Here is a 72,089-nt window from a genome sequence, read left to right as displayed (position 1 = left end):
TCAAAGATTGGGAGCCCTTTTTGGCAAGGATTAAGGGGCAACACACACAACCCAATGGTAAAGATTATCAAGAAAGGCTAGCAACATGGTATATCAATTATTCTAAACAATCATCCTTATACTTTATTGAAATATGGCCATCTTATAATCATGATTATCCATTCACCCAATCAATGATTAAGCTCTTGGCCTACAACCTATTTAGATAGCGATCTAAGCTTCATTCTGGAGATCTATCAGTCTCGGGGAAGTTACTATGTGTATACTCTCTACATCACATGCGTTCAAGGCCTATTTATAAATATCTTTATCAATGATTTTTTCCTGAATAAAACATAACCCTTTTCTATTCAATTTGTAAATAACCCCTTTACATTTCACCCTTCTGTATGTAAAAAAATGTATAAAAATAGTATTTTTAAAAAACCTTATTTTGAACCCACGTGATGCACACATATATTCATGAGTATCTTACTTGAGGTATCGATGGACATAGTTATCATTATATTTTTTATATTCGAGCTTTTGGTGACAAAACAAACCCATTGGTCATTTTTCCATTATTTGAAAATTTCTTTGAAAGTACAATTGAATTTTCTAAAATTCTAGAACTCTTGGGCATCCCTTCTCTCTAAGCTATTCTCCTCCATTCTACTACTCTCATAGCTCTGTCGTATAACTTTTCTCTATCTATCCAGCCTACCTTCACACATTGAACTACTTACTCCCTTTGATCTCTCTTACTCTATCAATCAATAATATCTAGTCTATGCAACCTATTTGTGTCTATACACTGTCTTCTCACACTCAACCATTTCATTTCCATTAATATCTCTATGTATCTATTTTTGCATCTCCAATCTACCTCTATATATTCAACTACCCTATTTCCATTAACATCTCAGTGTGTTTATTTATGTCTCTTCTATCTACCTCCATAGACTAAACTATTCTATTTACAATAATATATATATGTTTCTATCCCTTTATGTCTACCTATACCTCTCTATTCTACCTCCATAGACTCTCCAACCCTCTTTTTATTAACATATATGTATGTTATGTGTGCCTCTCCCATCTACCTCTATAGACTCCACTCCCCTATTTCTATTAACATCTCTATGTATCTTTCTAGAGTATATTGACATACTCAACATACATTCAACTAAAATATGTAATCAATACATATATCTTCAATTTGACATCATTGTTAACAAGCAAAGTGACTTCAGGTAAGGAGTGGCACATTGAGGTAAAGCCTAAATATGCTCCTTTATTCAAGAGAACACAGTGTACTAGTATCTTTTAAAGTTCTAAGGCATATGGGATAGAAGTATGTGAACTTGTAGATTGATGGAGGAATCTATCCAATTGATCCCCAAACCAATAAACCTCCTACTTTCATAGGAATCATAAACTTTGTGATTTGTGAAATATGTATGTGAGAGTGACAATGGATGCTTGCTTATGCAAAGCAGCTCAGTGTAAACATTAAAGGTATTTACAACTTGTCAACAAATGGTAAAAACTTATCATAGCATCATTGCCACATAAACTTAAAATCAAGTACTAATAGAAAAAGTAAAAGATTTGAGTGAAGTAACAACTCAAAACATAATTTGATTATCACAATGTAGGACACTACTGATGATATCAATATCATGTATGAAGAGACATAGATGTATTTGGATGACCTATAGAATATCAATGGTAAGTTGACATAGGAGCACAAACAAAAGAGAAAGTCAATTAATGAGTTAATTGTGAACGGCAACCAATGGAAGTGACGTATCAAGACCTATGAAGTTGCTCAAAATAAAAACCTAGGAGAGGGTGAGCTTAGACTATCCATTCGCAGCTTATTGAAGGTAAGAACATTGGAAGATGCTTTGGGCAACCCAAAGTTTAAGGCTGTGAAGGACAAGGTGATCAAATCCACATTAAAAGATGCCTCCAATGAGTTTTCTATTGTGGATATATAATCTATTTGTGATTGAGCTTGCATTAGCACAAGGACTTATTGGAAAATATTTAAGGATATTAACATTTTTGGTTACGTGCTATGAATAGAAGCAAAAATATACCTCTTCCTAGACCATCAAAGCTAATAGAGCCTCAAAAACTACTCGACTACAAAGGATTTGAAATACAAAGGTTCTGGATAGAAGCAAAAGTATACCTCTTTCTAGACCATCGAAGTTAATAGATGCTTGAAAACTACTCAAATACAAAGGTTTTGAAATTGATAGGAGATATCGTGCATATTATATCTATATAAACATTTAAGGCAGGGATTAAAAATGCCTACGATGTTAGGTTCATAGAGCTCAATAATTACAACTTGGATCTAGGCAAGGTGCAGTCAGCACTGGTAATGTATTACAATACAATTGTAGAAGAATGTGGTGGTAGATTATATTTTGTTTTATAAAATTGGATGAAAGTGGAGTCATGAAAATATTGAAAGAGTTAGTGTCACATTGATGAACGCAACCTTATAATTCAATAAAGCCAATCCACCAAGCTTTAGTGTTCAATCAAAGGGCCATGTATAGTGGCTTGCTACATTTGAAGTTCCTAAGAAAATATTTGAGGTACTACATCTCTTCTTCATGTGCACAAGTATTCTAAACATCATTACCAAGAACATGGTGAGATGCTTTTAGTCAAAAGGGTATGGTGAATGCATGGTTAAATGGCACCTTGCAGGAGATTTAAAGACTTTGAAATGCCATTCTAGAATCTCCAATGGTACAAATACAAGATCTCCATGCCTATACTACTTAATTGAGAGGATGAAAGGAAAGGATAGGAAGAAGAACTAGCAAAGAGTGATAAGGGCTATATCAATACATGATAAAGAAGATCCCACATGGAAGCCTATCTTCAATATTCCATTGGATTACACAATTAGTATGGCCCCCAAGGACTTTCAACTGTTGTAAGGAATCTTCAAGTAGTGAAGTATACATTCATTCCAATGGAATGAATACTGCTTACTATATCTTTCTTGAATAAGTGTCCTTCATGTACATAGAACACATGACTTTGTATGATTTGAAATAACGGAGTTCTTTCTTTCAAACTTCACTCTCCACATTAGTAAGAGTCTTGTTGCTATATTTTTTGCTACTTAATTAAAGTATTTGTTAGCTTTTTCAATTTTGATATAAAGGATATGTGAAAAGTTTCCATATCTTATTACACACTTTACTATTGATACCTTTGTACAGTCTACATGGTGTGAAATTTCTAAGGATCAATAACTGCAACATTATAGGCATCTATCAAAAGGCCAAGAGTACACCAATTTTTTTTTGTGTTTAAATAAAAAGTTAGGAAGGACTTGGGCCAAAGTCTCACATATGGGGCTACTTTCTTGGCCCTAAACGCCGACTTCAAATTTGTGGCTTCCTCATATTTTTAGGTTTCTTTTGGACAAAAAGTTTAGTGTTCTCTTGGCCACCTAATGAGTGCACATGTTAAGTTTCATTACATTTCGATAAAAGATAATGGATTTACGATCACATGATGAACTATGCACATGGAGCTACATTTATTTGGTTTAGGGTTGTAATGGATTAAAAGTTCAATCTTCTTCTCATTTTCACATCTTCCTTTCATTCTTTCCTTCATTCTCACATCCCTAGCTTATGTCTCTCCTCAATCCCACCCTCCTCAATCTTGCAAGCCACTTGTCGAGATTTCCCATTGAAGATTGGGCACACGATCCTACCTGGAGCACAAGGTGAAGCCTCGTCTAGGACAGTAGGTGCTCCCCCAAGAGCACAAAGAGCACCGCAAAAGAAGAGAATATGGAGACCGAGTGTCATTTCCATATGTGAGATTAGGCAAATCTAGCATGGCTACAAGCTCTTCATACCAAAAGCATCTTTTGAAAAGGTGGTTCAAAAAATTGGACATGTGGTTGGTCTTGAAAGATATTGGGCACAAATAGCTAGTGGCCCATTCCATGCAAGTCCACTGTTGCAAGCATGGAGGCCTTTTAAAAGGCTGCAAAGGGATTCCTCATCGACTTGTTTGATGATAAAAAATCAGCAACTATCCAAACAAAGTGAATCATTATTACTGACAAATGCATGAACTTCATTTTTGGCTTTGTCAAGGTAGGGGACCTTCCTCATAGGATTATCATACATATGTTCTAGCAAATTAAAAAGCCAAAAACTTTTGTTTATTCTCTAACATTGAAATATCTATGTTTGTCTCATGCAGTGTTTCCAAAATTCCAATCATTTTGAGTGAATTTGTTTGTTCTGTTTAAGAAATTTGGACTATTTTAAGATACCCTTACATTGCAAGTAGTAATCAACACATATGCCACACATGATGTACTACACATGCATTTTATGGATACAAGTTACACAATTGCATATATATGATCATATGTGCATGTAGCACGTGTTTACATAAAGATTACACCATCATATGCAAATACACCATACATTACCACATGATAATACGCCGCATGTTACAAAATATTCTCGTATCACACATTGTCATCACATTCATGCAAAGCGCACATTTACTTGAAAATTTTAGATTTATTGGGAAGAGCTAAAATTTATTGTATTCATCAAGAGAAATACATGTAAAAGCTAATAATAGTGACTAATAAAAAGAGGAAATACAATAACATGTAAGTAAAACTCTCATTTCTTTCCTTAGTCTTTTTAACGATGGAGAGTTGGAACCTTCAAATGTAAAAAGAAGTTTCTTCTTTGCTTCAAGAATGGTACACTTTCCCTTTAACTCTTCCTCTAAAAGAAGTAGTTCTACACTTTGGCAAGCTCACCAAATGTAGTGAGCACATACATTGCTCCATCACACACTTGGTCAAATAAGTAAAGAAGCTTTGACTGCTTGACAAGCCACTAACCTAGAGTTATTAGAATGTGATGCAATTTGACCATAGCATGCATTCGGTCCCCATGAGACCACCAATGGAATGTTGGGTCAAAATGAGGTTGCAAGTCCTAGGTGCAAAGTTTGGCATCTGGGGCCACTTTCCCAGTTCCAAATCTAGCGTTTAGGGCCCAGACACTAGGGTTGTAGGCCTCATTTTGACCCAAAGGTCATCTTATACCTTTATATCCTTGTGTATCAACAAGGCACCCTTCTAGATAGAGAGATCCATAAATTCTCTTATAGTAACATGGGCCTTGGGTCAAAAAGATCATGTTGTAATGCTTCAAACTAATCCTTGGGTATAATGTAATCCACCTCGGCCATGGCAATCTGCTCCTAGGCTACTATGATAGCACTGGCACTATCTAAGCTTATGCCATCATGCCTTCTGGCCTCCGCCATCACCAAATGCACATCCATATAATCATAATCAATAAGTTCATCCACTGAATCCTATAATGAGGATCAAGAATAACTCTTCTTCCTTCATTTTCAAGTATTGCAACACATTGAATAGAATGGTATCGTATGTCATCTATTTCAATGGGTGTTAAAGAGGCAAGATTGGGTTTGTTGAGGCATGGCTCTTCTAAAGAGTTTGGCACCATGAGAGCCAATCTTTGCTCTATCACCACTCAATGTTTCTCTTCAACATGTATTGGCTCTTCAATTGGCTCTTATCCCTTGTACATTATAGTAGAAACCATTGGAGTTGTATCTTTATCGCTCTCCTCCTTCATGGATATATCCAATGCAATTAGGTAGATAGCTAATGCATAGTCACATCTACGAGCTCCAAAGGTGATATACCTTGCGCACTCTCCATGGGAATACTACATCCTTTATGCAAAGGACCTACCCTATTTCAAATTTCTTTTAAGATGTATACCCACATTTCTTTATCACAGTAAGACTCATACACCCAAACATCCACTCGGGGTGGGGGGAAGGCACCTCCCCTCCAACATTAGTTGATAGATGATGCACATATTCTTACACTTTACAATGAATTTTTAAAACATGTATATGCATCCTTTTTTTGAGATATGACACATATACATGCACTTTTCTATGCCCCGGAGAGAGAGAGAGAGAGAGAGAGAGAGAGAGAGAGAGAGAGAGAGAGAGAGAGAGAGAGAGATCTCCCTCTAAATGTTAGGCTAATGCAAAGGGCAAGTGCCATAGTGATTTATTTACATATGCATGTCAAATTGACAAAGAAGTTAGTCAAAAACATAAGTAAATATTGTGCCAATAGTCCTTCAATGGTTTAAAAGTTAGAGGTTTTAATATAGAACAAGATTGATTTCTATTTCATTATTTCTTCACATACTCTTTGTTCATCTTTTCATATCCACCGCATTCCTCGTACTATTGCAATGGATGCTCACATACACTTTGACAAGTGGATCCAGCCCACGGGAGATATTTCTATCCCCTCAATGTGCATTTGGATGCATGTGACCTATCTCAAAATTTAAAATGCACATATACAAATAGTTCCAAATATAATTGCATCAATATATGACACGTTCAAAAATAATAATAAAATTAAAATATTATAAGGGTAACCTATTGCAAACAATTATATTCAATTAGCCAAAAAAATCCAAGAATTACGTGTTGAATATTCTAGCTTGTGAAGTTGGAATATTTAAGGGGACTACACAATTTCTAAAATATGTGCAACCACACATGTCCCAATGTGGTAATGGTACTCTCAACTTAGCTTTGAGTATTTTTGCCATCTAATTTGAAATAAATGTTAGTATGTAGATTTTCCATTAACATTGTGATTTCCTAATGCATTATACTCAAGTGTTAATCACCCTCCCCCTACAACACTTGGGACTTGTAACAGTCACAAATGACAATAACATCTACATCTATGCAATCATGTACACTAGGTATAAAGTTGATTGTGTAATAAAATACCTATAATTGGAATTTAGAAAAGTTAGCAAAACAACCTCAAAATGAGAATGTAATTAGTTAAAAGATACTCATCAAAAAACCAAAATACTTACTTGTTTTGAAGATTAAAACCCCAAATATCCTACCTATCTCAAACACCGGTTCAGGGAAGAAACCCTACTTCAACATTCAATTTGAGACACACAAGTGCTCAAGCTTGAATCTGTTGGTCCCAGCAAAAAAAAACCACTTGTGAGCTCAACCGCTAAGACCCATGGACCACTTATTACTTCAAGCATTTCAAGCAAGCATAAATGGCTATCTCTGACCTAGCCGACGCACCTTCGATCCTATGGGGGTATAGTGAGCTTACCTTGATGCATGAATGAGTAGCCTCCTCCCTCAAGCAAGCCGGTAGCTCCAAGATTCAAGATGCAAGCTCAAGTAACCTCAAGCCTCCTCCTTTGAGCTCCATCATCCATAACCGCGCGTAAGAAAAGACAAGAGAAGAGAGGAGAAGAAGAAAAGAGGAGATGATGGAGAGCTTCTCCTCCATGATCCCTCACCCTCACACACTCACTCCCTCTCTCAAGCACACACAAGAAAGCAAGAAGGAGAGAAGAAGAGACTACTTTTGCCACACACCTAAGAATGAGCTCCTCATTCACTTTTTAGGTTTATATACAAGCCCTAAATCCCTTGGGCACCTGTTCCCTTTTTTACATGATGGGGCATTTTAACTTCTAGTTCATTATCCCTTCACATATGTCTGTTTAGACTTTACAACTTGCACAAGAGGGAGCCTTGCAAGAGCCCTCGGAGGTTCTCCTTCATCCTTGAGAGATCCTCCTTGATCCTTGAGAGGACCTCCTTCATCCTTGAGAGGACCAACTTCATCTTTGAGAGGACCTCCTACATCTTTGAGAGAGCCTAGCTAGAATATTCAGTGCTCTCCCACATTTTCTTTTGAGGTTGCCTTCTCCTCCACTTTTCCTGCCTCCTGGGCAGAATGAGCTTCTTCATTCACTTTTTGACTTGGGCTTCCTTGGTCTTCCTTTGCTTCTTTTTGGTTACATGGTCCATGTCCATAATATGTCTTGTAACATCAATAATCTTAGCATAGCTTGCTTTTCCTTCTCCAACTTTAATCATGCAAGAAGTTCCACACTCATGGTTTGATGACTTGTATCCATCAAACCCACAACAAGTGTATCATCTTTAGCATTCCACCCACGATCAAAACAAAAAATTTCATAAAATCTAAAAGTTGATCAATAATAATTTTTTTCATCTAAAGAAATAAATAGTATAATATATTCTATATATAGTGCAACATATTTACCTTATTCGCTTCTTCATGGTAGTTTCATTTTCCACCAAAGTAAAGGGAATCTTTTTTATGATACCATGTTTTTCTTTCTCCTTCTAATATATGTCAACAATGGCATAAAAAATATATCCATGTATACCAAGTATGAAGTGGGTGGCTTGTATATGGCCTCTCTTTATTGCTAAGAGCGAAGGGCCATTGAGGTTAGTAGTAAGGAATTCATACAACCTTGGTCCACCCCACATCTTTGCAACCTCAAACAAAGCTTTGGTATTTGTGCTATATCATTGACCTTCCTTTGATTGTAACATATTTGTATCTATATCTTGCAACAAGTTCCATAGAGTAGGTTTTCCACCAAATTTTCCCAATCTATGGGCTTCTATTACATTGTTACAAAATCTCTTTATATATTTTCTATTAAGAGACTCCATATTGGCTTCATATAAGCTTCTTATTTTCACTAAAAGAGTTGCAAGATGAAGTTACACTTGCATGACTTGAAAGTAAGTTCTCTTACATGCTTTTTGGCAACAATTGTTGCTTGTCTGAGCTCTGGTCTAGTAAGATAGTCTAATCTTCTATAAGATCCACTTTCCCTAATCCCTCTCTTATCCTATACTAGCTTCACTCTATATACTCTCATTTGAAAATCCAAAAGCTTAGATATACCTTTGCACTGAGCATAAGACAAGTTTGTGAATGGTCAGCCATTATTTGAAATAGGTGGAAAATCAATGTGGCGAAAGCAGCCTTTGAGATGCTCTTTTATAGCTTCATATCCTCTTGATCATTATGAGGCCTCTATGGATTATATCATGGTGATAGACTCTATTGAGCCACTTATCTATGAGGAGGCTTTGCACAAGATGATTCTCATTCTTAGGAGAGGGCTATATAGTTTGAGTTTGATATATTGTAGAAGAATCGTATATATGACTTAGAATCCTTTCTCGATGGAAAACATGCATTGCCATATGAGTGGGTATACAAGTTGAAGTGTACCCTTGATCACCCTAAGCTAGCATGTAAAGCTAGATTGGCTTCAAAGGCTTTTAAGTAGAAGCATGGTGTTGACTTCAACGAAGTATTTTCTCCTATAGTCAAGATGACAACCCTATGCTTGGTCTTGGCCTTGGTTGCTCAGTTGGATTTGGATGTTTATCAAATGGATGCAAAGACTATTATCTTACATGGGGACTTGCATGATGAGATTTATATACAACAATCTAAGGGCTTTGCGAAGAAAGGCAGGGAGGAATACCTAATTTACAAATTGAAGAAGAGCCTTTATGGGCTTAAGCAAGCACCTAGACAGTGGTACCATAAGTTTGATGCTTTCATGCATTCATAGGGGTATATTTGCAATGATGTGGATCCATGTTTATACATGAAGAAGACCCATATTATAGGAGGATTCGTGACTCAAGTTTGGACCTTGTAAGAAGTTCCACCTTAGCATAGAGAGAGGTAATTAAAAAATAATTAAAAATGACAAAAAATAAAGTTTTAATATTTTTTTCACTTTTTGAAATATAAAATTAGCTCGTAAACTTTAAGTTATCAATTAGCCTTAATTAAGAGTCCAGAGGAGGTCAACATTCATAATTAATTGTTCCATGACCAGAATTTGATGGCTTGTATCTAGATCGATTGGGATTAATGGCATAGGTTCCTTTTATCAAAATATAAGCCAAAATATTATGTGAAGCCTTCAGTTGTGACCATCAAATTACGTTTTGAGACATTCCATGTATACTCTCTTATTTTTTAGAAGCAGCTTTCACAAGCAACATAAACAAGGATGGATGGGACTAAAATAACATTGCAAATGAAGATGGCTCGTGTGTAATCAATAGGGATGGTTGTGCTCAAATAAACATCATAAATGGAGATGGCTAGGGTGGAATCAACATCACAAATAGACAAGGCGATGCCCCACTCATCATCATTAAAAAGATACAAGAGAGAGGTATATCACCTTCATGTTGTGACTATGAGCCACTATCTAAGAAAAATAGACCATGTCTACTGTCTTCTGCATCCAACGATCACAAAGAAATAGGAATATAAATCTATGGAATGAAGGAAAATTATATCCAAAATATCCTTTGATTAATTCTACCCCTTTGTTCACGAATATTGCATTTTTAGTAAGCTTTGTTGGAGATGGCTATAATGGCCTCTAAGGATAAACACAACATTTTGATGCCCTAACCAATGTACATAAGTTGGAAAGAGATTTGTGAGAGAAGAAAAATGCTTCCTTGAGGCTAACATTAGAGCAATGTAAGCACAAACTATAGAAAAGCAAAGAGACTATTTTAAAGCTAGAGACATAAAGAGATCATTTGAGGCGTAAAGAAATGATATTGGGAGTTTGCACACAATGGTGTAGATAACTTAAAATCCAAGATATGAAGTTACAAATTGAAGACATTAAGAAAGGATACACACAGTGAAGTAAGTTGCTATTGAATGCTAAATTGACTAGATTTTTTGGTTGATTTTTGTTGTTTTTGAGGCATGAATGGTTGATTTTTTATGGATTTTGGGTGATGTTTAGTTGTTTAGGAGTTTTTGAAAGTGTTTTGGATGAAATTGATTATTTTTTGTAAGCTCATGATGATTTTTAATAGAAATATGAGGCTCTATGATGTTTTGTTGAGGTTCTGATACCTTCTATTTAGCTTCTGTTTTGTTCTCATCTTCTTATGTATGAAGCATGGATTGATGATTGATGAAAGTTGAGGATATTTGAAAGCTCATTAAATGATTTTTGATAGTTTTGAATGGTTTTAGTATGATTTATGAGGTTCTGATGCCTTATGTTGACCTTCTGTAACCCTTTGTTGAGCTTCTGTAGAGCCTATGTCCCTTCTCTGTTCCTGTTCTATTTTATTATGTATGCTTCTGTAAGTGTTCTATGGAATGTATGTGTGACTTTGGGAAAGTTTTCTAGACTTGGAAAGAGGTTAATGTAAGTTCAAAAGGTTTCAAGGAAGTGGAAGAAGCAGCTATTGAAGACTCAAGAGAAGACTGGAGTGAAGTGACAATGATGAGCTGTGAAGAGCCACTGTAGTGGCTCTGATGACCTTTCATATCAAACACACCTTTTGGAAGGAGTATCCACGACCAAAGAAGGATTATTATGAGTGATTATTGAGTATTGTAGTGAGGAGATGATGGACTATTGATTGGGAGAGAAAGAGAGAGTTAGAGATAGCCAATTCTATGCTAAACAATGTATCTTTCTATGAAGGACTGTAAGAGAAAACTATGAAGACAATGAAGATGAATACTATGTGATATTTTTCCATTCAAAGTGGTGTTTCTTTTGTGTTATTTTTGTTGGTTGATGAATTCTATGAAGAATATGAAGAGAATGATGATTTTTTTTAAAGTTAAAGTCATGGAATAATTGTTTTTCTGATGCTACGTGAAGATTTCTTGCTAGTGGTGTTCTTTTCTTTGTTGTGATCACATAAAAGATAAAAGAGATGGTTGTTGATGTTACAAGTCAGATTTTCTTGGTGTCTCTCTTGGGGCTCCATGTTTTTGGTGCATAATGGGGGAACACTGCCATCAACAAGCATCAAAAGAGGCTGAAAATGAAGGGAATGGAATTGCCAAGAAAAGAAGAATTCAATGGATGTTTGCAAAGTTCCTTCTACTATTGAAGATTTGGAGATTCTCATTGCCAAAGCCACTTTCCACAAGAAGTTCATCCCACAATGGCAGAAACATATTACCATCATGATGCAGGCTCTATGTGGTGGACAATTTCCTCTTTTGGTTGAAGCAACAGAGACATGCATCTTGGTGGCAAATTGTTTGGGAACAAATTGAAGTGCAGAAATAGAGAGAATGACTATCTATGGAAGATTTGGCATTGTGGGGAGCTTTCACTCAACCGCTAAGACCCACAGACCGCTTATTGTTTCAAGCGTTCCAAGCCGAGCACTAATGGCTACCTCTCACATAACCGACGCGCCATCCATATCTACAGGTGTAGTGAGCTTACCTCCGTGCCGTTCAAGTTACCTCCTCTCCTGCGCACTCCGGTAGCTCCATGATCCAAATGCAAGCTTCAAGCAAGCTTGATCCTCCCACTCCAAGCTCCAAGCTCCATTGCCGCAAGCAAGACAAGAGAAAAGAAGAGAAGAGAAGAAGAGAGGAGAAGATGGAGAGCTTCTCCACCCCACGGTCTCTCACCCTCACACACTCACTCCCTCACACTCTCACACTCCCTCTCTCAAGCACAAGCTCAAGCAAGCAAGAACAAGAAGAAGAAGAAGAAGAGGAGAGCTACTTTGGCCACACACAAGAATGAGCTTCTCATTCACTTTTCAACTTTATATACAAAACCCTAAATCCCTTTTGGGCGATCATCCCCTTTTCCTCTTTTTTACATGGCCGACCGTATAGGCCATTTTTCCCATTGTCCTTCTATCTTCCTAGATTCCTTTCCACCGCCCGTCTACATTTACAAATTGCACGGGTGAGAGCGCGGCGCTCTTTTACAAGATTTCAGGGTGCGCCTTTTTATTTTAAAATGCGCCTTTCCCCTTTTGCATTTGCCTTGGACTTTTAAGGTTGCCCTTGTGCTTTTGCCTTTTCTCCTATTCTTTCTTCAGTCGGGCTACCTTTTTTCCGCCTTTACCCTGCGTCTTTTTTATTTCCTTTTGCTTTCTTCATGTTGGGGTTAACATTACCCCCCTCCTAGACGAGTGCCAGTCCCATGGCACTCACCGTCGTAGGTAGCAAGCGTTTAGCATGCACCGAAGACGTGGGTAGCAAGGACGTCTGTGGTTGCCATGGCGGAGTGTTGTAGTGGTGGGGAGGAAGGTCATTGGGGGCACATTGGTGGGGTGAGTGGTAGGTGGTAGAGCAATGGGAGTTGGTGGTAGGGCTATTCTTTGGGGGGGTTGCATTGATGGAGTACAAGTGCCGGTTTGTTGGGGATTCTGTACATGCTGATTCTTGGCAGGCTTACAGGGTGATAAGGATAGGAATTCAAAGTTGAGTATTGATGAAGAGCAAACGACACCTTCGTTGGAGTCTTCAATACCTGCAATTGAAAACCTCTCATGTGATCTCTCCCTAAGGGGTAGTGCTAGTCTTCTTATCGTGCATAAGACATATTTTGATTAGTTTGGGAGACAGGTCAAACTCTAAGCAAGCTGAGAGTATTGTCCTGCACACTTGAGAACCCAAACTGTGTATATACTTTGGTGCAGATATTATGTGAGTGCTCATGCATACTTAGATATTACTTAGTTAGAAGACTGTCGGCCTGGTTCCTTGTATAGCAATGGGTTAGTGAAGTAAGGGGCTAAGTTGATGGAAAAATTTGTCGATGAAGACGGAGGGTACACTAGAAGATTGCTTGAGACATCACTATGGTCGTGTCAAGGCAATGTAGCATAGTTGAGCTCCTTGATGTCTTAGCTTTTGGTAGCTAGTAGCTACTTGTAGTGCTTGAAAAGTATGGTGTACTTTTTCATTGTCTTTCATGCCTTGCTTACCACTATTGATTGTAATGGCATTGAGATGGAGTGCAAAAGAATTGTGCAAGTGGTTCAGGGTGACAGGTCTAACCATAGGCGAGACGAGCTCCCTAGGTATGTCCTGCCCTTAATGTGCCCTGAAAAATTGTGGGGGATGTACAAAGGGCTAGGGGATTAGGGACGGAGCCAGCCGACCAAGGTCACTGGACATACCTAATTTGAGGACCCCCAGGTGTGGTGCTATGATCGTGTGTGCTTTTTTTTTTGGTGGAAAAAATGAATACAATCAATGCCATACATTGAGGCTGTTAGTCTTTCATTTGGATTGAGAAATGTTGGGATCCAAAGGCTATGAAGAATGGATATTACAGAGATGATTGTATCACCAGCCTTGATGCCAGAGGAACTATTGTCGAGATGAAGAGATACACTAGAGATTTGCAATCCTCTTTGTAACATGTGAGACTTTGAACAATTGAGGTAGCACTTGGAGTGAGCTGTGCATGGACAAGGGTAGAGCATCTTGCGAATTGAATCCTGGATGATGAAGAGACGTTTGCCCTTGTTGAGAGCGTGGCTCCTGCCCGAACATAGAGTTTGGCCAAGAAGGAGGAGGTAATCGATGATTATGCTTCGGCCATGCTCAATTGCAATATGTGCTTTCTACAGAGGTGTCCTTGGGTTCTCATCCAGTGGCATTTCCGTCATGGCTTTTTTTTTTGGGGTATTCCTATCACTTCCTCCATAATGGTTCTTTATGGGGTTGGTGGTCTTGTGGTGACTTGGATCTTAAATGCTTCTAGACATTGACATGTGTCATTCTGCATTCACTTGGAAAGGCGTGAGAGTACATGCAAGTCACATGCTTCAACCATAATGAAAATGTCCAGCTAAACAAGACATCGCCAACCTGAATCCCTTAGTTTTGACTTCATGCGTATCGCTTGCACTTGGTCATCATTGCTCATGGGGTGTGTTGGCCTTTGCTTCTTTTGGTATTATTTACACAGTCACAAAACACGTTGTTTATTTATGTACATGTTCATGAAACCATGTCACTCCGTGAGGATAAACACCAATTGTAGAACTCAGGATTGTATTGGAGCGTGGCACACACATCCAGTACTCGTGGCAGCTTACTCAATACCGATAGATATTTTGCAACATCGAGTAGCATCGAACCTTGTCCAAGTCTACTGGCAACATGTAACTCCTCCGCTCAGTGATGAGAACCTTATCAAACAGAGAGTTCTATTGGCTAGGTTCAGCTAAGCCCGTGCTCGTCAAGATGTTCTTGCTCTTCCCAAGATAAGGGGAATGGCAAGTATTCTTCGAGCTACTCCTTAGGGAATGCGCCCATGTCTGCAAGGACGTAGACACGTGCGAACACTTTGAGCTTAGCATCCAACTCAGTTAAGCATTCTGCGACACTTCTATGTTCAACGAGGGCTTGCTCGGTTGCTATTTCATGCAAGCTTCTAGGAGTTTGCCTAGGCTCTAGCATAGCTGGGGGTTCAGGCCTATATGAGCAAGATTGGTTAACGCTAGGATTGCTCATGCTCTTGAAGTTTCCATGTTTCTCTTGAGGCTTCGTTATTGCGTCATGGTTCTCCTTGGGTGTGACTGGTGCGAATTCGTCACCCCGTCGTGACAGTGTTGTATCCACTCTTGATTTGTCAATGCGAGTTCTATTGTCAGTGAATAGAGTGTTGCAAGAAGCCATTGATGGTAACGACTGCTTTGATTTGTCGGAGCACACGGATGTGTCTGAGGTTTCACTACTATTAGGAGAGGCATCAGTGGGCTCATTGGTGGATGGACTCGATGCTTTATTCATTAGCTCTCCAGCACTCTTCATCCCAATGTCCTTGGGGTCCGCAACCACCTGCAACTGTTGTTGTTTTCGTTGTTTCCTCCTCTTTTTCTTGGTCAGTGCAGGTGCATCTAACGTCTCAGGACCCTGGGCTATATCGACCGTTGACATGCTTGGTCGGGCCTCAGCATTTCCCTTCTCTAGAGGGTCCTCATGGGACCTAGTCATGGCCTGCGGAGTAGCCTTGCCAGGTTGCATGGATACAACTCTCTCCCTTTTGGGGGAGTCTAGCTCTTCAGTCGTTTCCCATGTGTTTAACTCTTCCAGTCCAGGCTTTAGGCTCTTTGGAAGTGTCGGAGTTATTAATGAAGTTGGTTGCGACACCTCCTTCACAGGTAAACTACTAAGGACATGTTCCGCAAGGGGCATTGTCACGGACAAGGGTTGTGACTGCTGTGTTCCCTGATTGGAAGTAGTAGCAGCTAATTTAGTGGGCTGGCTACCCTTGGTGGATTGCGGTGTCAAGTCCCTAGGGCGATCAGAAGTGGTCGCATCTCTTGTTGCCCTTTGAGCATTCATCTGTATAGATCGAGCATGAGTTGATCTGGTCACATTGGGTTGCACAGGCATATCCTTGGGCCGAGGGCTGTGGCCAGTGTCATGTTTTCCCTCTTGGATATTTGGAAGCCTCGATGGAGATAGAGATTGGGAGTGAGCAGCCGCCATTGACGACCGTTGTTGTGCTTCCTGTGTCCGTTTGGAAGAAGAGGATGTAGGAGATCTAGGACTCTTAGGTGGACTTGGCACTGGCTGAATGATTTGCTCGAGGCTATTAGACGATTGTGCCATTTGCTTTGTTGAGTGATCAACGTTGCCTTGAGCAATGTTGTGCCTATGATGCTTGTTCTCCCCTTGGGAAATCAAAGGCTCTTTGGGCACTAATGATTTTTGTGCATGCTCAATGGCCACATATGACATCTGTCTATATAGCATGCTAGGCTGAGGCTCTTTCTTTCGAACAATCATGTCTAGTTTCTTGCCTCGAGACCTAGAGTTTCTCTTAGATTTCCTCATGTGCTTCATTGCTTTTGATGCACTCTAGCCTTCAGCTGATAGGGGCGGTTTAGCAGGGGATTTTGGTACCCAAATCCATCGGTTACTTGCGTAATACCCTTGAGCACATAGCAACGCTTTGGATATCCATTGCGGCATTGTGCTGACCCTCCATCGATGCCTGCGTCTATAAGGCTTGGGCTTCTTTTGGGGTCTTCTACGATATTTGTAAGTCCAAAGCCCGTCCTTGGCATTGTCTCTTGACCTTCTTGTTTCAAGCCTGGCCTCACTCACTGGTTCTCGTTGTTCAACCTATGCTTGTATCAATTTTTCCAACAAGTCCTTGCTCTCGTTAGTAGGCTTGACTATTACGTCAATACCTTCCTTGCCTTTCCCTTGAGGTTTGATGAGGTCACCCTTGCTAAAGGTTGTGGCTATCCTCACACCCGATAGTGTCACGTGTATCCTCTGTGCTACATAGTCGGCCTCACACTTGGTCGCCCTTTTGAAGGGTCTTCCTAGGAGGGTTTCTTTCCCGCAGCTAGCACTATTTGGAGGAACATGAAATAGAATAGGCAAGCTTTCTGTTTTAATTGTCGCAAGGATTTTGCACTTTCCTATGAGTGCTTGTGGGTGTCCCCCATAAGGGCTAAGAGTTGCACTAGTCGGTGTGAGCTCTGGTTGCCCTAGTAGGGTCCATGATTCATAGGTCAAGATGTTAAAATCTGCTCCTTCATCAATCAGAGCATCGATAGTATGCTCTCTTTTCGCGGTGAGTTTGACCCTAAGATAAGCAGGTGGTACTATGTCTTCATCTTCTGGGTCCTGGCTTATAAATTTAAACCTTCTGACAGATGCCCTTGAGTCCCCACTTGCATGACCAGACGTGGATTCTCCACCAATGTCTTGGGTTGTCTGTGCAGTGTTGCTCAAGGTACATCTATCGTCATGACTGTTATATCTAGTTATTCTCGCTATTGTAGCTTGATGTTGTTGCTTTCCGCTTTGACTAGATGCAGTCCGAATGCAACACATATGTGTTTCTGCAGTGTGGCCTTTTTGTCCTTGTTGGCTAGATGGGCCCATTAAGGTTTTAGGGTCTTTGTTTGTCTCTATTCAGGTATGGGCTTTTGGTTGCTCTTTTGCAAGTGAGACTCCATGCTCGTGTAGAGCCACTGCTACACTAGGGTCAAAATTTTGCAAGTGAGACTCCATGCTCGTGTAGAGCCACTGCTACTCCATGCTCGTGTCCGATTCTCAAATGTCCGATTTTCAGGAGTCCGATTATCAGAATCGGACGTCCAATTTTTGGGTTGGTCCGATCGGCCCAGTGGTCCGATTTTGGTCACGTCCGATTCTGGGAGTCGGATCGAAAAAGTGGTCCGATTCTGGGAATCGAATCGGACAGGGTGGTCCGATTCTAGATTGGTCCGAGTGGTCCGATTCTAGACTAGTCCGAGTGGTCCGATCAGAGGGGTTGGTCCGAGTGGTCCGAGTCCGAGTGGTCCGAGTCCCAAAATCTGACGGGTTGGTCCGATCGGACAGTTGTCCGAACGTCCGATTCTCAAAATCGGACGTCCGATTCTGAGACTCGGACACTGAATCGAGTGTCTGATTCCACTGACCCAAACGCACTTTCGAGCATGAAATCGTCCAAAATCTTAAGGTATTGCTTATTGTAAGCTACAAGATTCCATAGGAATGATGCTGGAGTGATGGGGAAGAGATCTATATACCTGGGATAGCTAATAAACTCCAAAATGCAAATCAGCAAACGAATCAAACCCTCATGCCCTGTTATGACAGCAGAAACCCTAATGCTTGTTTTTCTTCTTTTTCTTTGTTTTTTCCTACCCTAATGCACCCAAATCACAAAGTAAATACCTACACTACTTCATTCCACAACGTAAATCTCAAGAAAGCAAAAAACCTACTTGCCAAGGAGATCGAATACCCTCTTCAACCCCCTCCATTCCTACCTATCTCAAGCACCGGTTCGGGGAAAGCCCTTACTTCGATGCTCGATTCGAAGTGCGCAAGTACTCAAGGCTTGAATCCGTTGGTCCCGGCAACGGAACCAAAATGTGGGGAGCTTTCACTCAACCGCCAAGACCCATGGACCGCTTATTGTTTCAAGCGTTCCAAGCCGAGCACTAATGGCTACCTCTCACATAACCGACGCGCCATCCATATCTACGGGTGTAGTGAGCTTACCTCCGTGTCGTTCGAGTTATCTCCTCTCCCGCGCACTCCGGTAGCTCCACGATCCAAGTGCAAGCTTCAAGCAAGCTCGATCCTCCCATTCCAAGCTCCAAGCTCCATTGCCACGAGCAAGACAAGAGAAGAGAAGAGAAGAGAAGAAGAGAGGAGAAGATGGAGAGCTTCTCCACCCCACGGTCCCTCACCCTCACACATTCACTCCCTCACACTCTTACACTCCCTCTCTCAAGCACAAGCTCAAGCAAGCAAGAAGAAGAAGAAGAAGAAGAAGAGGAGAGCTACTTTGGCCACACACAAGAATGAGCTTCTCATTCACTTTTCAACTTTATATACAAAACCCTAAATCCCTTTTGGGCAGTCATCCCCTTTTCCTCTTTTTTACATGGCCGGCCGTATAGGCCCTTTTTCCCATTGTCCTTCTATCTTCCTAGATTCCTTTCCACCGCCCGTCTACATTTACAAATTGCACGAGTGAGAGCCCAGCACTCTTTTACAAGATTTCAGGGTGCGCCTTTTTATTTTAAAATGCGCCTTTCCCCTTTTGCATTTACCTTGGACTTTTAAGGTTGCCCTTGCGCTTTTGGCCTTTTCTCCTATTCTTTCTTCAGTCGGGCTACCTTTTTTCCGCCTTTACCCTGCGTCTTTTTTATTTCCTTTTGCTTTCTTCGTGTTGGGGTTAACAGGCATTCATTGAGAAGTTTTCAGACATCATCAAGTGGGAGATTGTGAAGAAGCTTCAAGAGTCGTAGTCAGTGGAGGTTCACGAAAACAAGAAAGAAAAGAGTTCGAATTTGTTCGTAGATGCTCAACAATAGTACACGTGGGATGCCTAGTGCACTGACAATCTCCTATTTGTCCAATTCGCAACCCACTAGAAGTTGGTAGACAGAGTGTTCTTCACAATATACACTATTGAAATCATCAGAAGCTGGCATTATTATAATGATGGCACAACAATGATTCTCACAAGAATGAGTTTTGATACCTTCAGAACGGAATACCTCCCTCTTTGTAGTGGTTTGAAAGATGAATTCAGAGACGTAGAAAATAAGGAAGTAGAAGAGATGTTGGCTAGAGAGTCCTCCAGAGGCTGAAGCCCCTTTGATTTTATTCAATTAAGTACAGACTAGCTGGTTGGAGTCAACCCCCTAATGAATGACACAATCAAGAGGCAAGCAGTAGAACGTATGTGAGAAGAGAGAAGACAAAAATCAAGGCCGAGAATGAGCTTGCAACAAAAGCCTCCTTTGACGCCCTAAAAGTACTCTTTATAGAAGTTTCCATGGCAATTCAAGGTCCCCTTACTAGTCAAATCCGTCCTAGAAATATTGATCAAACCAGCAAATGTAGTCCCATTGTCCATTTTTAAGGAAGAGTACAATGAACATCCTGATCTTCATATAGCAGAGTTTATGGTAGCATGTGTGGCTAACAATGCCAGAACCCCCGAGCATTGGTTAGCAATATTCCCCGCCATTTTCAAAGGCATGACATTTCAGTGGTATGAGAGACAAGCAATAAGAACTTTTGGCATATGGAACGTGGCCTTCCTCACTAAATTTAGGTGTGAAGGTTTTGAAGAGCGGATGTGAGAGGAGTTTGTGAATCTAAGTCAATCCTCTGGAGAAAGAGTAGAAGCTTATGTCTCGTGAATGGAATCCATTCTAAAGAGATGGACCAATCATCATTTGGATGAAGGCATCCAAAAAGAAGTATTTCTTAGAGGCCTACAACTAGAAGTTCACAAGTTCGTGGAATTGAGAAGACCGGTCAATCTGCAAGCTATAGTGGAAAGTACAAGATTGTATGACAAAGTTGAAGCACGGTTGTCAATGACCTTAGGAAGAGGAGTCTTACCTCCTCCCATGCCAGGAATGGTATACGCATCAAATGTAGTTCTAGGGACAATTCCCTACCACTATCCCCAGATGCAAATAGTGCCACAACACAATGCACCTAATCCACAATGGCCGCAAATGACACTACCTCAAATGATGGTTCATCAACCACAATAGCAGTGGTCTCAAACAGTTTCCCCAATGGCTACTCAATCACAGTGGAACCCTACCCAGTGGAACCAACAACCCCACGTCTCAATAGGAGCTCCGAATCAAAACCAGAACAGAGAACCCTCTCAATCAACCCAACCAGTGTATATAGTAATCACAGAAGCCTCCCAAAACCCTACTACAAGTACTCTAGGAGGTGAAAATTTGAAGGATTACCTATCCAATTCAATTGCAAGTATCAAGAAAGAGCTTATGGATGTGATTACAGAATAGCTACAAACACTGAAGGTAAATACCACCAATATATCCACTCTTGCGAGAGGTGGGAGAGATGTGATGTGTTCTAATACATGGTGCGGAAAGTGCCATCAAGCGGGACATTCAACCACTGAATGCACCCGAAAACCAACCATTTCTAGAGCCTTTTGTTCATATTGCTTGAAGAAGAACCATACACACGATATCTGCTCTCTGAAAGAGATGCATGAACGAAGACATTAGGAGAACCACGTGCAAGATGTTCATTATTATCTATGGTATGAAGAGGATGAGATTGCTGAGGAATATCGGGACTAGTGGAACCGGATTGTTGAGGTTTAGTTGAAGGGTTAGGTACAATTGGAGAAGAACAATATGAAACAGTAGGAGGAGTAGATACAAGGCTTTTTTGGTTTTCTGCTACAAGTTGTTCTATGTAGGTATTTTGGAGACTAAGGTTATTAGTGAGTTTTGTAATACAATCCTTGATAGATTGTATACTAGACTTTAGATAATGTACACTAATAGGAGTTGTATAAATATTAGTGAGGTGATTAGGATAGGATAAGGGCTTAACAAGATTATTACTTTGGGTAGATTTTTTAGAAGAGATGTTATGGGATAGGGATTCTAGCGGATTAGAAGGAGAAGAGGGTTTACGTAAGAGGTAGTGAGGTTCAGTGCGAGAACAAACCCTTTAAAGGATATCACTGAAATTTGCCTCAAAGACAGAAACTTCGTTATGCTTGGAATCTCTTTTGTTCGTATGGAGTGCAGGTGGTTGTCGTGCAGAAGCAGACTCTGCTTCTTCTTTAACATTGGAGGCACGCAAACTCATCTGAACTTGAAATGAAGCCATAATAATTTTGGAATGGACGATCTCGAATTGCAAGAGAACACAGGGACTTGAGCCAAACGCCTACGCCACCACGGCTAACGGCAAACATGGCAATAATGCCCTTGTAGGATCTCAGATTCCAAGAGAACACAACTCCAAAACTTGAAACTCTTACGGCTCTGATACCAACTTCAGAGCCGTAAACCCTAAACCCTAATGTAACAAGGATTCTAGGCAAAACTTGGACATAAAAAATAACTCACAGTCCTCACACAGTGGAGTGTCGAGTCACAACAAGGGACATGGCTTTCAGGTAAAAATTTTCTCTCTTAGTTGACTATTATCTTACTGTGGGATGAATCGGCTAACTTTCCTTTCTAATTGCAGGTACTTTGTCGCATGACAAACTTTATGCCTAGTGTTCAAGTATCGTAGATGGAGGATGCTCAAGGGTAAATGGTTGTGCCTTGATCAAGACATGCGTGAAAGTGCAGCTGTGGATGCTACTGTCATTTGTGAGGGCCGCGAGCTCCAAGTGTTGCAAATGGAGGATGATTGGCCCTTGAGTATAATGCACCTGGAAATTACAATGTTAATGCAGAACCCACCTGTTAGCTTCTATTTTAAACTAGAGGGTAGGAAAATTCGAAGCCAAGTTGAGGATATTATTACTAGCGGAAAGTGTGTGGCTCCACATATTTTAGAAATTGTAGAGTCTCCCTAAAAATCCCAACACCACAAGTTGTAATATCCAACACTTGTAAATTTTTGGATTTTTTTTGCCAATAGAATATTGTCGCTTACAAACTTGTAATATTTAAAATTTATGGTATTTATGCAAAATCATACACTTGTTATACACTTTCCACATCAACACATTTACATATGCATGTAAACTTTACAAAGATGTAAGTAAAGCCATAACTAAATATCGTATGCGAACAACCCTTAATGGTTTAAAACTTAAGGTTTTTAAGATAGAACTAGTTTAGTTCTTATTTCATTGTTTCATTTCACACTTTCTCTCTTCATCTCTTTATATCCACCACATCCCTCCTACCTGCTACAATGGATGCTCATGCACACTTTGATGAGTGGTTCCACGAGACTATCCAAGGCGACGAGATATTCCAGGTTTTCTCTAAGAACTTCAACCTTGAAAGTGTGCTCTCATCGCTGAATCCCCCCCTTCAGGTTTTGGAAGACTTTGTAAGCACCATTGCTACATGTACATACTCCATCGAGGGATCCAACATGACTTGGGTGCCTCTAGAACAGCTCATGGTATTTTAGGCAAGGAAGAATCACCAAAAAGTGATAAATAGGTGTTTGGCCCATGTGGATCCTATGCATAGAGTATGCATTGTTCCCATGGGAAGTGCACCATGTACATCACCTTTGGATCTCGTGGAGTGTGATTGCGCATTGGAAATTTACCTCCTTGCATTGGATACACCCCTAGAGGAGGAGAGTGGTGAAGATACAACTCCAAAGGTTGTTTCTATCACATACACGGGAGAAGAACCGATTGAAGAGCTCATAAATGTTGAAGAGGAACATCGAGTGGTGACAGAGCAAGGGTTGGCTCTCATGGTGCCATCTTCTTCAGAACAGTGACAAGTCGACAAACCCAACCTTGCCTCCTTGACACCCATTGAAGTAGATGGTGTACACTACTTACTTCTATCAGATGTACTACAATACTTGGAAATGAAGGAAGAAGATTTGTTTTCTATCATAGTTGGGGATTCAATGGAAGACCTGATCGATTATGATTACATGGATGTGCATCCAACAATGGCAGAGATTGGAAGATATGATGGCACAAGCTTAGATACTGTGAGTGTGATCATAGCAGCACAAGAGCATATTACATCGGTTGAAGAAGATTACCTTGTGCCCGATGCTGAATTTGAAGCACTACAACATGATTTATTCGGACCAAGGCCCCAGCTTCCTACCAAGGAGTTTGTAGATCCCTCTGCCCAAAGAGGTGCCTCCCTGACACACAAGGAAATGAAGATACAAGATAATTTGGAGAAGGTGAGATTTCTAACTACCATATATTTTTATACAATGAAACTTGATGGTAGGGTGCATCGGGTCCCCCGGAGTCCATAAAGTGGCCCTAGATGCCAAACTTCGGACAGGGTAGCTGGAAGCATCATTTTTTGCCAAGATTTCACCGGTGGACTTCGAGGGACCCGACGCACCCTACCATTAAGTTTCATCGCTTTTTGATAACTCTAGGTTAGTCGCTAAATATATTGTTTGATTTGACTTTGTCATTCAGGACATACTGTATATAGATGAGTTTGCATCAAGGCAAGAAGGAGCTCGATATGCAGATCGACGCAAGCATTCGGCTCTTAAGGAGTAAATCGGTAACCTTGTTGCAGATTTGGTGGTCTTCCATAAGAAGTGCTCACCAGGAGGGCAAGAAATAATCATTAAAATTCGAGCTTTGACTAAGTTTGGACCTTTTCGAGCGATACCTATGACATCTAGCTTGGAGAAGGTGGTGCTAATCAAGCAGTCAAAGCTTCTTTACTTGTTTGACCAAACGCAGGGTGGAGCAATGTGTGTGCTTGCAACATTAGGTGACCAAAGAAGTTGTATTTGTATTGAATGCATCCAACAACTTTGTATTGGATATATGTAGGGTTTAGATTGCTATGGTCAAATTCTACAATATGTTTATGGAAGAATGTAGAGGCAAGCTCAAACTTGATGAGAGTGAGATTATTAAGGGGCAAAAAATTGAACGTGTGAGTATAGCACTTATGAATCGAGCATTAGATCCCAACATCGATGAAAACCATCCTTTATACTTCAGTGTACAATCTGAGAATGAAATATGGTGGCTTGTAGCATTTGAAGTACTAAAGGAGAACCATGAAGTACTTAAAAGTTTTTTTTAACCTCACTAATATACCTAGTGTTATTCAATAGCAAAATAATGGAGCAATTTTACTCATCGAGGGGTTTGGGGACTATCAAGTTGAATGGTATCTTGCATGTGATTTAAAAACATTGAAGTGTATGTTTGGTTCAAAATTTTCGTGCATATACTGTATGCAAACTAGGAATAAAGGAAAAGATGGAAAGAAAGAATGGCTTGCCGAGGCAGGAAAACAAGGTGCTCCAACATGTGATCAAAAAGTCACGAGAAATGAAATGCTAGTTCCAGTGGATCCAAACTGGCGCCCTATTTTGAAAATATCACTAACAAGGGTTTACTTTTGCACATTACATTGTTTGGTTAGAATAATTGAGAAGCTAGTATATGAATATATATGCTTTGCATGCAATATGCAGCCTATGTCAAAAGTTGATGCTACATGCAAGAAGATAGAACGAGTCCTCTCTAAAGTTGGATTGCAGGAGGACCAAGTAGAAATAAAAAAGAACAAGAAAAAATCAGAAAAGAGTAGAAATATCCCTTGTAAACCATGCTTTGGCAAACCCAAGGCTAGGAAGTTTATATCTCCACCTCAAGATGAGAAAGTCAATATACTTGTAACACAACTAGAGATTTATGAAGCATGGAAAAAGTTACACCTTACTGTTCTAGATTGGAGTAATGGGAGACGAATGAGGATTTCCAAGGCAGAAGTGTAGATACACCTAGATAGATTAGCAGCTCTCTGACAAAAGTTGTTTAGGGATGGTGATGCCAATACATTTAAAGAGACAGTTGCTAAATTTCATGAGTCCATGGTGGAGGCATGGACTACAAATAGTATAAGACACTACATGGTCAGTATTGTCACCATTACAAAAAAATATCATAATTTCGAATTAGTTTGTGTTTTTAATCTCTCTTCTTGTGCAACATATACTTAAAACACATGGTCCATACTTTGCAGATCAAGGAAGTTTGGCAACATGGTCAACTCAAGGCATGGAATGATCTCATTAGCAAGCTCGTTGTGCTTTTCAAAAGGCAATTGATCATGGAGGTGGCATCAATGATTCCAATTCTATGAGGCAATTATTACAATGGTGGTATAGGAGATTAGAGATACAATACGAGAAAAAAGAAAAGAAGTTCAAAACCTCTCAAGCAGAATTTATAAGTAAGGCAATATATGAAGTGAGAAAAGCAAGATATGAAAACATCACAGCTAGACAACGCCACACAGAATGGTTAGCAACCCAGGAGAGAGATGACAAGAAATAGAGACCTAGGTAAAGATAATACTTTTGATGCATTTAGAGACACATCAATACTCCTATCTTTAACATGAGATGTCTTGTAAATTTTATTTAAAATTTCGAAGGTTTGTCACTATGTTTTTCAAAGTCGATTTCGAACTATGTTTTTAATTATGAAAAGTCAATTTTGAAATCCTAAGACAAAGATATGAAAATTTCAAACCTTGGAACATTCACTGACCTAGACAGAGAGGGATATGAGGGGGGTGCTAAGAAACAAAGAGAGGCAGGGATGGGGTGGAGAAATGAAATGAAATGATCATTTTAAAGTTTATTTACACCACAGTAAGTTTAAAAGTTTCATACTTAAGTCAAGTCTCTCCTTTCATTTTTTCCCATTACTCTTCACTCTACCCTCCACCTTTCTATCATTCATCATCACAACCATGGCACGTTCCAAGCTTCCTATCAAGAAGGTGCCTACAAGAGCAAGAGCTCAACACTCTTCCAAATCTAGTAAGTGTACTGTAAGTGACAAGGGTCCCTTGGTGGCCGACAATGGTGGCCCTACTACAGCCAATAATGGTGGCGTTACTGTGTCCAACAATGGTGGCCCTAGTGTGGTCAATAATGATGGTTCACCATTGTCCAAAAACGGTGGTCCACATGCTCCAATTGCTCCATCTCCCACTACTGCTCCAGTTGGTAATACACATCCTCCAACACATAAGAACCAAAGATGGAGATCAAGCACATTTGCGCTACATGAGATAAGGAAATTCCATAAGAGTGCCAACTTGATTATTCCTAAGGCACTATTCTCTAGGTTGGTATGAGAAATACTGTAAGATCTGTAATTAGGGCATCATCACAAGTTCTTTTCAGTGAACCAAGTAAGGAATGCGGGGCGATGGTCAAGCCAAGCCTTGCTTGCTCTCCAAGAAGCAACTGAAAGTTACTTGATTGATCTAATAGGTGATAGTCAACTTTTAGCCATCCATGCCCGACGTATCATTATTAAGCCTATAGATATGGTTCTTGTTTGTAGGATCCGCAACAACAAGGATGCATTTAATCTTAATGTCAACAATATGCTTTGAGAAGCTACCTCGTAATTGGATCTATGTTTTTAACTCAAGCTTGGTTGTAGATTGTAAGGAGCTTAGTTTTGGGTTATCTTTCTAGTAGACCTTTAAGTATTTGATAGTAGTGGCTGACAAAATGAAGCTAAATTTTACCTAGCTCTAGTTGTACTTGGTGCAATGTACTATCTACCATGTATTTCATGGTTTCGTAATGTAAATCGGATATTTAATATTCTATTTTGCCATGATTTGCATTGTGCATATTTTCAAGTTTCTAATTTTGAAAGTAGTTTTGTGGAGGATAAATTCAATGTGCAATCACGCACACATTAGTGATCAATTGTACACGGACCGATGCACTATATCTTTACTGTATTAGCGATTTGGCAACACTATATCCGATATGTGATATTCCATTTGATCCATGACTTATTTTTTGTAAATTTTTAAGTTTCCAATATTTTACGTAGTTTGGTTAACAACACATTTAATATGCAGTTGCACACACTCGGTGTGGTGGTGAGTTTTTCTATTATCAGTGAAGTATAATCCAATTAATGCATTTTTTTAAATGATTGAACCATCAATTTTATAAATCAAAATCTAGTGAAACTTCACCCACATACCAAGCATTATAAAAACTCATGGATATTAAAAATTTGGCCCCATCAGAAGTCTCTAGGACACTTGTCCCAAAGCTGTGGCATCTGGGGCCCCAGACGCCACAGCCTCTGGATAGGTGTCCTAGAGACTTCTAATGAGGCCAAAATTTTTTTGGGTAGTTAATGTATCCTATAGGAGTCCACTGGTGAAATTTTGCATTAATCGAATCACTGATCATATTTTTCCAAAGCCTGGATATATTAATTCAAGTTTGAGGGTTTTTTAAAGTTTTGCTATAAGTTTAAAGTTTCACCTCATTTTACACATTTCACTTTTGAGTTTTGAGTTTTCTCTCTTAGAAGACATGGCACGCACCAAGTAAGCAGCTCGAAGACACTCCCTAGAAATCTATGCACAGTCCACCTCCCCCAGCTCCACCACCACCACCATCACTACCACCACGCTAGCATCACAAGCGTTGATGGAGGCCAGGCACATTGGCTCTTCATAAGATCCGCCGTTACCAGAAACCATGCATCTCCTAATACCAAAGGCTCCATTCCAGAAGCTAGTGCGGGAGATTATGGACGGCATACTGATTAAGAACAATAGGAGGCACTTCCTAGATGGATCATGCTTGCAACAACCTGATTGCTGGACTGCCCAAGCCCTCCTTGCACTATAGGGAGCTACCGAAGCTTACCTCATTGACTTGTTTCAAGACTCGGTCTATGCAGCAGTGCATGCAAGGAGAGCCACCATCACCAATAGGGATTTGCAGATAGTGAGGTTCTTTCGGCGATGGAAGGATAGTCCTCGCGGAGATCAACAATGATAGGGGTATACTACCAAAACATATACGAAATGTAGCTTCCAAAGAGATTTTGTAAAACCCTGGTTATAATGGATCCCATGTAAAATGTTATGAATATGAATACAAATTTTTTGGCATGTCTTATTTTTGTTTATTCACTTGTTTTTTTTTTTAATTTATGTATTTGAGTTATCGTTACATCATTTGAATGAATACATGTTGCGCACAAACTCGATAAAGCACTATGTATTAAATTTAGGGTACGAATCGTATTGTGTATAAATCCGATAAAAAAAGGTAACATTCAAGTAAATAATAATAATAAACAACGCGTATGACAAACTACATTGCACGTAAATCCAATAAATATTGGTTTTTGTTATTTCAAGAGAAGATTACAAATTGCATTACATTGGTGATGAGATATTATTTGGCAATAAGTATATCTACTCTCTCCTAGGCTTCTTTGAGCTACACTCCTGATGGTCAGATCATAGGTAGCAACACGTTTTTCCCTAGTAGTTCCTGCCTAATGACATTGGGGTCTTGAACACCAGCAACCATGCCACAGGCCACCATGGAAAAAAGTGGCCCAGACCTAGTACTAGAGAATAAGTAGAGGAACTTCGAATGTCAAAGCAACACTACTTTCTCCAAGCTAGAGTTCGTTGGGATGGTCTTGAAGAGCCTAGCCTTCATTAATGCCCTCAACTTCAGGAAGTTCTCAGTAAAAGACGGAGAGCATGTCTTATGAAATACAGTAATGTCGCTCACAAGCTGGTTGATTGATATACTCCTTCAATGTCAAGTCCTGTACACTTCCTTGGCTTCCAGATTAGCCACCTTGTCTGGATGAAAATTCATCTATATAGACAATGTCCTGCATCACATGAGTTCAGTGTCAAACTCACTATTCATGGAGTGTTCTAAAGATATATACATCAGATTCACACAAAAATTTACCAGTGGGGCCTCTAGGGCATCCGGAGCATGCAGATGAAATTTTGTCAGGATCAACTGGGCCCCCATCTCCATGCTCCCGATGCCCTAGAGACCCTACTGGTAAATTTTCGTGCGAATCCGATAACGTTACCTTCTCTAAATCTTCTATCTGCTATTGTAATGGAGCATCCAGGTCTACTCTTGCAAAAACTGGGCCACCCTCGTCTCTCTCTTGGGAAGGTGTTGTGTAGTTGACGGGTCGAGGTCCAAAAATGCTTTCTTACAACCACTCGAACTCCTCATCTGAGATCTCATATTGTGGTGCTACATTCTCAATCTACTCTTGGATGCTCACAATGGCAGAGATGTCATCGACATTTGTGCCATCATATCGAGCCACCTCATCAATATGTGCTAGGGCATCTTGTGTATCAAAATCTATAAAATCATCAAGTGCATCACGCACCATGATACAATATAGTTTTTCTTCTATTAGCTCCAAAATTTCTAGTACATCTTGCATAAGTAGATATTCCACCTCCTCGATGATGATAGCATGGAGAGAAGCAAGGGGTGGCTCATTGCTTGTCGGTGTCTCATCAAGGCAAGGAGGTGGGTGCACAATGGCTAAGCTTTGTGCTGCCTCTATACTCGTATCGAGTGTGCTCTCCTTAGGCTCCCTCTTAAAATACTCTAACTGTGGCCGAGAGGGTGTGTCGATGTCTTCATCACTGTCCTCTTGCACCTCAGTGCACAAAACATATATGGTAAATGCTGCATCACACTCGATGAGATCCATTGTGGTGTGGTCCTGGGATGAGGTGGGCACTACTCTGGTGTGGAGATGTTGCCCCACATGCACAAGGGCTCGATTTATCAACTTTGCATGTAAATTATATAAGAAATCAATGAGAATCCATCTGAGAGCAAAGTTTGAAATAGAGTAGGTGAGAGGGTTTGCCGCATCACAAAATGATGCCACTATACTAGAGCTAGGGTCTACGGCGAAAAACGAGCTCTCTAAACTCAAGGTCACCCAAAACTGAGAATATATCTGGTCTCCTATGTGTGCGTAGCGTGTGGAGCTAATCCATGCGGCGAAGGTGGAAGTGGTAGCCATGGCACATGAAGAGAGAAGGAAGGAGAGCACAAGTGTAGGGAAGTAGAGAATGAAAGTGAAAATAAGTTTGGAGTTATAGCTTTTATGTATCTAGGGTTTTAAATAAAGGTTCTTTTTTCAAATTAAAACTCTTACTTAGTTTCTTTATTTCAATACTTTAAAGTCATTGTTAAAATTACTCATATAGACAAATGCTTCGTTCTACATTATTATATGCTCGAATATACTTAGATCGCTGAGTATATTCTAGTCCAACTAGAGAAAATATATAAATTTTTTAAGAAAAGAAATCTAAAAGACCTTCAAAATCCCTTGGATCCAATTTAATATTTAAATTTAAGAAATGAATATAAGAGATGAGCTACAAATATCATTATGCAAAGACAATATTGCATAGATTATAAAACTTCAGCCTGCAATTTAATCATGATTTTAACTGGCACGATTGACTAATTACAATATGTATTATCACATGCTTGGATCACAATAAACTAAGATTATTTAAATTGAAAGTACTCACAAGTTTAAAAAAAGTTATATTCGTTCTTTATTAAAAAAATTTACAAGGATTCCACTGTCTCAAGGATATGTGGAGAAGCACATTGTTTACATGTGATGGATTGCTCACTACGAATCCCGACTTTTCTATTATCTAACTTGAAATAGAAGTTGCAGAGAGGCTCATTGGACATTAATTTGATTTCTTGTCTCAGAAAAGAAATGGGCCAATGGCTCTCTGCGTACCACAAAAGGATTATGACCATTCCACAAGATAACCGCATCTATGAGAGTTGTATGTGTCTCATCTCAGGTATCTTGATCTAAGCTGATCCACTCCCCTCGCAAAAGTCTCCATCTTCTAAATCGAAAGCAAATGCACATAGTTTTTCTAGCAATGAAATACCTGTAATAAAAACAATTCATCTAAGCAAGACCTATGTCAATTAAATCAAGGCATTCAGAGTAGTAAACTTAGATTTACCTAAATGTGAGATCAGATTTGTTGACTGTACACTCAATCGTCTCCTCAAATTGTGTTCTTTTAACTTGCCAAGACTCACCCAATAGCTGACTCATCCATTCTTTGAATGGACACTTGCATTGATAAGTAATATTTATTTTCTTTAGAACATCGTATGAACCAAACAAATGTGGAAACAATGAGAATGGAATAAACCAACTAAGATGCACATCTTTGAAGTATGTGGTGGGTTTCATAGCACTATTGATGTCAGATTTTATCTTGGACTTACATGCTCCTTACAACTCCAAGCTACCAATCAACCATTCACCACTAGATAATGGCAGCAATGGGACATGTTGCAATCTCTCACTTTCTACTACATACAATGAATTATAAAAAAAGATATTTCGAGTTGTAAGTTGACATGTAGAGTTATTATCATAGATCAAAGAACCTATGTCTTTATGCCAAACATGTACCTTGCCGCTCAAACACGACCGTAAACAAAACTAACCAACTAAACTAAAGTTAACTAACTAACCAAACTAAACTAACCAATCAATCTAACTAAACTATTCGATAGATAATAAAAAATAATAATTTAAACTAACTAATCTAATAAGCTAACGTATCTAACCAAACTAACTAATAATAAAAAACTTACTAACCAACAAACTAAAGTAAGGTAAGCAACTAATCTAAGGCAAAACCTACTAACTTACTAATCAATCATCAATTTATCTACTAACTTACTAAACTAAACCAACTTACTATTTAACTAACTAACTTACTAATCAAATCAAATAAAAAATTGGAATAACTAAATAAACTAACTAAACTAAACTGACTTATCGTTCTCTAACCCTAAACTTTAAAGTAAACTAAACTAAAACAAAGGATTAAACTAACCCTAAACTTTATCTACTAACCAAGTAGACTAACTTATAATTTAAAGTAAACTAAAAAAAAAACCCTAAACAGCTATGTGTACTAACTTACTAATCTAATCAACTAACCACAAACAATTAAAACCTACTAACTTACTAAACCAAAATAATAAAATTAAACCAACCGTAAATTAAACTAAACTAAACTAACTAATCTAATGTAACCAACTAAACTAAGTAACATAAAAAACTAACTAACTAAACTAAAGTTAACTAACTAACCAAACTAAACTAACCAATCAATCTAACTAAACTATTTGATAGATAATAAACAAAAATAATTTAAACTAACTAATCTAACCAAACTAACTAACAGTAAAAAACTTACTAAAGTAAACCAACAAAACTAACTAACTTACTATTTAAACCAATAAATACATCAAAACAATTTTACATCCTGAGAAAGAGAGAGAGAGAGATCATCGACCTGAATATTGGCTAGAAAATCAATCCTCACAAACAAACTGCACCAAATAAACCAAAATACCAATAAATTAAGCCATACCAAGCAAACCAGCCTCTCTCTCTCTCTCTCTCTCTCTCTCTCTCTCTCTCTCTCTTCCATAACACATATAAACCCAAACAAAAAACAAACTCACCCTAAACTATATCCTAACACACAATCTAATGTAACTAAGCAACTAATCTAAGGTAAAACCTACTAACTATCTAACCCATAACACATATATAAACTAAAACAAAAAAACAAACTAAAACAAATAAACACACACAATCTAAAGTACCTAAGCAACTTACTATTTAACTTATATGAACTAACTTACTATTTAACTTATCTAATCAACTAACTAAATAAACTAAATAAACCAAACTAATCAACTAACTAAATAAACTAACTAAACTAAATAACCAAAACTAACTAAATAAACTAAATAACTAACTAAATAAACTAACTAACCATGAACTAACCACAAAAAAACTAAACTAAACACACACACACACACACACACACACACACACACATACACACACACATACACACACACACACACTCTCTCTCTCACTGCAGACGAGAGAGAGAGAGAGAGAGAGAGAGAGAGAGAGAGAGAGAGAGAGAGAGAGAGAGAGAGAGAGAGAGAGAGAGAGAGAGAAACTAAATAAACTAAACTAACCAACTAACTAAACTAAACAACCAAAAATAACTAAATAAACTAACTAACCACAAACTAACTAAACTAAACACACACACACTCGCTCTCTCTCTCTCTCACTCACTCATTGCAGACGAGAGAGAGAGAGAGAGAGAGAGAGAGAGAGAGAGAGAGAGAGAGAGAGAGAGAGAGAGAGAGAGAGAGAGAGAGAGAGAGAAAGAGACTGTCTATGCTTTCTATGTCCGCCCAGGATCTGCGTCCGTCCGCTGGCCCAGGATCTACCGTGATATGTCTCTCTTTCTCTCTCACGTGTGTATGTCTCTCTCTCTCATGTCTCTCACGGCAGACGTGAGAGAGAGAGAAGAGTGCTCTTCTCTCTCTCTCTCACGTCTGCCGTGAGAGAGAGGGAGAGAGATAGAGAGAGATAGATAGATAGATAGAGAGAGAGAGAGAGAGAGAGAGAGAGAGAGACTGTCTCTCTCTCTTTGCTATATATATCTCTCTCACGGTAGACGTGAGAGAGAGAGAGAGAGAGAGAGAGAGAGAGAGAGAGAGAGAGAGAGAGAGAGAGAGAGAGAGAGAAGCACGACGTCTCGATGATGCATGACGTTTGGAACCTCATCAGCAGCATCAGTAATCCCAAGTTGTGGGCACTTTGTAATGCACGCTCAGCTGAGCCTAGCGTGGAATGTTGCACCAATGGAATGTTGCACCAACGGAATGTTGCACCCCCCTGCCCACCCCGGAATGCCTCTGCAAGCTCCCCTACCCACACGCGAAATGCTGCCAGTTTCACCAACACATCTCTCTCACTCACGACAGATGTGAGAGAGAGAGAGAGAGAGAGAGAGAGAGAGAGAGAGAGAGAGAGAGAGAGAGAGAGAGAGAGAGAGAGAGAGAGAGAGAGAGAGAGAGAGAGAGAGAGAGAGAGAAAGAAAGTTATATTAACGTCTTTTAAAGACCAAAACTGGCCTATGAGACAAACTGTGATACAACTGATGAGGTCCAGCTATCCAAAATAAAAGTGCTGAATGAAAAGCTAAAAACTGGAAACTGAAAATACGGTGCTGTGAGTGTGATAAGTGTCGTGTATGTGTATGTGCGTATGTAGCTTTGGTACTCCAGATAATGGCTACAAAAGGGGAACAAATGTCGGCTGTGATAGGGGAACAACTATCGGCTGTGATAAAGTGGTGCGATGTGTATATGTAACAGATGCAGGGAGATATACTATCTTGAGAGAGAGAGAGAGAGAGAGAGAGAGAGAGAGAGAGAGAGAGAGAGAGAGAGAGAGAGAGAGAGAGAGAGAGAGAGAGAGAGAGAGAGAGAGAGAGAGAGAGAGAGAGAGAGAGAGAGGTGACTGACCTGCTGCCTGCCTCCTCCTGTCTATTGCTCGTGAGAGTGAGAGTGAGAGTGAGAGTGAGAGGAGAAGGTGCTGGAAGGAGATCACGTTTCCTTCTTTCTGCCCCCAATCATGTGACATAAATGGTCACTTACCTTTCCTTCTGCCCCCAATCATGTGACATAAATGGTCACTTTGATTTGGTTTGGGAGCTAGGTTCGGGAGCATTGTGGTTCTTTGACACTTTCCCAAACCTGTAGCTTAAATAATAATGTAGTATAGATATATTCAAGTTTGCTTTCTCTTGTGTCCAAGAGAAGACATCTTCTATTCCTAAATAAACATACTAGTGATGGTATGTGCAAAGATTTACAAAATCTTTTTGCAATGGCCAGAAGCAGATTCAAGAGATAAGTTGGTAGCTCCAAAATTCTCAACCTAAATACGATACGCCTTCCTAATGCTATCTTTACTTGCCTACACTAATTACCATGGCGTAACAAATCAAGTCCCAAAATATGTGCCTTAAAACCAATACTTTTTGTGCTTTTCCCTTCTATCAAAAGATTACTTCAAAAAAACCCTTACCACCATAATAAATGTGATCAACTATCCCTTAATATTTAAGAATAGTGTTGAACCATGTTGCTAGATCCATTGCTTTGGGAGTGTTGTGAAAAAGATCAATACTATGACCAACACTACCTTTGTCTTGAGTACATTGGAGCAAACCGTAGCACTTTTTTGAAAGTTCATCAACTCTCTCTTGCATGTTCTTCTTGGTCACTCTACCAGAATACATACCACACACCAAAGCATGGCTTGGCTTCAAGCTTTTTAGTTTGTTTTCCTCCTCTAAGGACTTGAAAAAAACCGGTTAAGGAGAGATCCCATGCAAGGAAATGTGTGCAAAGAGGCCACATAGAGGAATACATGTTTTTATAAATATTAGTTACATTAGTGCCCACTACTCTTTGCACCATAAGCGAGAGGTTCCATGTGCAAGTACAGAATATACAATGCAATTCATGTTTGTGCGGAAAGATGGTCGTAAGCGTTGTCAAACTCGCTTGCTGGAGGAAGCTAGGGCCCCTCATCAGCACCAGCCCGCTGCTCCATCCCTACCAACGGGCCGGCCTCATGGCAGCCAACCCTTTTCTGTACAAGGCATTCCCCAGCACGTTCAGTTCTCTCAGGCACAGTCACCACTACCAACAGCAGCAACAGCAGCAACAGCATTGTTGTACACAAGCCGCCATTGCTTGCCTGTCCTGCCATAGCGATCCCTCTTCCAACGCTCACCCTTCCATCCTCGTGGTCATCTCCTTCTACAAATTCGCCCACCTTCCCGACTACCGGGCCAAGCGCCAGCCCCTCAAAGATCTGTGTGAAGAATTGGTAAGTCCTCTGAATTCTGAAGCTAGGTTATGGCTTTCTCGGTTCTGTATATATAGAACGCCCCTTTCGTGCATTGTTTTTATAATGTGTAAGGAGCTAGATGGTGGCAATGGAAAACTCTTCACAATTCTTTCAACTTGTAAAAGAGTTAAACATCATCATATAGAAGAAGAAGGGAATAAAACAAGCAAAAGGCACTGACAGTTACGGCTTAGAAATTTGGCCTAAAGCGCTTTAGTGGTGGTTAGTAGCGATCATGGTTGTATTTGTTGTTTTTACACGTTCAGCAAAGCGGCGTTTTTACTTATCTTTTTTTGTCCACCATAGCTTAGCATAGCTCCATATTTTCCAACAAAGATGAACCTTTTAGGCTCATTTGGTAGGTGAGTCACAGCATCGCTGGCCTTGATGCTGAAAACACAGATCTCCCATGATTCACTTTGGAACAGTGCAAGGCTTTTGGTGCAGAAGATAGAAGATAGTACCAAAAACATTATTTTGCTTTTTCTTTGGAACACCACAAGGCTTTTGGTGCAGAAGATAGAAGATAGTACCAAAAACATTAATTTGTTTCTTTTAGAAGGTGACAAACAACTAACCTTGCTGTCTAAAGTGTCTTGGCTGGTTGTTTTCTTAATGCCATGGAATCCTAGGAATGTGTGGCTTGAGAGACTTAAGCAAATAAGCTAAAATTTGGGGGTGGAGTGGGCATTTAGAAGCTACATGTACATGATGATATGGTTACATCGCCATTGAAAGTTAGTACATGAATGAGCAAAATAAGAAATGAAGGTGATGGCGACAAGCGAAGTTTGCATAGGAATTTCTGAAACCTTTGCATGTTGTGGTCAACACATTTTTGGTTAGAGCAATGGTGATGAAAAATTAAAAATGCATGAATGATTATGCCTAAATTGGGGGCTTAGAAGTTTTAAACTCGGTTGATTTAGGTTGGCGCCTCATTGGCCAATTAAAATGTGGGTTGCATGAAATTGGATAAAGTTATGACATATCCACTCATTTAGTATTGGGGGCTAGGGCTTATGACTATGAAATGACCGTATTGATAAGATGACCCAATCAGCCTTGATTGAAGTTGCCTTGGTCTTTCTATAGGTTGCAAAGAGAATGGTTTAGGAGTATTTGTAGTAAAGAGATGTTTAGTCTACACATGTTAGAGGCTGAGGAGAGGGTACTGAGGTAGAGTGAGGATACTGTTAGTAGTCTAGACAACTCATGTCCGAGTGTGTGTTATACCAAGCATGGCTAGGTTATTTAGGCATTTTCTTATGGTCATTATGATGTGCATTTGGGCATTTTATGTTGGCCGTCTAGCATTAAATGCTGGCTGATCTGCTGCCCTTTATGGCATATTTTTGTGACATTTATTTTGGGGCTCCCTCCACACTTTCATATCATCACCTACAGGTTTGTGGAGAGAGGGAGCTAGTCTACGAGCTAGTGACTCACTGTTATATGCGCCATTCTCGTGTTTGGTGTATGGATTCCATTTCCCATGCAATTTGAGTTCTCTTCTTTGCAGTGTTCTCTCGTGTTTTGTTCTTCTGTCCTTGTGTTTAGCAATTTATTATGGCATCTGTTTATGCTTCCATCTCTTCATCCATTTCTGACATGGTATCAGACTTCAGGATCTTTGTTTTGCATTCTGTTCACGATGAGTTTTGGGGCAATTTCCGGCCATCCAGATTTGCGTTTTGCTGATGCACTCCTCGTACAGGCTGCGTTTCCTGCATTTATTGTCCTTGCTGCATGTGCTTTTGATTTCTTGATCATCTTTGGCTGGTGACTACATTTAGTGCCTCTTCTCATTGTGTTTTGATCTGCAGCTCCTGTATTTACAGTCTCTTGGGCCCTTGAAGGCTGGGCGACATCATTTGTAGCTTCTATCTGATTTTTTTTGTTTGATTCTTCCTTGTTTTTGCGGATTTTGTGATCCAACATTGTGAATAAACTCTGTTTTGTGCAGTTTGTGCTGTTGGTTGGCTATACTCTCTCTCTTTTTCTCTTCTTTCCTTTATTTTCTGTTCCCATCCGTTGTTGTTCCATTGATGACACATTACACGGCCCCGATTACCTAACCTAGAGTACTGTTATGAAAGCTTGGTTTGTGGAGAAGCGGTTATGGTACATTGTATATGGAGCTTATGAGCATTCTGAGAGACCTAATCCTCTTCCTTTTGATTTTGAGGAGGACAACTATGAAGAAGGTGTGTTCACATGGGATACTGATGATGCCTGTGCATATTCTTCCTTTCTTTGTTGCATCTCCAAAGAGTTTTTTTTAGCAGTTTGCTTGCAGGACGTCTTCTGCGGTTTGGGTGAAGCTTCATATGTTGTACGAGGCTTCTTCACCTATGCATGCTGTCACCCTTTATGGACAGCTCCAGTAGATGAGTTTTGAGCTGGAGAACACTATTCAATCTTTCTTACTTTGTGTCACACAAGTACAAGATCAACTTTGACACATGTAGTCCGCCCTTCCAGCAGCTCATCTTGTGGGGACTGTGCTCTACAAGCTCTCTCCGAAGTTTGATGGAGTGGCCAATGCTTTGCAGGCTTAGATTCCATCGACACTTGTTAGTTTTCTACAAATGTCCTTGATGTTGCTTGAGCATGAGATGTCTTTGTGTTTAGAGGGGAGGCTTCCATCATAGTCTGGCGGTTCCAGCAAGGCCTTTACAGCTTCAAAGAGGGGTGATGGGATGAAGAAATGAAGGCCTAGTGTTATCACTGTGGTAAGAAGGGACATTTGTGCGAGGATTGCAAAGAGTTAGCGACTTTGAGAAAGAAGAAGGAGAAGAAGAAGCAGGATCTGGCCTTCTCTGCTGAGTCATCCTCTTCCTTCGACTTTGACTTGGATTCCTTGGCCAAGGCCAAGGCCAAGGTGCTAATAGGATCATCTTCTTTAGATCGAGGGAAGGGCTTGGTAGCCCTTTCTTCTTTTGCTTTCTAGTGCAAGTGATGCGGTCATCCCTCACGACTTGAGTACCAAACAGGGAGTGTGAGGGTGGTGAGATGGGGCAGGTGAACCTCATCTATACAAGTATATAGGTGTACAGATTCTAGAGAGGGATGTCCTTGACGCATTGGGCGAAGTCTGGCAGGTCCAAATCCTGTAGTTGGGATTGACATCCAGGTTCATGCTGGGTTGTTCTTTGATAGATTGCAGGATTGGCTCCTAGTTCAAGCTCACATGCGGGGATACTTTGGCGGTCTTGGCCAAAGGCGGAGAATCCATGGTCACTTATGTTCAGAGGCATTTTTGACAAGATGGTCTTGTATCCTACTGTGAGACTGACATAGAGATATATTATGACTCGTTTCTATTTTTCAAGTTTTGGTACGATTGACATCGACATCAGGTGTTCTCTGAGTTACCTTGGTGGTGGCTCAATCACCCACTACTGCTTGGGTATCCATGGTACTAGCGTGGTGATTCTTTGTTGTATGGACTATGATTAGACTTTAACATTGTATCATATTAGATCACCCATGAATTGAGAGAGGGTGTGTAACCAGCCTTCCTTTCATGGATGGGTGGTAAATCCATGATTACAACAACAACAAACAATTAATGCCAATCTGAAAAATACAAATTTACCTACTGATATTGGACAATGCGCACCCAATTGGGCCCAAAGTTGGCGCCCCTTTCGGTATTTCTTTAGCTTTATTGAAGAAGAAGTTGATTTACAATGGGATTCTCCTAATCCCTTTCGGTATTCCAACTTCCGTTGCTGTTCATAATCACCAACAAGTCTTTAACCTCATTTGTCCTTGATTCGGGGCTCGAGCAATCAATTGGCCTTCACCCGCTTTGATAGAGATGGAAAATGCCCTAAATTCAATTATTTGGTGGTCTCTCCACTTGAATAGGCTAAAAATAGCTTCAGCCTTGTTGAATCTAAATCTTGGAGCTTCCTATTTTTGGCACACTTCTCGAGGGTGCTGCTAAACCCTAATTTCTACTGCAGATTAGGGTTTACAGCAGAGAAATGTGAAATTTCTCAGCCTCCAAGGGTCCAAATGCTAAGATTTTCGGAGCAAGGCTATGAAATGACTGGGAGATGAGAGAGAAAGGTGTAGAGAGAGAAAATTCAGAGTTTTGTTGCGAAGAATGATTGAAAATCAATCAAATGCAGCTACTGCCATGTCACTAAAGATTGTAGATGCAAAGAACTGAAGAAAATCAGTCATTTACTGTTGTTGCCCTATCTCAACAGCCTGCACTAAAGATTGTAGATGCAAAGAACTGAAGAAAATCAGTCATTTACTGCTGTTGCCCTATCTCAACAGCCTGCAGATGCTGTTACTTGCTATTGATTGGTCTTTTGCTGCCCTTGGTTTTCTCAAAAGGTCCTCCAATGGTTGCAAATCAGACCAGCAGCCTCCTTTCCCTCTCTCTTGTAGACTAAATTTATAAAAAATGCTTCTTTCCAGTCTCTAAAGACGTTTTTTAGGCTTGCATGGGTATTTTTGACAAGTGGCAACCTTCCCAAATGGTTTTTCTAGCATTTTTCATAATTAAATATTAATTTTCAGCCTTTAAACTGAAAATTAATCTAATAATTATTTTGGTGCCTTGAAAAATAATCTGACTGGCCAATAATTAAATTGGCTAGGCAACTTCCATTCTTGATTATCTCTGTGCCATCTTTGACCATCACATTGGCGTTAGGTACCATTAAACGCCACTTCTCTAGTGTCACTAATTGATACTTATAGCCAAATAGATGACCTAGGCCAACAATTGGCACAAGATACCACTAAGTATCTGTGAGGCATAACTTATAGCAACTTTTGTCTTTGAAATCCCGTGATTTTTTCTGGTCCCGGGCTCGTAAATTTACTTTAATCCCAGTTGCACCTCACATGTGTAACATTTACTTAATCATGTGATTAAAAATTTATCCATATGTTAAGTGAGGTTTCAAAAATACATGTCCTCATGACAGGGTGTTAGCTATCTAGATAGCTCATGTGTGAGTTTGTGTTATATTGGGTATGGCTAGGTTATTTAGGTATTCTCTTATGGTCATTATGATGTGCATTTGGACATTTTATGGTGGCCGACTTGCTACCATTTAAGGCATATTTTTGCTCTATTTATTTTGGGGCTTCCTCCACATATTCATATAAATTTTGTGGAGAGGTTGCTGGTTCTAGCATGTACGAGGAAGTGACTTATTGTTGTACGTGCCATTCTCATGTTTGGTATATGGATTCCATTTCACGAGCATTCTTTTGAGTTCTCTTCTTTACTGATGTTGCCCTGTCTTAACACCCTGTAGATGCTGTCATCTGCTGTTGATTGGTCTTCTCTTTCCCCTGGCTGCCTCAGAAGGTCCTTCAATGGCTATAAATCAAACCAACGTCTCCTTCCTCTCTCTTGTAGGGTGAACACACAAAAAATGTCTCTCTCTAGCCTCTAAAGACGTTTTTCAGTCTTGCATGGACATTTTTGACAAGTGGTAGCCTTTCCAAATGATTTTTCCAACATTAACCATAATTAAATATTAATTTTTAGTCTTTAAATACTGAAAATTAATCTAATAATTATTTCGATGCCTTGAAAAATAATGTGACTGGCCAATAATTAAATTGGCTAGGCAAATTCCATTTCCGAGTGTCTCTATGTCATCTTTGACCATCAGATTGGCATTAGATACCATTAAACGCCACTTCTCTAGTGTCACCAATTGACACTTATGGCCAAATGAATGACCTAGGCCAACAACTAGCACCATATACCACCAAGTACTTGTGCGGCATAACTTATAATAACTTTTGTCTTTGACATCCCGTGATTTCTTCGGTTTTCGGGCTCGTAAATTTACTTTAATCCCAATTGCACCTTACATGTGTAACATTTACTTAATCATGCTATTAAAAATTAATCCAAATGTTAAGTGAGATTTTAAAAATACATGCCCTCATGACAATCACCAACTAACACTTATGGCCAAATGAATGACCTAGGTCAACAATTGGCAACAGATACCACCAAGTACCTATGCGGCATAACTTATAGCAACTTTTGCCTTTGACATCCGGTGATTTCCTCGGGTCCCGGGCTCGTAAATTTACTCTAACCCTAGTTACACCTCACATGTGCAGCATTTACTTAACCATGTGATTAAAAATTAATCCACATGAGATTTCAAAAATACATGTCCTTATGACATTGCTTCTTCAGTTCCATTCTCAATTACAACATTTTTCCCTCGCGTCTGAGTGTTGGAGTAATCTCATTGATCGTTATACAGTTTAAGATTGCACTTGACGTATTAATCTTGATTTTGAGCGTTAGGAGTTTTTCATTAAGGATGGGGATGATGTGAAAGTCAAGTTGGCCGAATATCGACAGTTACTCGCGCTGAGTTTACCACTACTGACTCCTCGAAGTCAGACGATGATGAAGTCACGTTTTTCATGAACAAGTTTCTCGACAAATACTTTCATTTTATCTAGCACATTATCTCACTATCTAGATTGCCAACCTTCTACGAGTTTAAGTGCCATTTCTTGCGTTACGCGAGGATATACGATTAAGTCCACAATAAGTCCTTCACACACATTCATTTAGAGATATAAGGGTTGATTTTCTCTTCTTCGAGAGGAAAACCAACAGGGGCAAGAACTCGTAAGATGCAAAGGAAAGCTAAAACAAGGGTGACGTCTCTTTCTTTGACGCAACCAAAGAAACATGATTTCTTTGGTAGCAAATATCTAAAAAAAATAGGTTTTGCACACACTGCCAGAGATCGAGCCATGTGGACGATGAGTGCCATACCAAGGCTCAAGGTCTTCCTCCTAGGAAACCACCGTAGATTGTTGTGATGCTTCCACTTTGACTGGCTAGTCCAGTGGGCTAACCCTCCCGCTACTGTACCATCTGTCCTAGTGGCTACTGCAAAGTTTTATTGCGGGAAAGACTGAAAAACTACTATTGCCTTGCTCAGATAGCCATGGAAGTTGTCATCTATAGCTTAGGGCCACCAAAAAGATTACTGCCTCCTTTTGTATGCTGTCATCTACATGAAAAGGGCCTTGGCCTATTGTCACCTGCATGTGGAGGGCTTCAAATTGATGTTGCCTGTTGTAGGACTGGGTCCTTGGTGGCTGTGAATCACATCATCAACATCTTCTTGCTCTCTAATAATCTCCTTCTCTCTAACAATGTCACCGGTTCCTAAAAACGTTTTTTTCCCTTATATGGACAAGTTTTGCTAATTAGCAACCTTCTAATTTCATTTTCTAGCTTATGAAATTAATTTTAAGAATTAATATTTTAAAAATTAATTTAATAACTATTATAGTGCCTAGAAAAATAATTCCACTAGCCAATAATTAAATTGGCTAGGTCAATTTGTTTTTCAAGTACCCTTGAGTAGTTATTAGCCCTTAGACTGGCATTAACTAATTAATTAATACCTAGTCTTTCATGTCACCATTGACATTAGTGACCAATAAATTGGTCTAGTCTAAAATTTGATATTGAGTACCACCTAGTACATGTTAGACATAACTTATTGAAACTTTTGCCTTTGGCATCAACTGATATTTCGAGGTCCTAGGTCTCACATTGTGAAATAATTAACTTCCACCTCACATGTGCAAGTCACATTAGCATATTTGATTAAATGCTAAGCAAAGCTATAAAATTTCATGTCCTTGTGAAAGAGCACCCCTTGAAATCCTTGCAATCGTCCTCGATTGCATTGTAATGTGCCAAAGCATTTGTTGCCACCATTGGAAATACATGTTGGCATCACAGCCAAACAATATGTGCACCTATTGTTTAACCATGCTTATACCTTGTGTATGTGAAATTCCAGTTAGTTAAACTAGTTATGATTCACAGATATGAACCATAACCACTATTAGAACCATAACGGATGCATCCATATGTCAAAACCCAACATTGTTCTGACCATCAAGGTAAAGTAATGCATGAATTGAGCATAAATAACACCTCATAGTAATGATGTACCACATGATAGTCATGTAAAGGATATATTAGTCGCAAACCTCATGCCACTTATGTAATTGTATTTAGACCTGTACATTTAAACACATCTGCATACCAATTTAGAGTGACTAGTATACTAAATAGTGATCCCAATGGTAAAAATATTATTGACATACAATACATTGGATGTAAACCAGGTACATTTGAGATCCACTATAATCGAGATGTCCATCACCATGACAATGGAGATGCAATTTCCCCATTGAGCATTAGGCAATACTTTGGATCTTCTATGGTTTGTTGAGCGTGAAAGAGCTTGATCCAAAATTCGCTCTAATTGAAACACATCAAGGTAAAGTACATCATTGAGGATGATCTACTAGGTCACCCTCCTCCATCTAGTTGCATTTTTTCATAGGTGAAATAATGTTGAAGCTTCACCAAGAATCACATGAAAACTTTCTCTAACTTTACTTGCCTCAAAAAATCCATTAGGTATTAGAATTTACCAATTTTGGGCAGTGCCTAGTACCCATGTAATTCGTGTGGTGTGGACACTTATTAAAGTGTTAATGTAGTGTGTGTACCTAGTGTCATTAGACATTAAAGTAGTGACACTAGAAACTAGAGCAAGTTAACCTAACTCTAGTTAGTTGGTGGAAGGCTGTTTAGGTCAATCCATGACCTAAACTAGTGTGGTACTTTCACTCTTATCTTTCAGTTCAGCAAGTACACTCTACTCTTTTGCTTCTGCTTACTGTCATTGTCTCTCGTTTCTCTCTCCTCCATAGCGGGTGTATTTCTCACATTTGGTATCAAAGCATCTCCTGTGCGGGTTTTGCTAAGTGATAGTGCCACTTTGTCCGAGGTCCTGTTGCCACCAACCTTCGTACACACGAGGAAGAGAAGAAGTTGTGAGCTACTCAGCTCAACTGGGACTTTGTTGTAGTTGCCATCTCTAGTTCGACATTGGCCACCATCAACCATTAGTGCTCAGTCGTTGCCATCTGTTCAGCAAGCAAGCCTAAAATGCAACCTTTGCCTACCCATCAGGTTGCTGCTTGGCAACACCACTTGCACCAGATCTTGTTTGCCACCGCCGCTTGCACCTCAGTCAGTCATAGTGCCTTTGCTTGCCCTAGGAGCGCCCGTTGCTTGTGCTGCGTAGTTCGCTAGTCTCTTGCAGCGCCGCCCATCCGAGCACCGTTCATTTGAGCCCTGTCATCCGTGTTGGGATGAATGCACAATGGAAATGCGAGTCAAAAATGGAGCAAGAGCAGTGTTGAGTGTGAGAGTGAGAGAATCCCAAGGTGAGTGTACTAGCTCGTCACGATATACAAAGAATGTTAGGGTACAAATAAGGATGTGTTCACACATGTATATGTTTATACATACTGAGATTAAGGGACTTTAGACCCAAAGGGACTTTATACCCAACAACCTCTCACTTAAAGTCTCGAAGTGGTACCTTTAAGCTAGCCAAATTCCACTAATCGGATGCAATGCTTATGTTGAGCCTTTGCAAGACTATTAGTGAGAACATTTGCAGGGTTATCTTGGGTTTTGACCTTAGTCAGTGTGACAAGATCATCATCCAAGATGTGCCGAATGAAGTGGTACTGAACATCTATGTGTTTGGTATGTGCATGAAACAGGCATTCTTATCTAGACATACGGCTCTCTGGCTATCACAACCAAGCATTGGAGTACATGAAGAAAGACCAAAATCCTTGACCAAACGACCAAGCCAAATAGCTTCCTTAGAAGCTTCTATGGCTGAAATATATTCAGCCTCTGTAGTACTTAGTGCTACAATTTTCTACAACCTTGAACACCAAGAAATAGCCTCACTAGCCAAAGTAAAGACACCCACTAGTAGATTTTCTAGTGTCAAGATCTCCTGCCATGTCTGAATCACAGAATCCTTGCAACTCTAGTGTACCCTTTCCATAGCATATATACTTCTCTTGTGTACCTTTTTAAGTATCTAAAGATGCATTTCATTTCTTCCCAATGTGGCTTCCCAGGGTTTGAATCTACTAACAATTCCCACTGCATGAGCAATGTCAGGGCAAGTTGCAACCATGGCATACATCAAAGAGCCTCAAGCTGATGCATAAGGTATGCCCTTCATAGCACTAGCAGCTGCATCATCCTTTGGGCAGTCAACTTTTCTAAGCTTTGTATGTGGCGGTAAAGGAACACCAAGGGGCTTAGCATCAGCCATATTAAATGTGTCAAGTACTTTGCTAATGTACTTATCCTGTGAGAGAAACAACAAGTGCTACCCTCTATTTCTTTTAATGAGCATGTCCAAAATGTGTTTAGCTACCCCCAAATCTTTCATTGAGAAGGCTGAACTTAGCTGCGTTTTAAGAGTATTCAAAGTACTCTTATGCTTTACTACAATCAACATGTCATCCACATATAAGACCAGCATACTGAGACTTCCATCATCAGCTTTTTAGTGTAGAAGCAGTGATTTGCATGATTGTGTTTAAATCCATAATTGAGCATGAAGGTATCAAACTTTTTATATCAAACATTTTATACCACTGTCTAGGGGCTTGTTTCAGCCCATATAAGCTGCATTTAGTGAGAGCAAACAACACGCAGAACGTAGTCATCTTCACCACTGGTAAAAAAGCCCCTTGGAAGTCTATGCCTTCCTTTTGTGTATAGCCCTTGGCAACCAAACTTTCCTTGTACTTGGGCTCCCCATCAATTCATTTCACCTTGTAAAGCCACTTGTTAGGGATAGCTTTCCTATCCTTGGGCAAAGGTACAAGCTCCCATGTGTTATTTGCATACAGAGACTTCATCTCTTTTTGCATAGCAAGCTCCTACTTTCTCTTGTTTTCACATGACTGCGCCTCTCTAAATGTTGGAGGCTCACCTTCATCAGTCAATAAAATGCAATCCAAAGATGGCTGAAACCTATGTGGCTGCCTTCTGACAGGTGTAGACCTTCTTACCCAATGATTTGTATTGTTAGGCAATGGGCCGACATCCTCGGGTATGTGCACACCATCACTTGGTGACTGATTTTCAGCATTTTCTTGCTGTTGTAACCTATTTTTAGCATGTTCTTCTTTCTGTCCTATTCCATCCTATGCATCTATTTGCTGTCCATTATCTTCTAGCTGTAGCTCAATAAGTTGTTGCTCATTTTCAGCATAAAAAGGAACATAATCTTTAGCCAATGGTTGTTGAATGGCTGGCTGCTCATGCTGAAATTTGACTTTCTTTTTTTCAAGGTCACCCTGTGTAGCATTTTTCAGCAAATTTGCCTCATTAAATACTACATCTCAGCTGCGTACTATCTTCTTACTCTGAGGAAGTCAAACTCGATAACCCATTTCTCCCTCATATCCATATCCTATGAAGATGCCCTTGATGGATTTCATGTCTAGTTTAGTCCTTTGATCTATAGCAACATGCACAAAGGCATCACAACCAAAGACAGGCAAATGGTCATATGAAGTAGGTTTGCCAAACCAAACCTCTTCAGGAATGTCATTTTTGGATGCTGATTAGGAGAGTGATTGTATACATGAACTGCAGTTTTAAGAGCCTCTCCCTAGAATTGCTGCGGGAGATTAGTTGTGGACAGCATGCATTTGACTCTCTCACAAAGTGTGCGATTATATCTTTTAGCCACACCATTTGATACAAGATTATAAGGGGTTGTCAACTCCCTCTTAATGCCATGCATCTCACAAAACTTTTTGAACTCATTAGAGACATACTCGCCCCCATTATCTGCTCTTATAGCTTTTAACTCAAGCCCTTTCTGTGTGGTAACAAAAGCATGAAACCTTTTAAAGGCATCCAATACTTCCTTTTTACTCTTTAATACACATACGCATGACTTTCCACTGAAATCATCAATAAAAGTGACAAAGTATCGTGCACCCCATATGAAATAACAGGCATAGTGCACACATCAGAGTATTAAATCAAGAGCATTGGACTTTTTAACAACACTAGAGTAATAAGGAGACTTCACATGTTTTTCATATATGCGATCATTACAAAAGTTGAGACCAGAGCCTTTTACATCAAATCTCTCTAAAGAGAAAAGAACTTGAAGGCCTTTTTGACTCATGTGGCCAAGTCTTTTGTGCCAAAGTTCTGTTGAGAAACCCTTCACCCGCAGTTTGTGTTTTTGCGTTTCTGCGTTTTGCATCTAGGGTTTATAGCCCCAAAAAGGGGCGCCATCCTAGACTGACTATGCCTATTTATAGGCCACTCTCTCATTCATTCCTTACGGTTGATTCATTCAGTCCGTCACCTCTTCTCTCCAGCCTCTCCACTACCCTCACACCCCTTTAGGAGGACATTGCGGTTCGTAGTTCGTGGCTGTCTTCATCATCTTCCTTGTGCTACAGCACCCTTGTTCCCTTGTATCACATTCACTCCATGATTCAGAACTTCATCATTCCATTCATCAGAGTTTCGTCTCTCTTCTCTTCTCTTCTTCATGTTTTCCGAGTTCATTCCATGTTTCTCCCCACAAACCCTACTGTCTCACTGGTACGTCATCTTTTGACATGGTATCAGAGCCAGATTTGCTCAAAGAGTGGCAAAGATCCTCCACTCTAGAAGGAAAGACCGGTGGTGAGTTCGGCATCCACTTCTCTTCTTCTTTTGCTGCATCAAAATCTCGTTTTTGCAGGTTTCAGGTGTTTTCAGCTTGCTGTCCACACCCCTTTCACAGATAACATCACAGTCTTAGCTGTCCTTTGCTGTTATTTACAGTCTGGCGCCTGATTTCCAGCCTTCCACTCGCAATTTGCAGCTGTTTACAGCAGAACAACTGTTGCTGATTACTCTCCATTCAGAAAACAATCTCGTTTTTGCAGATTTCAGATATTTCAGCTTGCTACCCACACCCCAAACACGGAGAACATCACGGTCCAAGCTGGCCATTGCTGTCTACAACAGTCTGGCACCTGTTTCCGGCCTATCACACACTGTTCGGAGTTGATTTCAGCATATTGACTGTTGCTGCTATTTTTTCCTGCGTTTTTAATCTTTCTCTCACCTGTTGCCTACGTTTTTAGTCTTTCTCTCTCCTACAGGCTGTCCTACTTGCGTTTAGTCTTTCTCTCTCCTGTTGCTTGCGTTTTTAGTCTTTTTCTCTCTTGTAAGCTGTTCTACCTGCATTTTTAGTCTTTCTCTCTCTTGCAAGCTGTCCTGCCTACGTTTTTAGTCTCTCTCTCATCTGTTGCCTACGTTTTTAGTCTTTCTCTCTCCTCACGTGCGTCTTTCTACTGGTTGCAACCTCTTACTGCTGGTCACATCCTCCCACTGGCAGCTCACTTCTAGCCCTTCCACTACCCTCTCATCCCTTGAGGCGGACATTGCGGTTCGTGCTTCACACTGTCCTCACACCCCTTGAGGCGGACATTGCGGTTCATGGTTCATGGTGGCTAATCTCTTTCTTCTTCAGCAAGGCACACTGGAATCCATGGCTTCTTTATCCAACAAATGACAGACTACTGGGTGCTTCTACTGTGGTATCACCGGACATACCACCAATGCTTGCCGACTTCGACCCTTGCTCCCCACCCCCCGGAGTATATGCGTCTTCCACTAGGCACTCCTTGTGCCACCTCTCCTTTTTGGGCCACAGAGATTGTTTTGCATTAGCTATCAGAGTACTATGCTCAAGGCAATAAGACGCATCCGATGTACACAAAGTCCTTTCGATCACATGGAGGATCAATTGGCGCTACGACCTCTTGGAGATCGTCCCAATGTCAGTGGCAGTCTTCTTCCACTTATTTTCAGGTACAGTGGCTACCACGGCCCGCGGTTCTGCAATCCGCTCCATCGAGAGACAGTGATTGTTTGATACCGTCTCCTCGTCAGTTTGCTCCTTCGAGAGACAGTGGCTGCTTGACTCCTTCCTCTTCTTCGGCTACCCAGTTTGCTCCACTAAGAGACAACGACTGTTGCCCACCTCTTGCCCATTTTGAGCCCTACCCTTCCCCACCCTCAACTCCTTAGGTTCGAGAGGCTACCTGTGGGAGCTTTTCCGCACCCCAGATACCTTCTTTGGTACAACTGGCGGCACTTTCTTCGTCATCAAACATTTCGGAGTCCGTGATCCATGAGTTTTTGGATTCCCTATCTTCTTCAGAGGGGGATTCAAAGGGGGATGTTATTTCTTTACCCTCAGAGGGGGTATCTACTTTTTCTTCGACTTCAGCGAGGGCCCCTCCATCTCCCACCTCAGAGGGGGAACCTACTCCACATGAAGCTCTTCACCCATCCTCTACTTTCTTGGGGTGGCTGTCTTCGACTAGTCATCTCTTCTATTGATACCCAGGATCTTCAGGTACCACCTAGATTGGGACCTCAGAGGTTCAACTGTGACTTGGTGATGAGGCCTTTGTATTCCTTCTAGCATGGATGCACGGAGCTAGTGGCTTCTCTCTTGAGGTTGTGTTTCGGATTCTCCAATTCACTCTGTCTACTGGTCTTTACTGCAGGTTCCCTTTCCGGTGGAAATCTTGGATCTTAGGAATTCTCTACATCTTCTTCCCCCTCTTCTCTTCTTGCCTTGGTCACTTGGTTAGCATGGAGCCACCTCCCGAGATCGAGTACGGGCATATCCTTATGGTTCTCGGCACTACACAAAGTCCAACATTCCTCCTATGCATTGCATGTTTTCATCATCTTTGTACTAGGGCGCTTGGGCAAGTGAACAATTTTTCCACGAGGAACCCTGTTCAAGTGGCACCTGCTGCATGCGCATTCTTCAGCATGTAGCATTGCATCTCCACCTCACTCTTCTCTTGTTCCCCTTTTTGGACCTGAGAGGGGGTGTTGAGAAACCCTTCACCCGCAGTTTATGTTTTTGCGTTTTTGCATTTTGCGTTTAGGGTTTGCAGCCCCAAAAAGGAGCGCCATCCTAGACTGACTATCCCTATTTATAGGCCACTCTCTCATTCATTCCTTATAGCTGATTCATTCAGTCCGTCATCTCTTCTCTCCAGCCTCTCTACTGCTCTCACATCCCTTTAGGAGGACATTGCGGTTCGTGGTTCGTGGGTGTCTTCATCATCTTCCTTGTGCTACGGCAACCTTGTTCCCTTGTATCACATTTAGTCCATGATTCAGATCTTCATCATTCCATTCATCAGAGTTTCGTCTCTCTTCTCTTCTCTTCTCCATGTTTGCCGAGTTCACTCTGTGTTCCTCCCGCAAACCCTACTGTCTCACTGGTACATCATCTTTTGACAAGTTCCATCTGTGAATGAACTTCATCAACCACAATCAAGAACTTGCCAAGTAATGCTTTACAATTCAAATAGTACAAAGTCTTCTTTTGCTGCTCTTAATAATCATCATAGAGCCCTTGTGGACCTTCCAAGATCCACCACCAAAGGTAGTAAAATATCCTCTTGTTTCAAGCTGCCCAATTGACAATAGATTTTTCTTTATGCTAGGTACATATTTGATAGTCTGTAAAATCAGTTGTTGGCCATTTTCAAGGGCCAAGTGAATGGTACCTACATCCTCTATCTCACATGCATAGTTGTTGCCCAAGTAAACCTTGCTTAGGCAACATGTAGTGTATTTTGGAAATGACTCCAAAGAGGGAGTAACATGAAAAGAGGCACTAGTGTCCCCTATCCATGATTGGGACAGCCCGTCATGAGCTGAAAGTAAAGCATTAACTACCTCCTTTTTGGAGATGTGCATATTACCTGTTGCTGCCATAGCATCTACATCATTGCATGATGCTGCAACAAGTATCTCTTTTGTGTCAGGAAGCTCTTCAATGACCACACTAGATGCAACATTTGCCTTTGCAGCTTCTTTTGAGGGAGAGTTGTCATAATCTTTCTTGTCATCCTTCTTTTTCTTTCTTTGTTTTTTCTTTCTTTCTTGCTCTTTCTTGTAGTACTGACAATCAGACTTTTTATGCCCTTTTACACCCATACTAATAGCAAGTAACATCTTGTTGTTTGCCCTTGCTTTTACTCCTACTTTTGCCTTTATTTCCTGCATTACCCCTCTTCTCTGACGTGGCCCTAAGATGATAGCTTGAACCACTGCTTTCTCCATTGGACTTTCTTCTGATGTCCTCATTGAGAATAGGGTCCCTAAAACCATCAAAGGTTGAAGTAGGGTTGTTGCTTAGTGAAACAACCAAAGACTCCCAACTATGAGGCAAAGTCATCAACAAGAAAATAGCCTTCAGTTTATCATTGAAAGATTGCAAACTAGAGTTCTGCAACTACTCAAAATCCCGGTGAAAGCACTCAAATGCTCAAGTGTTCTTAGACTCATCCAACTCCATGTTCACAAGCTTGTGCATGAGATGCACTTGATTCACGGGAGTTGTATTTTTGTAAGTGTCCATTAACTTTTTCCATATGGCATAGTTCGTATTAAGATGCTTAATGTCTGTAAGTACATCATCAGATACAACCGTTTTAATGTATGCAATGGCCTTCTCGTTGAGTCTAGTCCAATCCTCATCTGTCATAGCTGCAAGCTTGGTTTCCAAAAGAACATCATCACAGTCCTCGAGAAACAAAATGCCTTGCTAAAGCCAGTGCCATCAAACCTCTTGATTTCAAGAAGGGATTTAGTATCTTTGCTGCATGAAGCATTAGTGGCCATTATTCAACAAATGCCAAGTACCAATGCTGTGTTTTATGACAATAAATAACAGGCTGAATATTCAGCTAATTTCAGCCCAAAATTTCAGGAAATAAGAGCAAGATTTGATCCAAATACATGTACAGCAGTAGAAAGAATGAATTTCATCAATATAACTGAGATTTCAGCATACATTCCATTCATACACCACTGCAAGGTGACTCCCACTTCAGCAATATCACCAAAAATACATTTGCAACAATCCTAGATTTGCAAATGATCACTAAGATTGCTGCACCATGAATATTCAGCAATACATCAACTCAATAGGAGCTACCTAACATGTGTACTGTATACATATGTGCCCAAAAGCACTTCTAATACACAAAAAACACCAAAATTCTTTGCAATTTCTCCAAAATCTCACAAGTGGGAGATAATAAACTCAAATTACATTGCTTATAGGACCAAGATTGCTTCAGCAATGTCCCCAATGTGCATTTCACACACATCGATTTTTCCAAAACTCCCAAATTTCAGTAAAAGCCCCAAAATTTCATTGACCAACTTGCTCCAATTGCATTAATACATGTTCCTGAGAGCATAAAACAAACAAATTCAGCAAAATTTTGCAAAAGCCCCAAATTTCGCGGGTCCAAATGTGCACCGATGTCAGTAAATTCGGCTCAGCTGAGCAAAATTTCACTGATACATGAAAAGCCCCAAAATTTTCAAAGCTAGTGTGTCCAATTTTTGCAAATCTCTGGTCAAATGTTATTGTTATGCATAAATAGCATCAATTTTGAGAAAAGCCCCAAATTTTAGGCACAAATCTGCAGACTGTGCTTACACACACGAATTGGGGCTTAGGAAGATGTGCCAAGTCATCAAAAAATGTCTCACATGCTGCTGCCTGTCGTTGCTTGGGTCCATGCTGTCTGCTGCCTGTCTCCATTAATTTTCAGGTGCTGCCACTTGCCCACGATTGACTGCTGATCTGTCGCCTGTACATGACTGGCTGCCGCTGACATGGAAAAGCTATGCCTGACCAACTTGACTTGTTGCCTGATCAGAAACCTTGTCGCTTGGTCAAAATGAACGCCTGCTGCCCCTCGATTGATTGAAAAGTGACGACCTTGACTCCTTCGCACGCGCACATTGAATTGACTCGCACTGTTCTCGGAAAGCATGCACACTTTTGCTGCAGCTCTGATATCAGTTTGTTGGGATGAGTGTGCAATGGGAATGGAAAATAGAGCAGGTACAGTGTTGAGAGTGAGAGTGAGAGAATCCCAAGGTGAGTGTACCAGCTTGTCATTATGGTACACAAATAATAAAATGTATTTATATGTTAGGGTACAAATAAGGGTGTGTTTACACGTGTATAAGTTTATACACATGGGGATTTAGGGACTTTACACCCAACAATTTTGATGTCAGATGCACTACCCTGCAATGTGCTAGCTTGCGCTGCCTTGCCATACTCTACACCACTTTTGAATTGCACGCATGTAGCTTGCCTCTAGTTGCCGCCTGCAGTGCCGCTACCTACAAGGTGCTTCTGTCAGCGCCATCTCCTCCATCACCACCTGCCTATTGTGCCTCCTTCAGATGACCTCAGCCACGTCAGCGCCTCTTGGACCTGCCTTACACCGAGCACCAACTGTCACCACCACCATCAAGTCAGCCCAAAGGTCCCGAGCTTTATGTGTGTATCCCGAGGTACCCAAAATTTGGGGCTTTTTGACAACATTGTAAAATGCATATTTATCGACTACAATTTGGAGAGCAAGGGCTATTGCTAGTATGATCCACACACACAAATTTTTTGTTAGTTGGGATGTTATATTAGTTGAAAATGTTGCATTTTCACATGATTAGTTTGAGATGCCAGCCACCCATGACATTGGTGATGTCTTTGAGGGTCTTTTGCCACTTTCTTTGGAGTACGTGTCTACTGTAAATTGCCGGACAGACCTGCAAGTAGTTGTTGCTACACCACATGCTCCCGAACAAGAGACACTTGATCGCCTCATGTAGTGGAAGATGCAATACAGCATGAAAGGGCTGCTTTAAATGCAGCTAAAATAATCCCTAGATGGTTGTATGCACTCTCTAGAAGAGTTGGATGGATGCTTCCTTACCACAATGCACTAGAAGTGCTGCTAGGCATGCAACACATGATGCAAGGGGGGTCCATTTGGCTGATTTTATGGAGGTAGATGATTGTGATGAGCATGTATTCATGAGCTCACTACTAGATGATGATGAGCGTACTTCCTTCGATAAAGCTCAGCAAGATTTACATTGGATTCAGGCCATGCAAGAAGAGTTAGACTCTATTGCCACTAACTCTACATGGGATCTTGTGGATTTACCACTTGGTCAGAACTAGCAAAGGGTTCAAGAATAGTCTAATTGCTCTCACTCTATACATTAAGAATGAAGGGGGGGACTTGTTGATTATCATTCTTTATGTGGATGACATGTTGCTCACTAGACCTAAAGAGGATAAAATTACAGATTCCAAGGCTGAATTGAAACATGCATTTGCTATGCCAGATATGGGCTGTCTACACTATTATTTGGGGATAAGAGGGGGCTCTAATGTTGTGGTGTGATTGGGACGGTATCGAGATGGAGTGGGATTGGGATGGGAAGTTAGGGAATGGCCATTTTGTGTTACTATGAGAGGGGGAGACTTGCATCTACAAGCTTATAGTGATTCAGATTTGGTTAGTGATGTAGACACTAGGCAGTCTACTAGCATACACTGTTATTTTCTAGGTTGCTCATGCATTTCATGGCTAAGTAAGAAATAGCCTACGGTGGCTACCTTGTTTTGTGAGGCCGAGTACAAGGCAGCTTCATGGCAACAGTGAAATATGTATGGTTGCGTAGATTGTTGGTTGATCTCTATATACCATTGGAGGGTCCTTTCTACGGCCATTTTTTTTGGCAGTCAGAGTACTATTGCAGTAGCACGAAATCTTGGGTTTCATCCTTGCATGAAACACATTGAGGTGCTTTACCATTATGCTAGAGAGATATGCTATGTAGGAGACAGTAGCTTGATGTATGTACCCACACAGGAGAATTTAGTAGATATTTTCACCAAAGCATTATCAAGTGAGAAGTTTGGAGCTTTTTGAAAGTTCTTAAACTTATTACCCTTAGACGATTGATGATCCTTGTACTTCATCACATTGACACTGCAGGGGGTTATTAGAATTTGCCAATTTTGGACAATGCCCATGTAATTCATGTGGTATAGACACTTATTAAAGTGTCAATGTAGTGTGTGTACCTCGTGTCTTTAGACATTAAAGTAGTGACACTAGGAACTAGAGTAAGTTAGCCTAACTCAAATTAGTTGGTGGAAGGCTGGTTATGTCAACCCATGACCTAAACCCATGTCGTACTTTCACCCTATCTTTCAGTTCAGCAAGTAGGCTCTCTTGCTTTGGCTCACTCATTGTCATAGTCTCTCATTTCTCTCTTCTCCATAGCTGGTGCATTTCTCATACTAGGTTCTAGGCCTTTTTCTCTCTTAAGCATTGCGATGCTTTATACTTTCACATTGTTGCACTTCTATCTTTATCAGCATGAAATCTTGCATCCAGTTGATTAGCCCGTCGTGTGTATTTGACATGCTAGGAGCACTGAATGCATTAGGAAACATTCTTGTTTGCATACTTTGGACCATTGCAATGTGATTGTGCATGGGAATTCACATACTACCAGCCATACCAAGATACATTTTCCCATACATTGCATGCATTACTAGTTGCATTTTTCCTCATGACCAACACTAAATGGAGCATTTGCATGACTAGCATTAATACCATGAGTCCCAAACATAGTGGGTTGTATATATGCATTGCCAAACTTGCCACATTGTACCCTAGCATTATGCCAACATTGCTATACATGGGGTTATGCATATTACCAATCATATCCGGGTACATTGGGCCTTGCACACCATGCATTGGTTGCTGCATACCATTAAGGAGTTGTGCCATACATTTTTGTATGTGGTCCTTGATCCACCATAGCATGGAAACTAGGGCCACCACCATAGTATCCTGGTTGCCCCATAATTGAATGTATGCCATGCTGTTCAAAAAGCATTGGATTGGCACTTCCAAGTTGGCCTTGCAAATACATCAATTGCCCCATTGGCATCATTTACGTATGCTCATTGTCCACATTTGGAACATCATGCTATTGTATAGGCTCTTCCTTTGGTTCATCTTGTTGTCTTGAAGCTCTTGAAGACAATTTTCTCTTCTTGCTTGTGCTGCCCCCTTTAAGGGATTCAAAAAGTGCATGAACTGAGAATCATTTGCCAATTGCACAAACATTTCAGTTGCTGTTCTTAGCTGATCTTTAAACTGGTCATTAGATTCCTCTTCCTCTTATTGCTCATCAGTCTCTATAGGCCTAGAAGGACTCAGATGTTGGTCTAAACTAACATTATCAGCTTGCTGTCCATGCTGTAAGCCTATTCCAAAATTAGGCATTGCATTTTCCCCTTCATTATATGCATTTTTAGAATGAGATGCATCATCACTGCTTGATCCCATCTCATTGTAAGAGGACATTACTTGGTGTAAATGCTCAGCTGAACACAATTTCAGCACTAGAGTAAAACTTTTGACCTTCAACCAGGTGCCTCGGGCCCACCAATTTAAGGGAGTTGATAGTATCCCAGCAATGGAACCTTGAAACCAGCCTTCCTCCTTGGAGAGGGTGGTAATGACATGATTGATTAACAATTATAGCAAGTATTAAATTCACATAACTTGAAATGCATACTTTATCTCTTAATTTTTGAACAATGGACAGCATATTGGCTCCAAAATTGGCACCCTTTGAGGTATTTCTTTAGCTTTTATTGCAAATAGATGGAGTACAATTAAGATTCTATGATCTCCTCTACTAATCCAAGTGCCTCTTGCTGTTAAAACTGACCAACAAGCCTTCAAACCAATTTGCCCCTTCGTTTGCTTGGGGATTGGCTTTCAACCTACTCCTTGAAAGACAATTTTAGCTTGATATTGGCTGGTTGGCCTCTTGAATCTCCCTTAAATTTTTCTATTTTAGTTGCTGGAATTCAAGTCCTAGGTTTTCATTTCTGAGCACGCATCCTAAGATAGCTGTCAAAACCATAATTTTTGTTGTTTACAGTAGAGATCGGCTAAAATCTCTTCCTTTGATGACTCAAACTATTGGAAAATATTGAGGGGAATTGAGAAATGATTGGAGAATGAGAGAGAATGTTGTAGAGAAAGGAATTTCAGAGTTTCATTGTAAGAAAGGCTAAAAAAACTGATGCTACCCTACTCAAACAGCTATGCCGAAAGGACCTTGGGTTGTTGTCACTTGTAGTTGGAGGGCTCCAAACAACCTCCTCTCTCACAATGGTTGGAATAGACTTCCACTAGTCCCTAAAATCGTTTTTTCCACTTGTATGGGAAGCTTTTGCCAAGTGGCAACCTTTCAATCCTATTTCTAGCATTATCCAACTTATTAAATCAATTTTTAGAATTAATATTTTAAAAATTAATTTAATAACTATTACAGTGCCTAGAAAAATAATTTCGCCAGACAGTAATTAAATTGGCTAGGCCAATCTGTCTTTCTAATATCCCTAAGTACTTATTAGTCCTTAGGTTGGTATTAATTAATTCATTAATGCCTAGTCTCTAAGGTCATGTCTCTAATGTCTCCACTAACATTAGTGGCTAATAAATTGGTCTAGGCCAAAATTTGACCTTTGGGTGTTTCGGGATCTTGGCTCTCACACTGTGAAATAATGAAATTGTACCTCACATTTACAAGTCACATTAGCACATTTGATGGACTTTTAATCAAATGCTAAGCAAAGCAATAAAATTTCATGTTCTCGTGATAGCACATCTATTTACCATGGGATGGCGGTGATGAATATTCCCTTCACTTTGCTGTGACACTTACCTTCTCACATATTGAACTCTTAGTCCCGTAGGGTTTTTCATCCTTTGCTTATGATGTGTTGTCACCCACTCCATGGGTTACTCCCACGTAGGGATTTTCATTCTTTGCTCCACGTGTCCCTGTCTCTTCTCCATGGGCTACTTCTATGGTCACCACACCCATGCCTATTTGGTCCATTCTCACTTTGGATCCACTGTGCAGACTTCTTGCATGTATGGTAGGTACTCTGGATTACTTTCCAAGTGTATTCCACTCCCCTACACTACTCACCTTGTCCATCTTCCCATCCTACAATACTACTCTTACTACAGCCAAGAATGACTTCACAGAAGGCACATTTTAACGGTTTGAATTTCACTACTTGGTCAAACTTTATTCAACAAGTACTTGAATCTCAGAGTGTTTGGGACCTAGTTGTTGGTCTAGAGCCTATCTCAAACCCTCGAGTGGCTCACTTTGATCACATCCATCAATGGAGAGCTTGCAATGCCACAACTAACGTTGAACTAATGCAAGGATTGCTTTTTGAGTTTGTATCTTAGTTACAACATTTTCTCCTTGCATCTGAGCGTTGAAGTCATCTCATTGACCCCTATGTGGTGCAAGATTGCACTTGATGTATCAATCATAGCTTTGAGTCTTAGGAGTTTTTTATTAAGGAAGGAAACGATTTGAAAGTCAAGTTGGCTGAATATAGGTGCTAACTCGTTGAATTTGGCACTATTGGCTCTCTGAAGTTAGATGGTGATCGAGTTACGTCCTTTTTGAATAAGTTGCTTGAAAAATACTTTCAGTTCATTCAACATATTCTTGTTGCCTCGATTGTCGATTTTCTACGAGTTTGAGTGTCAGTTCTTGCATTACACGAGGCCGCATGATTAAGTCCACAAGTTCTTCACATACTCTTATTTAGAGAAGGGTTTGGCTGCATCTTCTTTGTGAGGGAACCACAGGTGGCGAGAACTCACAAGATGCAAAGGCAAGTCAAAACAAGGGTGACACCCCTTCCTCCAATGGAAACAAAGACTCAAAACCCATCTAGTAGCAGCTCCCTAAAAAGAAAAGGTTTTGCACACACTATTAGAGATTAAGACATATTCTCCCTCCAATGGAAACAAGGACTCAAAACCCATCTAGTAGCAGCTCCCTAAAAAGAATAGGTTTTGCACACACTACTAGAGATTAAGACATATTCTCCCTACGGGGCACAGTTACTTGAAAGCCCGCAAACCATATTCATTCTCACCCCAAAACAGAAAAAAGGAAAGTTTAATGTGGTTCCATCCACCTTTGTAGGACTTGATAGGCCACTGGACAACCAATGAGCACTCTGTTTGATGCCCTGTCCTCTTTGGGGTGACTATTTGGACTCTATAACCAACCTTCCTTCAGTGGATGGGTGGTAAATCCCTGATTATAATTAAATTACAGTAGCAAACAATTAATGCAAATCTGAAAATATAAATTTACCTACTAATCTTGGACAATGTACACCCGATTGGTCCTAAAATTGGCACCCCTTTAAATATTTCTTTAGCTTTATTGAAGAATAAGTTGATTTACAATGGGATTCTCCTAATCCCGTTCAGTATTCCAACTCCTCTTGCTGTGATGAATCACTAGCAAGTCTTTAATCCGATTTGCCCCTTGGTTCGGGCAATCAATTGGCCATCACCCGCTTTGATGGAAATGGAAAATGCCCCAAATTCAATTATTTGCTGGTCTCTCCATTTGAATAGGCTAAAAACAGCTTCAGCCCTGTTCAATCCAAGTCTTGGAGCTTTCAATTTTTGGCACGATTCTCAAGGCTGTTGCTAAATGCTAATCTCTACTGTATATTAGGGTTTACAGCAGAGAAATCTGAAATTTCTCAGCCTCTAAGGGTCCAAATGTTGAGATCTTCAGAGCAAGGCTATGAAATGACTGGGAGATGAGAGGGAAAGCTGTAGAGAGAGAAAATTTAGAGTTTTGTCGCAAAGAATGATTGGAAATCAGTCAAATGCAGCTGCTGCTCTGCCACAACAGATTGTAGATGCAAAGAACCGAAGAAAATCAGTCATTTATAGCTGCTGCCCTGTCTCAACAGCTTGTAGATGCTATCTCTTGTTGTTGATTGGTCTTCTCTTGCCCTTGGCAGCCTCAGAAGGTCGTCCAATGGCTGCAAATAAGGCTAGCAGTCTCCCCTCTCTCTCTTTTGCAGGCTGAATTTATAAAAATGCCTCTCTCTAGCCTCTTAAGACGTTTTTCAGTCTTGCATGGGCATTTTTGACAAGTGGCAGCCTTCCCAAATGGTTTTTCTAGCATTTTTCATAATTAAATATTAATATTCAGCCTTTAAATACTGAAAATTAATCTAATAATTATTTCAGTGCCTTGAAAAATAATCTGACTGGCCAATAATTAAATTGGTTAGGCAACTTTCATTCCCGAGTGTCTTTGTGCCATCTTTGACCATCAAATTAGCATTAGGTACCATTAAACGCCACTTCTCTAGTGTTACCGATTGACACTTATGGCCAAATGGATGATCTAGGCTAACAACTGGTACCAGATACCACCAAGTACCTATGCGGTATGACTTATAGCAACTTTTGCCTTTGACATCCTATGATTTCTTTGGGTCCCGGACTCGTAAATTTACTTTAATCCCAGTTGCACCTCACATGTGCAACATTTACTTAATCATGTGATTAAAAATTAATCCATATGTTAAGTGAGGTTTCAAAAATACATGTCCTCATGACAGACTCCCTTCGTAAGATAACCATTGCTTCTGTAGTCTTAGTAGGTCATTGGTTGGGCAGTCGATGTGCACCCTCAATTTTGTGCTTGAGAGGAGGTGCTGAGCTAAAAATTCATTACCCTCTGATTAGCTCTTTAAAACAACCCCAAAATAGTAAATTACCAAAAGTCTCATTAAATAGGAGCGGTTCTAGAGGGTTTTCTTGTCCCACATGCAAAACCTAATTTGGGAGGATCGTTCCACATCTAAAAATAGATAGGTTGGCCACCATCTAGCCTCATCTTTGTCTTGCAGGTTTTGGTCATCAGCCCTCTTCCACTGGTTGCCCAGCACCCAATGACTACTGGTACATGCTGGTACATGGTCTGTTGTCACTCGCCTCCCATTGTTGCCAGTGATCAGCTGCCATCATCTTCAGCAGGTCATTTTTGTGCTTTCAGCACTTCTCTTCATCAGCCTCTGCTTTGACTGGTGGTTGCTGCACTTGGGATCCATCTCTAGTGGATAACACACATCGACCTCTCTCTTAGCCCACTCCCATGAGAATCACCGGCTGTTGGACAGCTCTGCCTTCAGCACCTTGTACATTCTTTCCTTCATTTACAGCATTCATTCATTCACTTCAGATCTCTCTCTCTTCTCTGTTTGTGTTTGTGTCTTGTGTTTTGTATTTTTCATATTGCGTTTTTTGTGTTTTAATCGTGTTTGTATATTTTGTGTTTTCTCAATTCAAACCCTAGCATATCTTCACACTCTCCACTTCTATGCTTGCTGCCATTTGGCAAGAGAGAGAATCATTCACCAAAGGTGCGCAGGACCAAGTGAATACGTCAAAGGACGTGTTATGAATTATATCGTGAGATGTGGCTACTATGCTTATTCAGATTATTCTAATGTTTTCAGCACCTAATGTGCTTGTGTCTAACAGTAGTTTGGTCCATGACTTAGTGATGCTGAAAATCATTGTCTATACATGTCTTTAAACATAGAATTAAGCTATAACAGATGCATAGTCTCTATGTTTATGATTTATCCGTTCTGTGCCAGCTGTAAATCAATTTGAGGTTCTTCAGAAATTGTGATGGTTAACAGCGTGTTTCAGGAGGTATTATACTTGCCGAAGAGGGCATCAATGGAAGCATCTGTGGCACCAGAGTTGCAGTTAAAAAGGTATTGGAACACCTCCAATCTGATGAGCGACTGGCCAACCTGAGACAGACCGAATCACCTGCCACAGATGAGGAGGTGGAAATACATCATGGACATACATCAAAATCTCCTCTGGCAGCTGCTGATGATGCCCCTTTTCGCTGGGGCCATGTACGCGTAAAGCTAAAGAATGAGGTAGATGAGAGATTCGTTAGTATGTAAGGCATATACTGTTCATACTTCATGGTGATTAGACTTTTTGTTGGCATAGATTGTCACACTAGGTGTGGATGGAGTTTCTCCAACGAATCAAGTGGGTAGATATGTAAAGCCAAAGGATTGGAATGCTTTGATCAGACAGCCGGGCACGGTATGTTGGTTTCCTCCATCTTATATGTTTGTTTTTGATTGTGGACACCTTACTGTGGGTGGTTGGTTTCTCTTTGTTATTCCTTCTTTTGAGCTAAGATATGAGTTATGTAATAGAACAACAAAAGTTGTGTAAAAGTTATCGTGCAGATGGTTGTAGATGTGAGAAACTCTTATGAGATTAGAATTGGGAAGTTCAGAGGAGCTGTGGACCCAGAAACTGATTCCTTCAGGGAGTTCCCTTCATGGGTGGAAAAGCGCCTTTTGGGGCCTATGGCCAATGCTCAGACAGATATGACTCCACCAAAATTGTCAACACATACACCACAGAGGGTTGCTATGTACTGTACTGGTGGAATAAGATGTGAAAAAGCAACGAGCTTATTGATGAGCAAAGGTTTTACTGAGGTAACTCCTTGGCTTAAAACTTGTGCTTTTATTATTTTCAGTACACTCTCGACTCATCTTTATTGATGAGATTTTAGATAGTTAGCCTCTATAAAAGTTACAAATGCTTGTTCCCTGCTGCATTGTTTTGTTACTTCGTAGTCATATTTTAGTACATATGCATTTTCTGATGAATTGTTAAAGCTTTTCTTGTCCTCTCTTTAACTTGAGGTGGTAGACCAAAATTAATGTGACGTTCCCCTCCCATACAGTTGTCTAGCATGGCTTTAATTCTTTCCAAATTTGGCTCCCAACTGGGTTACAATAACTTAGCTCTACCTCTGCTTGACTTGGGCCAAAACATGAGTAGTAGTCTTACAAAACACTTATTAGCAGCCTATAAGGGTTATAGTTATACAGTCTTGCCATTTGGACCCAGGTGCTAGTGCTTGAACATGGCCCTGCTGGCAATCTGCCGCAAATTTAGTCAATTATACACACTCAAATGAATTGGTGGGAACATTTGTAGTTCTCACCAGATTCAAAGTAGACAAATTTAAAAGCTTAATGATGTATCTGGTTCTTAGAGCTGTCTAGCTTTTCCATCCTCAAGGTACTTTTAACTTGACAAATGTTTAGAGTAATGTGGGAAATAGGAAATGAGACATACAATGTTTATAGCTCAGGGTTTTCTCCTCTTGCAACAACAAGGTCTTTGCGCTTAAATGCGTCCACGTATTTTCCAGAACAAACTTCACTAATGCTGGATTGAGTTTTTCTTTTTTGGTATTGGCCTGCTCAAGAGGGGTACTCCTGAATGTTCAATATAATCACCTCAGGGATTGGTAGATAGACACCCCTGAGATGCAGAGAGTAGGGACAGGTTCATAGATCTGCATGGAGAGGTACACAATGGGGAAGTCCAGAGTGGTAGATGGATCACATAGAGAGGTAGAGAATAAAGAGAGTGCGTTGAAACTCTTAACTGACCATGTATTGCAACTCTTCAACTGACCTTGCAGTCTGTATGAGGGGGTTGTGGAAGATGGGGCAAACTATCTGTGAGGACAGCTAAAGAAACAGGGGTTGAATGGACAGCAACAAAAGAAACATCACTTGTTGAGATCAATTCCTGTTGCAGCAAGTGACAGTTGATTATCCACCATACCCTTGGGTGAAATGTGTTTTTACTTCAAAGAGATTTAGTTCTCTGTTAAGCTTGCCGGAGTTCATGGAATTTGTCTGTCACCAACATAATGCTCTTACTCGGTTTCCTTTCATGGACTTATTTAGCCAGTCAATTTATTCATTTACTGTGCTATATTTGTACTTGATCAAGTCTTCTGGGTTGTGCAAGCTATTGAGCTTTTCTAATTCATGTATGTTTGTTTACAGGTGTACCATCTTGAGGGTGGCATATTGAAGTATTTGGAAGACATACCTCCTGCTGAAAGCATGTGGGAGGGAGAGTGTTTTGTCTTTGATAAACGAGTGTCTGTGGAGCATGGGTTGAAGCCTGGAACTTACAAGTTGTGCTATGCTTGCAAAAAGCCAGTAAGTGATGAAGATATGCTTTCACAAGATTGGGAAGATGGAGTTTCATGCCCTCATTGTATTCATACCAAGTCTGAGAAAGAAAAAGAAAGGGCTAGAGCTCGTCAGAGGCAGTTTGAAGTATGGGGAGCTGTAGGTGGACCTAATAACGGCAGGCATCCAGTTCTTCCCTCACAGAAGGGAACTGCATACGGTGACCTAAGACTGTCAAAGTCTGCTTAAGGAAGAAATTGTACGCAGCATAAGCCAAAGTTTTTGGTTTGAGAGATTTACAAAGGCATCATTTGTATGCAAGACCTCAGGTTTATACAAATGACCTCGATTAAATGAATGGATGAGCAATGGTTGCTGAGTTTGGATGTTCAAAATGATTAAAACATGTACTACTGTGCTACTTATATGGGAACGTCATGCTATTGCCTCTTAATGCAGAATGTTTCAGCTAGGTACTTCATTAGACAGCTTCTGAAGTGGTGGTGAGCATTTCATGATGGTGTGTGATGTAAAATAGTTGCTTTTGTATTGCATTTAGTGTATTACACCATCACATGTCTCAGTAGAAAGAGAGAATTGGTACTGGACTGGCTCAATCCATAGAATCAAGCTTTTCTATGCTGTAATGAAAATATTTGTCAGATTCAGGATCTGCTTTATGGGTGCGACATTGTCTTGTGTGGGGACAACCTCCTATCTCAGGTTCATTTGTATCTGGCCAACTTTGTGTACTTGCACAATCTGTGATGTTATCATGCTAGGGTTAGGTGACTAAATTAGAGACGCTGGAAAAGGGTCTTGCACTTGTTGTCATGGTTGTTATTGAATTCCTCATTTCACTTGAACATCCAAATGTTCTACAAAGGTGGTGGTGGCAAACTGCCCACAATGGTCTATGCACCAAGACCATCAATTAGATATTGGCAACAACAAAGAAATATCAAATGGTGGGAGTAGGACCTGCCATGCTCATGAGACCTTTTGCAAGACAATGTCAAATGTATATGAAAGTGGTGTTGAATTGCTGATAGGCCCACAGGTTAATCACACTAATTTGACTTTGGCATATGGAAGTGGTAGTGGACTGCCAGTATGTTTCATTGGTAATGCCTTAACTATGACAATTGGCATCTCACCATTTGAGAGGACTTCGATGTTAGCATTTGAGACTGACATACTTATTTTGATTTGATGCGAGACACCTTTGGCTGTTGATGATGTGGGCCCAGTGACCATGAGTTGTTCTAGAATCATCTGATTCTGTTGGGATGTAGTTTCCATTAATGTATTACTAGGGGTCAATGGTTTTGGGAGGGGAGAGAGATGTTGTAGTTGTGAAGGTCCATGACTCAATTGTAGGTATGTGGTTGCAAATGGGTGTGTTCTTTTAGTGAGCTTCTTTAGGCAAGCTTTTGAGGGAGAATTCTAGTTAGCTGAGTTTTTGGAGACATGTGCCCCTACTAATCCTAATCTATGTTTGCCACCTACCCTATATGGATATGCCCATCTTAATTTGTTAACATAGCCTTAGAACTCCTAAATCCCAACCCCTTGAACCCATGCAATCAATAATTTGAAACATTTGCAACTAGGACTTCATGGTTTGAATCAATAATTTGAAACATTTGCAATTAGGAATTCATGGTTTTGGGATCATCACTTCTTAGTAGGACAAAAGGTGTATTTTTAACCTACTTATACATGTGAGGATTCTTATGCCTTGTAAGATCATATTTCCAGCGGTTGCTTTGAAAAGAAATCAAATGCCAACATTTGGGAAAATAACTTGGTAATTACTAGGATTTCAAAAATACTTAAAAGGTTGGATCCATGAAAAAAATACATGAGTGCAAAATTTTGGTGATTTTGATCTCAAAATTATTTGAGAAGGGCCAAAACTTTAAAAGTGATTGTAAACATGATTTATTTGAGCTTTATATAAAGTCTTAGAAGGAGAGTTTGTGATAACTCATGACCATTTTTAACGTTTTTAGAAAAAGAATTCTTACATCTCACACATGAACATGAAAAATGAAATGAGTGTTTAGATTCTTGGGTCATTTCTAAATAACATTATTTGGAGGGGTAATTTGGTGATGTTGACTCCAAAATGAGTTGATAAAATTCAAACACCTTGAAAATGGCTATAAATATGACTTATTTTGACCTTAAATAAAGTCTTAAAGTGCTACTTTTTTAGCCTTAGGGTGGTTTGTACTTCAATAAAGTCCCATGAAGGTAGCTTTTTGAGTTGTCGCATGGTCTGCACTAGCAAGACTAACCTAGAGCTCAAAAAACCACCTCTCAAAGACTATATCTAAAGGCAACTTGGGTCAACTTGCAATTATTTAGAACATTTTTGACATTTTGAGCTCATTCTTGGGGTCAAAATCACGAGAATTATGAGCTATAGCATACATTTTGTATAGATCCAAAATTTTATGTAAATTTAGGCTACTTTGAATATCAAGTTACTTGCCAAAAAATGGATGAACTTTCATGGACTAGTTTGTTAAAAAAAAACTTTGCTTGCAAGATCTCAATTAGCTTTTAATAATGTAGCTAGACTAGGTCGTCATGTTTACCATTATTTCCAAGGTTTTTGGGCGTTTTGAGCTCCTTTTTGAGATTAGAATAGCCATTTATCTACAATAATTTATGCTTTATATAGATTTATATGTTTCACTTATTCTTGTGAGAGTGGTAAGTTCAAGTTGCTTTTCCCAAAAGGTAACTTTAAATCGTTTCAAAAGATTGCTTAAACAAGATTGCCAAAAAAAAAAAAACACCATTGATCTTAGGCTCATTGTATCTTGCCAAATTTATGTGCTTGCACTTCATGTGATGTGATTAAGCTAGGCTTGCTAGCTTTGAGGCTAAGTCATTGTAAGCCTATATATAGGCACCCTAATTAGTAGACATGTAGGCTAGTGTCCACACACACACACACACACACACACACACACACACACACACACACACACACACACACACACACACACACACACACACACACACACACACACACACACACACACGTGCATGGATGCACACACCCATTGTGTTGAGTGCCCATATGTTGCATCCACCAAGAGCCATGAGAGCTTCTACTTACATAATTTCAAATACAATCAAGAAGATTATACAATTTAGTCTAACTCTTTGTACGCTGCTTAATTTTTGTCATTTAATGTGATCACTCGAAGTGAAAGTGTCAATTGTCCTTGCTGAAGTGAGTTGTTGTCTTATGTGATCATCTGAAGTGAATAGAAACCAACCAAATAAATTTATTGTAAGTTTAAACTCTCAAGTTGGGTGCTTCTTTGCTTGCAAATTCTCATGTGAATGTATTTCATGGAGATGGGACGCAACAATCTGTATACTAAGGTGTGGAGCATTTTCTTTCTTTTGCATTTGGCATGACATTAAGTACTTCCCTTTTGTAGCCCTCATGAAATGTCCCATCAAGTCGTAGAGGATGAGATTTTGGATAACATGGTACACCATCTATTTTTGCAACCGGTTCAGGGAGAAGGTCACTCTATGAAGCCAGATGATCCACTATACGTAGTGTCATCTACTCCGTTGTATGAAGGTTGTACGTACTCCATTCTTCGTGCGTCCCTCGAGATACTTAACTTGCAAACAATTTATGGATGGAGTAATGTCAGTTTGAATGCGTTATTGAAGTAGGTATCAATTCAATTTGGCTTATGAATCATAATATTAATTGTTCTATTTTGAAATCAAACAGAAATATATGTTGGTGGTTTTTTAACTCACTTTTCAAATTTCATTGTAGTAAGGGACCAAAGCTTACAAACTTTATATTCTCTTGAGTTGTTATTCTTTTTAAAAATGGGATTTTTTGTTTTAACTCCATCAGATTTTGCATGTTTAGATTTAGCCATCAAGAGTTCTATAGTAAAGTTTTATCTCGTTTGGACAAAACCTATGCAAGTTATGTGCATTCTTTGACATGCAATTTCTTTTTTTTTGGTACTCTGGGAGTCTCTTACAGTCAAGAACAATGACCTTTTGAACACTCAACTTCTTCTTCAACATCTTATGGTTTCTTTGTAAACAAAGTTACAGGTATGTTGTCTTGTTTTTTTGCTCCTCCATAGTTAAATTTTATATTGTTTGGACAAAATGTATGCAAGCTATATGCATATTGAGCTTTCCTTTGTTTTTCTACTCCAAGAGTCTTTGAGGGTGGAGAACAATGATTTTTAAAAAACTCAACTTCTTTAACATCTTTGGGCTTCTTTGCAAAGAGAGCCATATGTATATTGTCACTTTTTTCTGTTGCTCCATGGTTAAGTTTCAACTCATTTGGACAAAGCCTATGTAAGTTATATGTATGTGAAAGGTGAGAAGGATCGAAGCTTGCTTGGAAGTGAGCTATGGCAGAGAGCAAGAGCAAGAAGAGAGAGAGAGACACAAATGGGAACTCCAATAGTCACAATGTGTGATCGGGCCTTCCTTTATTCAAATTGTCTCATCCAATGCCCATCAATGTCCTGAGAAAGGAAAAACGCTCAGTAGTGAGGCTTTTCGTGAGCAGATATGTAAGATTTTCATCAGTGGAGATCTTGACAAGGTCAACAGACTTGTCCTCCACGACCCCACGTATGAAGTGATACCTTACCTCAATGTGTTTTGTCTTCGCATGGAAGATCGGATTCTTGGCTAGCTGAATAGCACTCATAGAATTCGAATGCAATATAGGTATAGTATCAATCCCAAGGTGTGAACCAAATGGCCCAATTAGATGGCCTCCTTACAAGCCTCAGTGGCCGCAACATACTCAGTCTCAGTGGTAGAGAGAGCCGTATACTTCTGAACCCTCGACATCCAAGAAACAACACCTCCAGCATAGGTAAAGATATAGTCGAAAGTGGACTTCCTACTATCTGCATGTCCTATATAATCGGAGTTTGTCTAGCCCACAACTCCTATATCCTGGCTGCCATAGCAAATACACATATTTGTTGTGCCCTTCAGGTATCTCATGATACCCTTTACGGCATCGAAATGCTTTTTGCCAAGTGTAGTCATATAGCGTGCCACAACACCAACTGCAAAGGCAATATTTGGACGAGTGACTATCATGGCATACATCAAACTGCCCACGACCGATGCGTAAGGGATCTTGGCAATCTCGGCCCTTTGCTCATCTGTCTGTGGATCGTCTGTGGACAATCGGCATGTGAAACCTTCACATAAGAAGGTAATGGACAGCCAATAGGCTTTATGTCCTGCATGCAGAAATACTCAAGGACTTTATGAATGTACTCCCTCTGTGAGAGGTAGAGTAGTCCCTGTTGCCTGTCGTGCTTAATGCACATACCAAGAGTGTGAGAGGCCTACCCCAAATCCTTCATCTCAAAGCTCTTCTTCAGCTGAGATTTAAGAGCATCTAGCTCATCATGAGCTTTCCCTACTATTAGTATATCATCCACATAAAGTACCAAAATAAGCACGGAGCCATAGATTTCTTCGTGTAAAGACACGGATCCATAGCACTCCTGCTGTAGCCCTGTGTGACTGAATAAAGGCATCTAACTTATGATACCACTCCCTAGGTGCTTGCTTGAAGCCATAAAGACTTTTCTTCAACTTGCATACTAGGTGCTCCCGGCCAGGTTCTGCAAGGCCCTTAGGTTGCTCCATGTATATCTCATCATGCAAATCCCTATACAAGAATGCAGTCTTGATATCCGCTTGATACATGTCCAAGTCAAGCTGCGAGACTAAGGCCAAAACCAAGCGTAGAGTGGTCATCTTGACCACAAGAGAAAAGACTCCATCAAAGTCAACTCCATGCTCTTGTTTAAAACCCTTAGCGACAAGTCTTGCCTTATAAGTCAGCTTGGGGTTTCCAGGGGTACTTTTTAGCTTGTACACCAATTTGCATGGCAAAGTCTTCTTGCCCTGAGGCAAGGAAACCAAATCCCAAGTCATATTTTTGTGTAAGGAGTCTATCTCAGACTGCATAGCCCTCTCATAGGAGTGATTGTCACCCCTGCGCATAGCCTCATTATATGTGAGAGGCTCTCCTGCATCTGTAACCAAGACATAATGCATCGAGGGATCAAATCTATCAGGTGGATGCCTCTCTCTAGTAGACCATCTCATGGCAGGCTCTGTGGCTGGTCCAACACCCTGGCCATGTGTACCAAGTGCAGGCTGTCCAACTGGCTGTGCAGGAGCATGTGGCTCCTCCTAGAATATAACCATGCGTATCTCTACCATCTTCTCAGGTTGCATATGCATCTTGTTTTCATGAAAGACTACATCATGGTTGCGAATGACTTTTCGTGCTTGCGGATCCCAGGGGTGGTAACCCATCTTGCCTACATCCCCATAGCTAAGGAAAATGCATTTGACACTCTTAGGATCCAACTTAGTATGCTTGTCTTTGGGCACATGGTAGAATGCCTCACATCCAAAGACACGTAGATGCGCATAAGATGGAGGTTTCCTAGTCCACACCTCCTCTGCAACCTGGAAATCCTAACCACTAGAAGGTGATCTATTTATGACATGCACAACTGCACTGGCTACCTCAGTCCAAAAGCTCTGTGGTAAGCCTGCATGGCTAAGATACTACGTACACGCTCCTGGATGGTTCTATTCATCCGCTTAGCCAAACCATTTTGGGGCATGGTATAGGGGGCAGTCAATTGACGCTTAATACCCCTCTCGTCACATAGTTGCTCAAAAGAGCGTGACACATATTCTCCCCCATTGCGGCATTTTAGCCTATGCCCAATCTGGTTCTCAACCGATGCAAGCCATCTCTGAAACACAACGAAGAATTTGGCCTTAAGCTTAATGGGGTAAGCCCAGACTTTACGCGAAAAATCATCAATGAACGTCACAAAATACTTTGCACCACCCATAGACTGACAGGGTATGGGTCCATAGACATCCGAAT

General features: G+C 40.2%; 1 protein-coding gene across 1 annotated transcript; it reads left to right on the top strand.

Moving 5' to 3' along the window:
* Positions 1 to 35,930: 35,930 nt before the first annotated feature.
* Positions 35,931 to 65,765, top strand: LOC148027995 (Rhodanese/Cell cycle control phosphatase superfamily protein). Its single transcript, XM_087689683.1, has 5 exons — positions 35,931 to 36,356; positions 62,786 to 63,037; positions 63,114 to 63,212; positions 63,362 to 63,619; positions 64,994 to 65,765. Exons 1-5 carry the CDS (start codon positions 36,003 to 36,005, stop codon positions 65,372 to 65,374), a joined length of 1,344 nt encoding a protein of 447 aa, XP_087545809.1. The 5' UTR covers positions 35,931 to 36,002; the 3' UTR covers positions 65,375 to 65,765.
* The last annotated feature ends 6,324 nt before the right edge of the window (positions 65,766 to 72,089 follow it).

This window comes from Lygodium microphyllum, chromosome 12, assembly GCF_053477565.2.
Source record: "Lygodium microphyllum isolate KBCC chromosome 12, Lygodium_microphyllum_v1.1.10, whole genome shotgun sequence".
NCBI lineage: Eukaryota > Viridiplantae > Streptophyta > Polypodiopsida > Schizaeales > Lygodiaceae > Lygodium > Lygodium microphyllum.
The sequence above is the reverse complement of the archived record's forward strand: the minus strand, read 5'-3'. Positions and strand labels throughout refer to the sequence as shown.

Coding starts and splice junctions, on each gene's coding strand:
- LOC148027995 (XM_087689683.1), top strand. CDS start 36,003: ATGGTCGTAAGCGTTGTCAAACTCGCTTGCTGGAGGAAGCTAGGGCCC. Junction 36,357..62,785: donor AAGATCTGTGTGAAGAATTG/GTAAGTCCTCTG, acceptor GATGGTTAACAG/CGTGTTTCAGGAGGTATTAT. Junction 63,213..63,361: donor TGATCAGACAGCCGGGCACG/GTATGTTGGTTT, acceptor GTTATCGTGCAG/ATGGTTGTAGATGTGAGAAA.